The sequence below is a fragment of the Lolium rigidum genome, chromosome 6 (genome assembly GCF_022539505.1).
Source record: "Lolium rigidum isolate FL_2022 chromosome 6, APGP_CSIRO_Lrig_0.1, whole genome shotgun sequence".
In the NCBI taxonomy this organism is placed as follows: domain Eukaryota; kingdom Viridiplantae; phylum Streptophyta; class Magnoliopsida; order Poales; family Poaceae; genus Lolium; species Lolium rigidum.
In genome coordinates this window covers 318,953,471-319,024,075 of record NC_061513.1, presented here as the reverse complement: position 1 = coordinate 319,024,075, position 70,605 = coordinate 318,953,471, and the positions used below count along the sequence as shown (strand labels likewise).

The 70,605-nt window shown below is 45.9% G+C and overlaps 1 protein-coding gene and 1 pseudogene across 1 annotated transcript; both read left to right on the top strand.

Moving 5' to 3' along the window:
• Positions 1-16,339: 16,339 nt before the first annotated feature.
• LOC124664671 lies at positions 16,340-16,972 on the top strand (annotated as a pseudogene).
• An 11,965-nt stretch (positions 16,973-28,937) lies between these two features.
• Positions 28,938-39,764, top strand: LOC124664670 (pyruvate decarboxylase 1-like). The gene is made up of 8 exons (XM_047202132.1): positions 28,938-28,960; positions 34,266-34,287; positions 36,212-36,814; positions 37,793-37,956; positions 38,047-38,697; positions 39,095-39,212; positions 39,316-39,504; positions 39,594-39,764. The coding sequence occupies exons 1-8, from the start codon at positions 28,938-28,940 to the stop codon at positions 39,762-39,764; spliced, it is 1,941 nt and encodes a 646-aa protein (XP_047058088.1).
• The last annotated feature ends 30,841 nt before the right edge of the window (positions 39,765-70,605 follow it).

Below are 70,605 nucleotides of genomic sequence, written 5' to 3'. Positions count from 1 at the left end.
ATGTAGCATTACAAATAGATGATCTTGATCATGATAGGCAGCTCACAAGATCTAACATGATAGCACAATGAGGAGAAGACAACCATCTAGCTACTGCTATGGACCCATAGTCCAGGGTTGGACTACTCACATCGATCCGGAGGCGATCATGGCGATGAAGAGACCTCCGAGAGATGATTCCCCTCTCCGGCAGGGTGCCGGAGGCGATCTCCTGAATCCCCCGAGATGGGATTGGCGGCGGAGGCGTCTCTGGAAGGTTTTCCGTATCGTGGCTCTCGGTACTGGGTGTTTCGTGACGAAGGCTTTAAGTAGGCGGAAGGGCAGGTCAGGAGGCGTCACGGGGGCCCCACACACTAGGGCCGCGCGGGGCCCCTCTAGGCCGCGCCGCCCTAGTGTGGCGGCGCCCCGTGGCCCCACTTCGTATCTCCTCCGGTCTTCTGGAAGCTTTGTGGAAAAATAAGCCCCTGGGTGTTGATTTCGTCCAATTCCGAGAATATTTCCTTACTAGGATTTCGAAACCAAAAACAGCGAGAAAACAAAGCAATCGGCTCTTCGGCATCTCGTCAATAGGTTAGTGCCGGAAAATGCATAATAATGACATATAATGTGTATAAAACATGTGAGTATCATCATAAAAGTAGCATGGAACATAAGAAATTATAGATACGTTTGGGACGTATCAAAGACTCCGTGGAAAATATGACCGTGGGCTTTTGTTTTGTCCAATTCCGAGAATATTTCCTGTGTAGGATTTCTGAAACCAAAAACAGGAGAAAACAGGAACTGGCGCTTCGGCATCTTGTTAATAGGTTAGTACCGGAAAATTCATAAAAATGATATAAAGTGTATATAAAACATGTGAGTATTGTCATAAAACTAGCATGGAACATAAGAAATTATAGATACGTTTGAGACGTATCAAGCATCCGCAAGCTTAGTTCCTACTCGCCGTCGAGTAGGTAAACGATAAAAAGGATAATTTCTGAAGTGACATGCTACTATCATAATCTTGATCAATACTATTGTAAAGCATATGAGATGAATGAAGTGATTCAAAGCAATGGTCTATAGTTTGTTAACAAATAGATAATGACTAAACAACTGAATCATATAGCAAAGACTTTTCATGAATAGTACTTTCAAGACAAGCATAAAAAAGTCTTGCATAAGAGTTAACTCATAAAGCAATAGATTCTTAATAGAAGGTTTTGAAGCAACACAAAGGAAGATTTAAGTTTCAGCAGTTGCTTTCAACTTTCAACATGTATATCTCATGGATAATTGTCAACACAAAGTAATATGATGAGTGCAAATAAGCAAGTATGTAAGAATCAATGCACACAGTTGACACAAGTGTTTGCTTCTAAGATAGAAAGAAGTAGGTAAACTCGACTCAACATAAAGTAAAAGAAAGGCCCTTCGCAGAGGGAAGCAGGGATTACTCATGTGCTAGAGCTTTTTATTTTGAAAACATGGAAACAATTGTGTCAACGGTAGTAATAATTCATATGTGTTATGCATAAAACTCCCTATAAGTTGCAAGCCTCATGCATCGAATACTAATAGTGCCCGCTCCTTGTCCTAATTAGCTCGGATTTCCATGGATTATCATTGCATTACATATGTTTCAACCAAGTGTCACAAAGGGGTACCTCTATGCCACTCGTACAAAGGTCCAAGGAGATAAATCGCATTTGATTTCTCGATTTTGATAGATCTCAACTTGAGGACATCCATACCGGGACAACATAGAAAACAGATAATGGACTCCTCTTTAATGCTTTAAGCATTCAACAACAGATAATATTCTCATAAGAGATTTGAGGATTAATCTCCAAGCTGAAACTTCCACCATGATACATGGCTTTGGTTGGCGGCCCAATGTTCTTCTCTAACAATATGCATACTCAAACCATTTAACTCATGGCAAATCTCCCTTACTTCGGACAAGACGAACATGCATAGCAACTCACATGATATTCAACAAAGGTGTAACAGGTTGATGGCGTCCCCAGATAACATGGTTACCGCTCAACAAGCAACTTATAAGAACTAAGATACATAAGCGACATATTCATTACCACAATAGTTTTTAGGCTACTTTCTCATGAGCTATGTATTGCAAATACAAGGAATGAATTTTTAAAGGTAGCACGCAAGCAATTTACTTTCGAATGGTAGAAAAATACCACATAGTAGGTAGTTATGGTGGACACAAATGGCATAAGTTTTGGCTCAAGGTTTTGGATGCACGAGAAGCATTTCCTCTCAGTACAAGGCTTTGGCTAGCAAGGTTGTTTAAAGCAAACACAAGTATGAACCGGTACAGAAAAACTTACATAAGAACATATTGCAAGCATTATAAGACTCTACACTGTCTTCCTTGTTGCTCAAACACTTCTACCAGAAAATATCTAGACTTTAGAGAGACCAATCATGCAAACCAAATTTCAACAAGCTCTACGGTAGTTCTCCACTAATAGGTTTAAACCACATGATGCAAGAGCTTAAACATGATCTACTTGAGAGCTCAAAACAATTGCCAAGTATCAAATTATTCAAGACAATATACCAATTACCACATGAAGCATTTTCTGTTTCCAACCAAATAGCAATAAATGAAGCGGCTTTCAACTTTCACCATGAACATTAAAAGTAAAACTAAGAACACCAATGTTCAATATGAAAAAGCGGAGCGTGTCTTTCTCCCACACAAGGAATGCTAGGATCCGAATTTATTCAAACACAATCAAAATAAAAACACACAGACGCTCCAAATAAAGCACATAATATGTGATGGAATAAAAATATAGTTTCACTAGAGGTGACCTGATAAGTTGTTGATGAAGAAGGGGATGCCTTGGGCATCCCCAAGCTTAGACGCTTGAGTCTTCTTGAAATATGCAGGGATGAACCACGGGGCATCCCCAAGCTTATACTTTTCACTCTTCTTGATCATATTATATCATCCTCCTCTCCTGATCCTTGAAAACTTCCTTCACACCAGACTCAAAACAATCTCATTAGAGGGTTAGTGCATAATCAAAAATTCACATGTTCGGCGAGGAAACAATCATTCCCAACATTTCTGGACATTACCCAAGGCTACTGAAATTTAATGGAGCAAAGAAATCCACTCAAACACAGTAAAAGAGGCAATGTGAAATAAAAGCCAGAATCTGTCAAAACAGAACAGTCTGTAAAGACGAATGTTTTCGAGGCAATTAACATGCTCAGATGAAGAAGCTCAAATTGAATGAAAGTTGCGTACATATCTGAGGATTACTCATGAATTTTTGCAGAATTTTTAGATTCTCCTAAAGAGAGAACAGCTCAAATTCGTGACAGCTAAAAATCTGTTTCTGCGCAGAAATCCAAATCTAGTATCAACCTTCTATCAAAGACTTTACTTGGCACAACAATGCAATAAAGTAAAGATACAAAGGTACTACTATAGTAGTAACAAGCACCTTGACTCAAATATAAAATAAAAATTACAGAAATAAAATAATGGGTTGTCTCCCATAAGCGCTTTTCTTTAACGCCTTTCAGCTAGGCGCAGAAAGTGTAAATCAAGTAACATCAAGAGAAGAAGCATCAACATCATAATTTGTTCTAATAATAGAATCAAAATGCAACTTCATTCTCTTTCTAGGGAAGTGTTCCATACCTTTCTTAAGAGGGAATTGGTATTTAATATTTCCTTCTTTCATATCAATAATAGCACCAACGGTTCGAAGAAAGGGTCTTCCCAAAATAATAGGACAAGATGCATTGCATTCAATATCCAAGACAACAAAATCAACGGGGACAAGGTTATTGTTAACCGTAATGTGAACATTGTCAATCCTCCCCAAAGGTTTGTTTATAGAATTATCAGCAACATTAACATCCAAATAACAATATTTCGAAGGTGGCAAGTCAAGCATATCATAGAGTTTGTTAGGCATAACAGAAATACTTGCACCAAGATCACATAAAGCATTAAAATAAAAATCATTGACCTTCATTTTAATGATGGGCTCCCAACCATCTTCTAACTTCCTAGGAATATAAGCTTCAAGTTTTAATTCCTCTTCTCTAGCTTTAATGAGAGCATTTGTAATATGTTTTGTAAATGCCAAGTTTATAGCACTAGCATTAGGACTTCTAGCAAGTTTTTGCAAGAACTTAATAACTTCAGAGATATGACAATTATCAAAATCAAAACCATTATGATCTAAAGCAATGGGATCATTGTCCCCAATATTCTGAAAAATTTCAACACTTTTGTCGCAAACAGTTTCAGCAGTTTCAGGCAATTTTGCATGCTCTGTATTAGAAGTAGAAACATTGCCAACACCAATTATTTTACCATTGATAGTAAGAGGTTTAGCAACATGTGAAGCATCAACATTACTAGTGGTGGTAATAGTCCAAACTTTAGCTACATTATTTTCTTTAGCAAGTTTTTCTTCTCTTTCCCACCTAGCATACAATTCAGCCATCATTCTAATATTATCATTAATTCGAACTTGGATAGCGTTTGCTGTAGCAAATGACTTAATATCTTTAGTTTCATTAGGCATAACTTTCAGTTTTAAAAGATCAACATCAGCAGCAAGACTATCAACCTTAGAGGCAAGAACATCAATTTTACCAAGCTTTTCCTCAACAGATTTGTTAAAAGCAGTTTGTGTACTAATAAATTCTTTAAGCATGACTTCAACACCAGAGGGTACACTCCTACTATTGTTGTAAGAATTACCATAAGAATTACCATAACCATTACCATTATTAGAAGGATATGGCCTATAGTTGTTGTTACCAAAATTATTCCTATAAACATTGTTGTTGAAATTACTATTTTTAATGAAGTTCACATCAACATGCTCTTCTTGAGCAACCAATGAAGCTAAAGGAACATTATTAGGATCAACATGAGATCTACCATTAACAAGCCTAGATATTATAACATCAATCTTATCACTCAAGGAGGAGGTTTCTTCAACAGAATTTACCTTCTTACCTTGAGCAGTCCTTTCTGTCGTGGTCTCGTCACGGCATATGCCATAGGGTGGCTAATCGAAGGTGGTTCCTAGATGGTCTCACGGTGGTATCCGGAAGCGGGTATGGGCACGAGCGACACGGCGACGTACCCAGGTTCGAGGCCCTCCGATGGAGGTAACACCTCTACTCCTGCTATGAGTGTATATGGCAATCACACAGTACAATGGTGCTCCTAGAGCTGTGTCCGGCTGCTCGGGGAGGCTAAGGTAGACCAAGGTCTCTCTCCTCGAGTAGCCCTAAGTCTAGAATTAAGTGAGAATGATCGATCGTCCCCCGCACGAGGGGGTAGTGCAGCTTATATAGGCGCTGGCACTTTACAAGGAAGTCCCTATAGTCTAGTGGCCGGCTTGGCCGGCTCCGGCTTCCGCTCCTTCCCGAGGCGTTGACGTCATGGAGCCGTTGAGGCGTAGTGGCCTGTCCCATCCGCCAGAGGGAATTAGCGGCATGGTGAGGAGATGTCCCTGTCGCCATCATGCCCTGTAGCCGGTACGGATCGTCGTACGCCATGATGGCCTGTCCGCCGCGTGGCACTGTTGCTCTACAGTGCCCCGCGCTTTTCGGGAGATGAGGTCAGCGTGGACCTGCGAACCCGGACCAGCTACCCAGTTCCTTCTCATGCAAGACTCGCCAGCCTCGAGTCGGTCTGAGGCACAGACCCCAGTCGGATATGGCTTGTGGAAGCCGGCCCAGCCACAACACAGACGGCCGTAGCCAGGCCGACTAGGACTTAGAGCCAGCCGGCTTCCGAAGCAGCCGGCCACGGCTCCAGCCGGCTGCTCCTCAGCCGGCCTTTGCCGCGAGCCGGCCAACCTCTAGCCGGCTGCTCCGCGTCCATTGCCCTACCCGGGGTCTTCCCCCCGACACTTTCAGTGTACCATTCAGAGTAGTTGATCATCATATCATCAAGAAGTTTTGTTGCAGCACCCAAAGTGATGGACATAAAAGTACCTCCAGCAGCTGAATCCAATAGGTTCCTTGAAGAAAAATTTAATCCTGCATAAAAGGTTTGGATGATCATCCAAGTAGTTAGTCCATGGGTAGGGCAATTCTTTACCAAAGATTTCATTCTCTCCCATGCTTGGGCAACATGTTCATTATCCAGTTGCTTAAAATTCATAATGTTACTTCTCAAAGATATAATTTTAGCAGGAGGATAATATCTTCCAATGAAAGCATCTCTACATTTAGTCCATGAATCAATACTATTCTTAGGCAAAGATAGCAACCAGCTCTTCCTCTTAAGGAGAAAAGAAACAATTTCAGTTTTATAATGTCCCCATTTACATCCTTATACTTTTGCATTTCACAAAGTTCAACAAAATTATTAAGATGGGCAGCAGCATCATCAGTATTAACACCAGAAAATTGCTCTCTCATAACAAGATTTAGTAAAGCAGGTTTAATTTCATAAAATTCTGTTGTAGAAGCAGGTGGAGCAATAGGAGTGCATATGAAATCATTATTATTGGTGCTAGTGAAATCACACAACTTAGTGTTCTTAGGAGTATTCATTTTAACAGTAATAAAACAAAACCGAATTAAATAAAGTAAAACAAGTAACTAATTTTTTTGTGTTTTTGATATAAAGAAAGCAAATAAGACAAAAAATAAAATAAAGCAAGACAATAAACAAAGTAAAGAGATTGGGTGTGAGAGACTCCCCTTGCAGCGTGTCTTGATCTCCCCGGCAACAGCGCCAGAAAAATAGCTTGATGACGCGTGAAGCACACGTCCGTTGGGAACCCCAAGAGGAAGGTGTGTGATGTCTACGGGTGCTTCTATTCTTGTAGACAGTGTTGGGCCTCCAAGAGCAGAGGTTTGTAGAACAGCAGCAAGTTTCCCTTAAGTGGATCACCCAAGGTTTATCGATCTCAGGGAGGAAGAGGTCAAAGATATCCCTCTCATGCAACCCTGCAACCACAAAGCAAGAAGTCTCTTGTGTCCCCAACACACCTAATAGGTGCACTAGTTCGGCGAAGAGATAGTGAAATACAGGTGGTATGAATAAATGCGAGCGAGTAGCAACGGCACCGGAAAAGTGCTTGCTGGCGTGCGATTGATGGTATTAATATTGCAGGAAGTAAAGATGCGAGTAAAACAAGTAAACAAGCAGCGGTAGCGATATTTAGGAACAAGGCCTAGGGATCATACTTTCACTAGTGGACACTCTCAACATTGATCACATAACAGAATAAATAGATAGATGCTAGACTCTATACCCTCTTGTTGGATGATGAACACCACTAACTGTGTAGGATTACACGAACCCTCAATGCCGGAGTTAACAAGCTCCACAATAGTCAATGTTCATATTTAAATAACCTTAGAGTGTAAGATAGATCAACATAACCAAACCAAGTACTAACATAGCATGCACACTGTCACCTTCACACTACGAAAGGAGGCATAGATCACATCAATACCATCATAGCAATAGTTAACTTCATAATCTACAAGAGATCACAATCATAGCCTACGCCAAGTACTACACGATGCACACACTCGTCACCATTACACCGTGCAGGAGGAATAAACTACTTTAATAACATCACTAGAGTAGCACACGGATAAATTGTGATACAAAACACATTGCAATCATAAAGAGATATAAATAAGCACTTCACTATGCCATTCATAACAGTGAATAAGTATTCTGTGAAATATAGCCTAAGAGACCCACACGGTGCACACACTGTCACCTTTACACACGTGGGACAAGGAGTCTCCGGAGATCACATAAGTAAAATCCACTTGACTAGCACAATGACATCTAGATTACAAGCATCATCATATGAATCTCAATCATGTAAGGCAGCTCATGAGATTATTGTATTGAAGTACATAGGAGAGAGATGAACCACATAGCTACCGGTACAGCCCCGAGCCTCGATGGAGAACTACTCCCTCCTCATGGGAGACAGCAGCGTTGATGAAGATGGCGGTGGTGTCGATGGAGGAGCCTTCCGGGGGCACTTCCCCGTCCCGGCGGCGTGCCGGAACAGAGACTCCTGTCCCCCAGATCTTGGCTTCGCGATGGCGGCGGCTCTGGAAGGTTTTCTCTGGTTTCGTCGAACGTGTCGTGGTTTTTAAGTCAGGGACCTTTATATAGGCGAAGAGGCGGAGTCGGGGAGGCGACGAGGCGGTGACACACTAGGGGGGCGCCCCCCCCCTAGGCCGCGCCGCCCTTTCATCTGGGGGCCCAGTGGCCCCCCTCTGGCGACTCTCGGGTGTTCTGGAAGCTTCGTGGAAAAATAGGATGCTCGGGCCTTGATTTCGTCCGATTCCGAGAATATTTCCTTACTAGGATTTCCGGAACCAAAAACAGCAGAAAACGGAACCGGCCCTTCGGCATCTCGTCAATAGGTTAGTTCCGGAAAACGCATAAATATGACATATAATGTGTACAAAACATGTAGATATCATCAATAATGTGGCATGGAACATAAGAAATTATCGATACGTCGGAGACGTATCAGTGTGATGCGTACAGCAGCAAGTTTTCCCTTAGTAAGAAACCGAGGTTATCGAACCAGTAGGAGATGAAGGCCACGTGAAGGTTGTTGGTGAAGGAGTGTAGTGCGGCGCAACACCAGGGATTCCGGCGCCAACGTGGAACCTGCACAACACAATCAAAATACTTTGCCCCAACTTAACAGTGAGGTTGTCAATCTCACCGGTTTGCTGTAAACAAAGGATTAAACGTATGGTGTGGAGAATGATGTTTGCTTGCAAAGAACAACAGAGAACAATGATTGCAGTAGGTTGTATTTCAGATGTAAAAGAATGAACCGGGGTCCACAGTTCACTAGTGGTGTCTCTCCAATAAGATAAATAGCATGTTGGGTGAACAAATTACAGTTGGGCAATTGACAAATAGAGAGGGCATAACAATGCACATACATATCATGATGACTACTATGAGATTTACTTAGGGCATTACGACAAAGAACATAGACCGCTATCTAGCATGCATCTATGCCTAAAAAGTCCACCTTCGGGTTAGCATCCGCACCCCTTCCAGTATTAAGTTGCAAACAATAGACAATTGCATTAAGTACTGTGCGTAATGTAAACAATACAAATATCCTTAGACAAAGCATTGATGTTTTATCCCTAGTGGCAACAACACATCCATAACCTTAGGGGTTGCTGTCACTCCCCCAGATTCAATGGAGGCATGAACCCACTATCGAGCATAAATACCCCCTCTTGGAGTTACAAGTATCAACTTGGCCAGAGCCTCTACTAGCAACGGAGAGCATGCAAGATCATAAACAACACATATATGGTAGATCGATAATCAACTTGACATAGTATTCCATATTCATCGGATCCCATCAAACACAACATGTAGCATTACAAATAGATGATCTTGATCATGATAGGCAGCTCACAAGATCTAAACATGATAGCACAAGAGGAGAAGACAACCATCTAGCTACTGCTATGGACCCATAGTCCAAGGATGAACTACTCACGCATCAGTCCGGAGGCGGGCATGGTGATGTAGAGCCCTCCGGTGATGATTCCCCTCTCCGGCAGGGTGCCGGAGGCGATCTTCAGAACCCCTCGAGATGGGTTGACGGCGGCGGCGTCTCAGTAACTTTTCTCGTATCGTGGCTCTCGGTACTAGGGTTTTCGCGACACAAGGATTATATAGGCGAAAGGGCAGAGTCGGGGGACGCCCGAGGGGCCCACCCCATATGGCGGCGCGGCCAGGGGTGGGGCCGCGCCCCCCTATGGTGTGGCCGCCTCGTGGCCTCTCTTCGTCTCCTCTTCGGTGTTCTGGAAGACTCCGTGGAAAATAAGACCGTGGGATTTTGTTTCGTCCAATTCCGAGAATATTTCCTGTGTAGGATTTCGAAACCAAAAACGAAGAAAACGAGAACTGGCGCTTCGACATCTTGTTAATAGGTTAGTACCGGAAAATGCATAAAAATGATATAAAGTGTATATAAAACATGTGAGTATTGTCATAAAACTAGCATGGAACATAAGAAATTATAGATACGTTTGAGACGTATCAATCACTTTATGAGCTACCTCAAAAATGCAGTTTGTCGCCACTTTAGTAAATATTTTAAAACTCACATTAAGCAGGCATATTGGCCTATATTGTTGACTCTGAGTTGCATTTTCCTTTTTAGGCAGTAGAGTAATCACCCCAAAATTCAGTTTATACAAAGGAAACTCACCTTTCTGAAAGCTCTCAAATAAAGCCATCAGATCATTTTAATAACTCCCAAAAATGTTGGTAAAACTCCGTAGGGAAGCCATCTGGTCCATGTGATTTATTATGTTCCATATGAAAAATAGCATCATGAACCTCCTCCATTGAGAAGTTCGCAATTAACACTCTATTCTCATCCGCCAACAATTGCAGGATATCTTCATTTCTACCTTCATCCAAGGAGACCGAACTAGGCTCTGGATTCCCAAATAATTTTTTATAATACTCCGAAATGTATACCCTTAGATTATCATCCCCGACAATGGTACCCTCATCTTGCTCTAGTTGATAAATTTTCTTTTTTCTATATTTACCATTAGCTATGAGGTGAAAATATTTGGTATTATCGCCCCCTTCCTGAATATACTTTACTTTAGCCCTTTGCGCCCCCTTAATCTCTTCGTCTCTTCGGAGCTTATTTAATTTTTTATTGGCTTGTTTTAACTCATTGTGCTCACTGTTTCCGCCTTAATATCCAACGTGTCTATAATGTGCAATAACCGTTCCTTCTCCCTCTTATATTTTCCGCTTCAATTTTTTTCCCAACCACGTAAGAATCGGCGCAAATGCCTAATCTTATTTTGCCAAGTTTGAATCGGAGTTTTTCCAATCGGGCTGGCCGCCCATTCAGCTGCAATCAGCTCATAAAACCCCTCTTATTCTAACCACAAGCCAATTCAAACGAGAAGCGCGGCTTATTACCTACATGTGCCTGAGTCCTCGCATCAATCAAAAGTGGAGTATGGTCAGATCCAAAGCGAGTTAAGGCCCGGACAGTGACCAGAGGGAATGTTTGTTCCCATTCGACACTCGAGGCAAGCACCCTATCCAATTTTTCGTATGTAGGAGTTTCTCTTCTACTTGCCCAGGTGTATTGGCTCCCAGACATAGAAATTTCTCGTAAATTAAGATTCTCAATGATTATATTAAAAATAAATGGCCAACGGGGATTAAAGTTATCATTACTTTTATCCTCAGGTTTTCTCATAATATTGAAATCTCCGGCCAATAACATAGGTATCATTTCAGATTCACAAGTCCTAACTAATTCTGCAAGAAATTCATATTTATTTTTAACTTGTGCCGCATCATACACCGGCACAAGCAGCCACTCAAAACCATCTATTTTTAAAGTAGTAGACAGCTTCACACAGTAATCTCCACTATCAACCCTATTGACCACCAAAGTGGTAGTGTTAATCCCGACAATAATACCTCCAGACCTTCCATGTGGCGGCAAACAAAACCATGCAAACTCCTTACCCGCTGCTAGATCACGAAGGAAAGGTACCGCAAAATTGGATCGTCTGGTCTCAAGCAAGGCTATGAAATCTAGGTCATACTCCCTAATTGATTCTTTTACAAAAAAGTGCTTTCCCGGATCCTTAAACCCCTCACTATTCCAAGTAAGCCCTCTAAGATTAGTCATTGATATTTGGTGTTGTTAAACCTAACTCGGTTACTCCTCCGCACAGTTTTGTTATCATAGGTTTTTTTTCTTACCACCTTTTCTATCATTCGGAATAACCAAAGGTACATGAAATTCATCATCTAAATTATCATCTCCTTCCAGGTCATCACATAAGTCTGATGCACGTGTGACTGCCAAACAAGAGGCGGTATCATCAACCAAATTATCCGAATTTCTAAGCATAGTTAAAGTTCATTGTAATTCAACATCCTTAATTAATCTAGCTGATGTAATACACTCCAAAGATAAAGCATTCTCAATTATATGATCATCCCCAAAAGAAGTGATTGAAGTTGGTTTGAAAGAGACTTACCTAGCACAGGCATCTCCGCACGATTCTTGGCGATCATCATCGCTCTCTCCATCTGTGTGACATCCGAGTTAGGCTGAGCACTCTTACTCTTCCACTCGACCGTACTCCGTGCAAAGCCTCTTCCCGAATCCCCCAAAAGCAACAAATTGTTGAGGAGTATACTCACACATCTTAGTTAATTCCTTACTCGCAGTAACCGGAGCATGCCCAGCCTTAATCCCACCCTGTTCATCAAAAAAAGGTTGCTGAAATGATGTTTCAAAATTCATCTTCAAAGCAGAAAAACTCGGAGATTTTATGACCTCAGTTTGTTTGATCGACGTAGTGGTTTTCGACGTGCCTTGCATGCAAGCTGGGCTCCGCATTCACCCAGCCGAGCGGCTGCTCCCGAGCCACCCCTGCATGCCTCGGGCTGTCGCCGCCATGCATGATCGACGTTGCCGCAGCCACACCTCCTTCCTCTCTGCCCATCCTCACATGAATATCATCAGATGGCATCGGAGAGGGAGCTTCAAGGACAGAGGTAGGCATACACTCGCCTCCCTTGTCCGCGACCACACTGAAATAATTAAATAATTGTGCAGGACCTAGACATAGACATAGTTCATTTGAATAATTAAATACAGTATCATAACTTGCTGTATTTTTAACCACTCCCAATGTATTTTTAACATTACCATTGGGTGGCGATGTTGAACCACTCTCATCTCCTTTATCCCCCTCCTGCTCTCTAGTATTCTTAGTTCTCGTTGCATTGCGATCAGCCCCTTTATCTTGACCATGTTTCTGAGGATCATCATCTCCTCCATCACCAGGGCCTGACATAGTAACATCAGTACCTGTTTGGTGCGGCACCCCCTCCAACTCAAATCTCAATTTAAAAAAAATTCATGTTTAATCTTGAGATCCCAAGTATCAGGGATGATAGCAGTGTCTAGGCAAGTGATGAGCATACGAAGTACATTATTCTATCTAGTAAACACAATATCAATCTCGTTTGTCTTGCCAAAAACATCTCCCAGAGCCTAAAGAGCAAGATAATCATCAAGCGCCACCGGTGGTAAGCCATATACCCGCACCCAAACATCCTCAGGAGCCCAAACTGGCTGAACCTCTTTCTTCCAAAAATCAAAAGACAAAATGATACTTGAATCAGGAACATGAAAATGCCCAAATTGTTGCACTCTCACTAACTCATTCTTACTTGGGAAGTTGATCTTGAAAACATCTTCCTCCACCTGTTGTACTTCCCACTGATAATTTGTATCTGGTACTATCCACTGCAAATGAGTGATCGTCAGAGCCGAAGAAAGAGTACCACCAGACACCTCCACTCGACCCAAACAAGTATTTTCCACTCTTGGCCTAACAGATGTGGATAGAGGGAGTTCCCAAAACGCCAGATCAGGATGACCAAGCCCATACATTGCTAGTCGAGGTCATGGAGCCTTATGCAAGGGACAATCTTTTGTAGCATGATCCGGTCTCTGACAACAATCACACAAAATTGCCTCGCGGTCATTGAGAAAGTGCCCATTTTTTCTACATCTAAAACAGCTCGGCCCCTTCCTCTTATTTGCAGCCACAAACTCTGCCTCAGACATCCCCTCATAATCAGCCACTTGGTCCTTAGACCCTACCCCTGCCACAGCCATAAGCACCGCCTCCGCCCTCAGCGGATGTGCTGCCACATGTGGCTATACCGGCTGCACCCTAGAAAAACCCTGTTGTCGAACAAGAGGAGCAACCGGCTGATCAACAACACCTCTAGTATTGGATTGACTTTCCAAGCTATGCAATTCCGGCCGGCCAGCAAGCTTCCGCGCAAAAGCCTCTGCCGCCTCCGAAACCAATTTCTGTTGAGCCTCTGAAAGTCCAGGAATAGCAGCAGCATACCCGCTAGTCGCATTCCTAGAGTTGGAATTGGTGTTTGTAGGAAATCTACGAGAATTGTAGTTACCATTATAACCAAAATTGCAAAGACCATCATTGTAATTGTTGAAACCTTGCTGGTGTCGACGATCACCACCATACATCTGTCTCCCCTGACCAGCACGGAAAACTCCATCGCGAAACACATTGTCTTGATTGCCAGCTCCATCACCGGCCTCCCCTCCATTACTCGCCGTACCGTTCGGTCCCCCTTCGAAGAAGTTCCTGCCACGGCCTCCACCAAAACCCTCTTGCTAGCCCGAGCCTCCGCGGCCTCCCGGTGGCCTTCCCCGACCGGGATTTCCACCGCCACGATTGGCCATGGTAGGAGATGGGATGAGGAGACGTGGCGGCTGCGAAAGGAGAGACGCAGCCGGTGGTTTTTTAGAATTGAACCCTAGCCGATATCGTATACCCCGAGCAAATTGGGGGATACGATCAATCGAGTGTTTGACCGGAGACAGACCTTGGCCCATACGACCATCATTCAGATTTTTGGCATTAACCCGAGCATTAACCGAGCCCAAATGGCCCATCAAACGATTTTTTGAATGTTGATCGCATGTAGTGGATCGTTGCCAAGAAGCTCGATCGGATCTCGCCGGCAGCCACACGCCACAACGGTGCCTAAACCGATCCCTCCTCCGCCTCCTCTGCAGCACCACCCACTCGGCCGCATCAAAAGACTCGAGCAAGTGGTCGGAGAAAGGACAGGCGTTTCAATCTGAACCTTCCTCGTCTGTGCAACGAACTTCGAACTAGTTGGAACCGAACTTCCAGAGCTGAGCGGCGTACCTGGCCTGAGATGAATCGCCGCCTCACGTTGCCGAATTTTCTTCCGCTCCCGCCGGTGAACCGCAGACGAAGTCGACGACGAGAGAGAGCAGACCTCTGCCTCCGAGGTGTTGCAATACGCCGCCAGAGATTCGATGGAGATCTCCAACGGCGAGCTGTCGGCGCATCCTTCGTCGGAGTCTTCGCCGGGGGCGATCGGCCAGAATCACCCTCTGGTCGCCCCTAACGGGCCTCCGGAAAAAACGGACATGTCGTCCACTATAATTGTTTTTCCTAACCACCTACAACATATTAAAGTGCTATAATTCTAAACTGAATGTGTTCTAGACCGTGCTTCAGTGCTTCTCCGGCTGAAACGGTCCTTCGGCACCACCAACAAGTGCATCACGGCATTCAGCTCATGGCTGGGAACGGCTTTCATAGTAGATTAGTAGTTACCCCGCCAACCCCTCTTGTTGATGCTTGCTGATTCCAAATTTCAGTTATCTGGAAAGGTCATTAACGCTTCAAGCTCTCTGTCAGACCTCTCCCGTGTAATACGACGAATAGACACCACCCAACCGATCTCAGTTCTGCATTCTGTAATATTCGGCCTTTGGAGCATGCTTGAGTAAATTGCAGGGAATTTTATATAGAAAGGGCCATAAGCTATCCTTATACCATTACCAAGATGTACTAAAATAGCCTCTATATACAACTTGATCAGCCTGTCAATTTCAGTCCAAGCTCGCGTGCAGCTGGGATAACATCGCCCATGTTTCTGTCATTCAGATGCGCATTCAGTACCCATTTAGCCCAGGGTGAGCCAGGTTTCGTGTGAGTAGCTTATGAACAAATTTTGCCAGCATAGCATCGTTCTGTACCTTGAACTGTTTCGAAAGCTTTTGGAGATGCAATCAGTATGGGTACAATTCCTGAAAGTCTGTATCTGACGAGACCGGCGCCGTAGTCCTCCACATAATGTCTATGAAATATTTACTCGGGATTTTTTGCTTTAGCTTCCTCGGAGTGGCAAACCGTCGTGTTTAATTATTTTGATTGGATTGCACCTCGTTCTGGCTGAAGCCCCGGAATGGTAGAATCGGTGGTCTTCCTCTGCTAATCTGCACCAGTTCACCTTCCCACGCTGCCTAGCCGCGAACACATGCAGTGAACCATAGCCTGAATTTATCGTGTAATTAGTGATCTGAAGAAGAATCGAGTATATTAAAAACATTCAGATTCTTCTGAAGAAGAACCATCTGCTACACCCCCTCACCCAGCCCCGTCATGTGCGCGCCGTCCCCCAGCACCGCAATGACCTCGCCATGCGAGACCAGGACCGGCGGCGGCGGAGTGGCGAACACCGTGCTGGTGTAGTAGACGTTCGGAATTTTCTGACTGTATCCGTGGCGATCACCACGTCCGTATCCTCGTTACCGTGGCCTACTCTGTTCGTAACTTCGTATCGGCCCCCTCCAATCAATAGATCGCTATATATGTACATCTGCCGCTCCTCTGGGCTGCGCTCGTCGATCAACAAACCACAGCACCGCCACCTCCCACGACGATGCAGATCTTCGTCAAGACCATCACCGGGGAGACGCTCACGCTCGAGGTCGAGAGCAGCGACACGGTCGACAGCGTCAAGGCCCAGATCCAGGACAAGCAAGGAGCCATCGTCACCATCGACGACGACGGGCATCAGCTCCTGTCTCTCGTTTTTGCTGGGAAGCAGCTAGAGGCGGAGGATGGCGGAACGCTTGCCGACTACGGCGTCTGCAAGGAGTCGACGCTGCACCTCGTGCTCGGCCTCCGCGGCGGCTACCGGCCTGGCCGGGGGGTCTACCCCAAAATCGATCCCAACCTCTGAGCGCTTGCGCTCAGCCACAACGAGACCAAGATGATCAGACGAAAGTACGTGCATATATACCAAGGGGCGACTATAGTATAAATGCTCGATTTCCTCCATCTCGGTCTGACATATTACCCGATTTTTCTCTGCCATTGATTTGTAGGTGCTATGCGCGGCTTCCTCCGAGGTCTACCAACTGCCGCAAGAAGAAGTGCGGCCGCAGCAATGACGTAATTTTCTCTCTTCAAATTGCCAATTTGTTTATAGCTAGGAGCCTACCCGTTCATTCCGTGATCTGATTAGATTTGTACTTTTCAGCTAAGGCAGAAGAAATCGTTTCGATGGTGAAGCAGGTTTACCTGGGCAGCAGCAGTGACATGCATATACTAATACTAGCACGAAGCCAGTTTATTTAATAAAAGACCGTGTGCATCATTATGATGCAGAGGTTGGGGTTTCATTCCCCATTTCAAAAAAAAAGTACGAAGCCAGCAGCCTCCCATAAGGACCCGTGTAGATAGATATATGCACTTGCTTGACATACATATGTGTGTGGAGAGAATAGATGGTGTAACATGATATTTACGTATTGTATTAATTAACACATATGCCCGTACGTGGTCTTTTGCTATATGTGTGTGGAGTAGTATTTCCAAGTCACATAAAACTCACTCTTCTCTGATTAGTTTTTCTTGACGGGACAAAGCGTTCTTAACAATCCCGTCAAACCTACTTCGGTGCGGTTTTGGCAAATGCCATAATAAATACCAACGTTGAAGCGGTTTTTGTGATTGGACATTTTATTTACTGCATAAACACATCCCAACATCTATCATATATTTTGCCTGCATGCCAATTTACCATCATTACAGAGAAGAGTCATTTTGATGGACTTGCAAGTTTTTTTTACATCTTGTCCGAAGTGGCATTCCATGCACATAATACTCCTCCCATACCGGTTTATTAGGGTATTACGTACTTCGAGAAAAAATAACCATTAATTAGTTTAAAAATATAAGATACATACCAGGAAAGTTATACTATTGAAAATTTCTTTTAAACATGAATCCAATGACATAATTTGTGCGGTATGTATATCATAATTTGTTGCCAAATTAATGGTTAAATTTTTTTTCAAAGTGCATAATACCCTAATAAACCGGTATGACGGGGGCAAGCAGATTGGATGCAGGAATGGCTAATAATTACTAAGCACAACTTGTTTAGAAAAGCACTAACCAGGATTGCTAGCGGCTTTTTCGAAGAATACAGAATGCATAGGTGGCTTGTTTTTCTTTTGTTCCGCGTTGTGTGACCCATATGAGCATAAACTCTAAAGTTATGAAACTATGCAATAAAATTGGTTGTGTGGCATTGATTGGCGCAAAGACGGGGCTCTCCTCCCCTTTTCAAAAAAAGGAATATAACGGATGGTATGTAAGGGAGGCTCGTAATGAGCAAACTGTTAAACTGATCCACAGAGTAATGTGCAAAGCGTTTACATATACATGTCAATTAAACTTGTGAATCAAATTAAAGGCATAAAACAGATGTGGCATTCCAGGTTATCCATCTCATGCTATAAAACTTGTTTTTTAACAGGATGCTATGAAATATGAGTATCTATTGTTTACTTCGAAAACTCTTCGGGCCGACCCTGTCGCTCCCCGCGGGCGACTGGGCGGGCGATTCCAACCGTAACCCAGCAACTCCTCTGCCCTCTCCCTTCCGCCGTCACCGCCAGCATTAGCCGCTGGCCAAAGGCCGTGCGGTGCCGGCGGCGGATCCCGGGATCCCACCCGCGAGGCGGAGGCGCGGGGCTCTCACATCTTGGCGGCGGAGCGACGAGCCGGCGGCTCCTCGTGCAGCGGGCCGGCGCGCCGCGGCGAGATGGCTCCTCGTGGTGGAGGAGGCGGAGCTCGACGATGTTGGCTTCTTCCTCGAGGGCGACGACAATGGCGGCATAGCTTCTAGTGGCAGGGCTTCTTGGGCGACGGGGCGGCAGCCTCACGTTGAGAGGCAAAGTCGGCTATGGCGGCATCCGTGGGTGCGCGCCGTCGTCCTTGGCCGCACGGGTGGCAAGGTGGTGGTGGGTGACGGTCGTGGCGTGGTGGCTGCTCCGGTGGCCACCCACCAGATCTGAAGGTCAGCTCTTTACTCTCACTTTGGCTCTCTTCTCCACCGAAGCTGGTCGTCGGCTCCTGAGGGATCTGGGGACGGTTCGGGGGCGGTGGTGTGAGATTGGGACCGGGGGAAACGCCTAGTTGTCTAGACTACCATGGCAGTGGCGACATCCTGGGGCGCCGTTCTTCCTCTTGAGGCACTGTTGAGGTCCCAGGTTCTCCCCACCCCGGCCATGTTCCTGGGTGAAAACCCAAAATCCTCTAGATTGGGCGACGTCGGTGCCATGGGCGTCGATTCCCCCTTGGGGGCGTCGCCTGGGGAACGGTTGCCAGTTGAGGGCGGTGGTGGTGTTTGGCGGCTGGTAGTGGTGTTGCCCGAGCGCGCTCGGTGACCTGCTCTTTCATCAACGATCGTAGCCCATGTTTGCATTCTTCGCAGCGGCTCCCCTAGAAGGTGGCAGTACAACCTCGGTGGCTTCGTCAGCCTTGGTGGCTTTGTCAGCCTCGGTGAGGCGTGTGTGGTTTCTGGCCAGGTTTGGCTTGTGGTGTGCATTCTCCATAGCTCAGGGGAGTGTATCCAATGTTCGAAGGTTCGGCGTCCTTTGAGGCAGGATGAGAGGGAAGGGATCCTCTAAGACATTGGAAATGGTTGTTGGTACTGCCCCTCCCAACCTATATTGCAGACGACGACTTCCCTCAAGGTAGCAGGTGGCTCCATTGGACATGTGTTGCGTCTTCTCTGGTGGCTTCGCGAGGAGGCTTCGACATCAACAAGCTATTTTCTTGTTTATGGTGTGCTTTTGATGTTCGTTGTGTCGTAAGCAGGTTAGCACCTTGTAACAAACCTTAGCCAACCTTAGCCGTTTGAGGTTTTATTAATTTAAAGATGGGCACTTATACCTTCTGTTTAAAAATCTATTGTTTACTTCTTCCATTTTTTTGAACGGGAAAGGCGTCTCGAAGGAGCCCTGGAGCTATCTTAATTTTAATCCGTGGATACATTTCACAAAAAAGAAAACCAGAACAATCCTAGAACTTTACAAAAAGAATCCTGGAATAGAAATAAAAACACGATTGAGTCATATTGGTCATTTTCGCCGCAAGTAGGCCCGGCTCTATATTTTGCAGGGTCCTATATATGGATAAGTTGACTGGGTCCCAAGGATATATATGAACACACATATCGATAAATATAGAAATATTATTTTTTAGAAACACAGTACAAACGCAGACGCTCACATATACGCGCATACACTCGCCCCCATGAACGCACACACGCACACCCTACCCCTATGAGCACCTCCGAAATACTGAGCCAGCGGGGATCTTGAAATTGACGAAGTCACCACTGGCGCCTCGCTGTCGATGGGAACGTCGCCTCCCACTGAATAAATATTCTGCCTTAATGAGACACACAGATGTCAAACCTGGGATTGAACTCTGGTTCGGGGGTACAACCACCCTCCTAACCACCCAACCTTAGGTTGGTTCTCAATATAGAAATATTTTGTCAACTCGTACTTGTAAAATAATTAAAAATTAACATCCAACTAACATACTCATAGTCTAGGATGTCTATAAATATTTTTTAAGCACTTACATGATGTCATATTATGATATGAAGACAAAATGAATAATAAAATACAACAAGTCGTATTCGTTCTAGTTTATTACTTCAAATAAGAACCAATATTTGTAGTTTCCCATCTTCATCATTTGATTTCACCAAAATGCTCCTTAATTCCTTTACTTTAGCGTGTGTACCAAATTTTGGATCTATGTCTAGATGTGATGCAATGACTTTGACACTCCCAATACTAGAATAGAAGCCATCATCTCTAAACTTTTCATCAGATTCATGGACGACTGTACGTACCAATGTACCACGGGGTATAGGCGAGCAGGGTCTGGCAGTCAGGCAACGGCGAGCAGCAAGCATAGGACCGTGAGGAACAAGGTGTGATGAATATCTTTTCCATAAAAGAAATATATTAATATCGAGAGATACTAATTACACCTCAAATGGTATATGGATGCATATAGCTAAAAAGGAGAAACAAAACTAAAAAAAAGCTCCGCTACGGTATTCCAGCCTTAGCAGCAACAATACATTCACCACCAAGACATCACCTAAACTCTAGGCTTTCCAAAAGCGACGTCTCCAAGAAGGGAATAAACCAATTAAGGTCAGACCTTGGATTTTCACCCTGAATGGTAAGACTCTGGATTTCACCTGTGCTACTGCTCCCACTTACATACTGCTGCTACGAAAATCCAGAACACCAAGCAAGTTCCTTAACAACGCACAAACTCCAACCTCCATTGCTAGTCGTCCAATCTGGCCTTTATGATATTCTCCTCCTCTGATTTCACCATGGACCAGAATATCATCTGATGACAACATATAACAGAGCTTCGCGCCACTCCCTCCAGAATCAAACGGTTGGAATAAAAGCATGGGTGAGCACAACCAAATACCACCCGACCCAGCAAACTCCAGGCAATATGTGCACCGTTACATTTTCCAGTGGAGCCTTCCGGAACTCAACACTCCGGCCAGATCAAGAATCACAAGCCTCGGGCAGTTCTTCATCTTTGCACAAGAGAAACCCTATGACCACCATCTTTATTCGCGATACTAACAGGCCCCCACTCCGCTAGTCGTCTCCTTGATGGAACGGAAGAGGAAAGAGGTAGTCCAGCGCTAGGCTGCAAGTCAACGGCGTCCCGAGGACAGCCATACACCACACAACACCCACCCTGCCTGAACCCATCTGGTCAAGATCGTGCCTCATGACCAAGATTTCGTCCCGACGACGCAGATCACCGTTGTGCCCGCCAAAGCCGCGCAGCCGATGTACTGCCTCCTCCTCATCAACCCCCGATGGAGATCCTCAGGCATCGTCCAACAACGATCGCGCCACTCTGTGCCCCCACCAGCGAATCCCCAACTCCCGAGAGAAGCCGTCGGGCAGCACCTCTCCATCCCCACCACCGTTTGACGGAAAGGGGGCTGCTAACACCGCCAGCGAGGGCGGCGGCCAAAGGGGGAGATGTTGGAGGGGGAGAGGGTGGAGGGTGGAGGCGGCGCCTCTAGAGCCGCTTGGGAGGGAGCGCCCGGGTGCCTACGGTGTGATGAATATCTAGACTCCAGGAGGCCAACTACCTTTAGTGGCCGAGGTGTTCGGGTCAAAGACGACGAAGAGGAGGCTAGATCGTCGAGACTGTCGTTGCCTAATCGACGGTACCTCGGAGGAGGGATCCTCACGAGGGGGAGAAGAAGTAGGGGCCATAGGGCGGAGTGCACACGGGACGGTGGTACGCGAGTTACCCAGCTTCGGAACACCTGCACGATGACAGGGCCTACCGCTGCTTGTCCGGAATTATCCGGGCGCTTTCGCGTTGTTACAATGAGTTGTGGTTGTGCCTCTAGGGCTCCCGGGATCCGGCTTATAAAGGCGCACGGATCTAGGGTTTACATGGAGAGTCCTAGCCGGATTACGTATAGCCTAACTACGGTACAATATCTTGCCGTGCACGTCACGGATCCGCCTTCCATATACGTCGTACCGGATCCGGGTTCCTCATGGGCCTCCATGGATCCGGGTTACTCCTAATGTCGGTACGGATCCGGCTTACCGATCCCGGGCTGGACTTCTTCCTTCATGATCAACAAGAATCGGGCCGCCCGATGGGCCACATGCCTCATCACCATCTCGTGGGCCACCCGGGCTTGCCGGATCTAGGCACTGTCGATGGTACACCCATGAAGTATACCCACAACAGTAGCCCCCAGAGTTCTCCGAGTTTCACCTGCAGCTTCCGCCTTGCTGGTCCATCACGATCTCCGGCAAACGTTGGTAACGCGGAGAAACTTGAAGAGCTCCAACTTCGCATTTTCTTCTTTCTCCAACTATTAGTCGGAAAATGCTCCCATCCTGCGGGACTTCATCCATCGACATTCCAAAGAACATTTCCGGGTTACTCCCTCGCTCGCGAATGAGAACTAACTTATCCTCACGCAATTACCCGGAATCTTAAAAGACTCAAACGGTTCCGCCAATTCTGGCGCCATTTTCGCGCGATTTCTGCGGTAACTTATCTCTAGCCATTTTTACTGTTAGGGTTTGGGACACGTGTCACGCATCCAACGGTGCGACGCTTGCGTTCCGACCACAGGATGCGGAGCACGAATCTTATCCCCTCAGCCTATAAATATCCGCCGTCGAGGCCCTTACCCTCATTCACCCCCCTTCTCACCTCTCCGCCGAGCGCCGCCCGTGAGCTCTTCCTCCGCCGTGCCGGAACCTGCCGGAATAGTCGCCGGAGCATCACCGGAGCGAGTCCACCACCGCAGTGTTCTTCGTGTTCTTAACTCCGGCGAGCCACCGCGCGGAAAACTCATCGCCGGCGACTCCGACCACCGCGTCCGCCATTACAGTAAGTCCTCGAGCTTCATCTTCGCGCCGTAGTTGGTAGGGGTGAACTTGGGGAAGACGATGTGGGATCCGACTAAAGTAAGTTTCCGCCAAACCCTTTTTCCTCAGATGTCTTCAACGACTCCGCCTCCGACCTCGGAACCAATCATGGCGACCCCGATCTCCTCCGCCCCTCCTCCCTTCGTTCCAGTCAGGCTGGATCCTTCAAAGGATTCCGGCAAGGAGGCCGAGGGGACCTCTGCTCACCCGGAGAAAGCTTCCGGGGCGGGTCAAACGGAGCACCAGGCGGAAGAGGTCACGAAGAAGTCAAAAGCTCGGAAGCGAGATTCTGAGGCTAAAGGAAAATGGTGGCCTTGTACCACCACCGAGATGGAGCTCAAGAACCTCGAGTCGGAGGGCTTTCTGCAACCCGGAAGCTGGAGGTCAGTTCCAAATGAACTTGCTCCGGCTCCGAGGGACGACGAGATGGTGCCGACGAAGGCACCGGTGGAGCGCGGATTTTCATTTCCGCCTTCGGACTTCTTCCCGGAGATTCTCGAAGACGTATGGACTCCAACCCCACAACATATCTCCAAACAGCGTGCTCGCCATCAGCAACCACGTCGCCCTCTCGCGAAGGCCATCTCCGGTAACCCCCGAGATCTCTCTCGTTCCAATACTTTTTCTCCGTCAAGAAGGAGAGGATCCGGCAATCCGCCGAACTTGCTACATGCGGATCCATCACCTTTATGCTCCGCCCGGGCCGCGTCTACCCCCCACCGACCGCCACGAATCCGCGAGGTACTGGTCCGGGGGTTTCTTCTATCTGAAGGACGTCTCCGACCCCGCGAGTGAAAAGAAACTTCCGGCTTTTAAGAACTGCCCCGCCAACGAGCTTCCGTCATGGACGCACTGCCCCCACTTCTCCGACTCGCCTCAACTGACCCGCGCTGTCAGGCGGATCTGCAAGCTCACGGAGGAGGGGCTGACGGGGAAGGATTTAACCCTTTCCTGGTTCACCAAGCGGATCCAGCCCGCCGCAACACAGTGGACCGCCTGATGTTTGAATACACAGGGCGCGACGATCCAATGCGCGCCACCAAAGACAATCTTTCCGCCGACGCCATCGACAAGAGGATCCGGGTCCTCATCAAGATCTCACGTGATCTCCATGTTCACGTGTGCAACAAAGACATCCACACGAATGGATCCGGAACCGCGGTACGTCGTCTTGACTTTGGTTTATTGTTTTTCTTCAAACTTTTTCATCTAAGTGTTTAACTTTGCATTAGCTCGAGGCGCTTGAGGAAAATGAACTCGGAACTCTCCTCCGAGTCCCATCCACCGGTAACGCGGATCCGGAAGCCGCATCGGAGGCGGAAGCTCCCGAGGCTTCCCGCCCCGCTAAGAGGAAGAAGCCGGCTCCTTCCAGCCCCCATGCAAAACGCGCCCGCGAAGTGCTCAGCATTGCGGCTACCCGGAAATTGGAGGCGGAAAAGAAGCGCCTCTCGCTGATTAATACCAGCAACAAGGGGCAGCCTGCCATCCAGCATTTCTTCAAACCTTCCGGGTAAATGTCCACTTCCGAGACCCAAGTTCTGATTTAACGCTCGCTCTTATACTTTTACGTTTTTTCCTGAAGCTCCGGGAGCCAGCCCCCCAAGGCCCCAAAGGTCCTTAAGAAGAGAGCCAGGCCATCTCCGGCTTCTTTTCCTATTACTCCTGAGGTTGAAGTTCCGCCTAAGGCTTCCTCCGCCTCCAAGCCGGATCCAAAGGATATTATCAACATTGATGACCTTCCTGAAGATCCCGCTCATCATGGCGACTCCGCCAAGGGGACCTCCTCACCAGTTCCTCCGCCGCATCAGCCAAGCCCGCTTTCGCGGGGCCCACTGGAGAAGAACAGGAGCAAAAGGCTAAGCTCCTCCAAGTTACCAACGCGACCCGAGTCAACCTCCAACCAACTCCGTCCCTCCAAAAACTTACCCTTGCACAACGTCACGCGGAAGTTTCCGCCATGCTGAACAAGGTATGGGGAAAACCGGAGGAGGAAGTGGGTTATCTCGCCGAGCTGGAGGACAGCCTGAAGGAATTTTTCGCCAAGCACAAGGAAGTGCGGCAGGTAATACTAGCCCCCAAGCATTGGGTGATATAGTTCCGTGTAACGTGTATTATCCGATGCTTTCCCATAATGTACTTTAGGCGGAAATTTAAAATTTTTATATCTCAAAGACTGAATTCCTCACTAGCCCCCAAGATTTTAAATATCCGGCTAACTCCCCGCCGCTTCACGTACCACGCGGAAATTGCACGAAGATCCGCGCATTCACGTGCTAGAGCAGATCACGGAGATCGAGGGACTGCGCCGTAACGCGGAAAACAGCCAAAAGGCTATCCAGCCTGCTTGAGACCCGCCTTAAAGGTACGAGATCCGGGTCTTCACTTTTTGTGCTGTCATAGTTCAGGATGCATAATATGTGCAACTTTCTGCCTTCAGAAGAATCTGCCAAGCACTCCTCGTTTGATGAGCTTTCCGCCAAAGTCAAGGTGCTTGAGGCGGAGAACGAGTCCCTCAAAACCTTCATTCATGAATCCTCTAAAAAGGAAACTGAGGCGAGGAAAAAGCTCTCCGAGAAGCATGCCAGCGACCTGGCGGAACTGAATGACAAACTGGAGAAAAGCCAGGGCCGCGTTATTTCCATAATATCCAAGAACAGAGTTCTGGAGGAGGAGGCGGAGGCTATTGACAAACTTATCTTCCGTAAGCATTTTTCCGTGTCGTTGCTCTGACTATCTTGTATGATTCCTCTCTAACGGAACTGAACCTCTTTCTTCCACAGCAAGCCTTGGCTTCGAATGGTCAAAAGAGTCAAACCTTACGAGGACGGAGGCATACGATGAAGCGCGGATATCAATTGACGCGTTATTTGAAGCCTCGTCGCGGAATCGCCACGGCTCCGTCTCCGAAGAAGGCCAAAACCACAGCTCATCGATACGATGACCAAACTTATGGGACCGGTGCCGGATTTCATCAAGGACCGGCGTAAGTCTTCAGCACGCGGAGTCGCCTCCCTAGTCTTGGCCACCCGCAAGGCTCACTTCCCTCGCTCAACCCGGCGAATGTTGCACGCGGAGCCCCCAAGGGTTCCGACATGGGCGCCCTCCTCGCAGAAACCGAAGGCTATGAACAGCTGTTTGTCAGGCGAGTGGATCACTCGTTCTGGTATAACAAGCATGATCTGCCCGAAGGATTTTCCGATGCTGAGGAAGAAGCAGGTGAGCCGGAGTATTACGGGGAAGGATCCGGATCAAGCGGCGAGCATTCCGGAGGAAACTCTGGTGACGACTCCAAAGCCGGATCTGGTGACAGCGACGACGGCTCCACCTACCAAAGAATCGAAGAGGAGGACTCCGAGTAGAGTTCCCGCTTTAAACAATGAAACAAGTTGCATCATTTTGGCCCCGCAGTGGGTTTGTAATAAGACTTAAATTCTTAAGTAGCTAGGAACGAAACGATTATGCATGGGGCGGAAACACTTATCCCGCTATCCGTTAATGTTATGTGCATGTTTCGTTTTATGTCGGAAAGCAAGTGCCGACTTCATTGTTTTCCGGCTTGCCCGCTTGACCTTCCGCGAGCCGGAAGACCTTAGCCGGAAACGCCGCCGCCGGCGACGAAGCCCAATGGCAATCCGTCAATAACCGCGGAAACAAGCCCCTGTGCGTAGGTGCCGGAAATCGCTACTAGGAATCCACGAGTTCGCAACAGTACAACAATTTAATCGTAAAACTTAAGCTTACGTCCTAAAGGACGATTTTTGAAAATCACAACTTTTATACACGCCTAGGCGGAAAAATCCAGCTCGCGGTTTTAGTCGGAAAACATACACGATCTAAAAATGAACAAGTAAAGGAGGTAAAAGACTCAAAGAGTGAACCATAAGCTTTATTTCATTGATCATGTATAACTATTACAGTAGTTTGTAACTCGGAAAGAAGTATGCTAAGTGTAGAAAGGACGTAGCCGTGCGATATTCCAAGGGCGATCTGTTTCATCGTAGATGTCATCCGGATCCTCACGCTTGCGTTTCCGGCGCCGCTAGCAGTGTCTATCCCTCAGCTCGCGGAAATCAACAAGGTAGTACGACCCGTTATGAAGCACTTTGCTAACGACGAAGGGTCCTTCCCATGGAGATTGCAACTTATGGTCTTTCACCCGTCGAAGGCGGAGGACCAGGTCTCCCGCCATGAAGGAGCGTTTCCGAACTCGACGACCGTGATAGCGTCGGAGCTTCGCCGGTAGATGGCGGAGCGCCGATCAGCCTAGGTTCCGAGCTTCCTCGATCAGGTCCACAGATAGCTGTCTGGCCTCGTCGGCTGTTTCTTCATTATAGGCGGAAACTCGCGGCGAATCGTGGATGATGTCGGAGGGAATTACGGCTTCGGATCCGTATACCAGGAAGAATGGGGTAAACCCTGTTGACCTGTTAGGGGTAGTTCGTAAACTCCACAAGACAGCGTCCAACTCATCAGCCTCAGCTCCCGCTGCTCGTCGCAGCGGTTCCTCAAGGCGTGGCTTGATTCCCGATAATATTAGACCGTTTGCCCTTTCAACTTGACCATTGGATTGTGGGTGAGCCACGTATGCGAGGTCCAATCGAATTCCCATTGTCTCACAATAATCCTTCAATTCTCCCTGAGCGAAGTTTGTGCCATTATCTGTGATTATGCTGTGTGGGATGCCGAATCTCATCACGAGGCTGCAGACAAATTTTAGTGCCGTAGCACCATCGGCTTTTCTCACCGGCTTAGCCTCGATCCATTTGCCGAACTTGTCAACAGCCGACCAGGAGGTATTCAAAACCGCCAGAGATGATCTTTTTAACTTACCAACCATATCGAGCCCCCGCACCGCAAATGGCCAGGTGATAGGTATGGTCTTCAGCTCTTGGGCCGGAGCGTTTGGTTGAGTAGCGTAGTACCGACAACCTCGGCAGGTCTTGACTATCTTGTCAAGCATCTTCTTTAGCCGTAAGCCAATAAAAGCCTAGCCGAAAAGCTTTTGCAACGAGTGACCCGGGGGCGGCATGGTGCCCGCAATCCCCTGCGTGGATCTCTCTGAGGATTTCAATGCCATCTTGATTGGAGACGCATTTGAGAAACACCCCTGTTGCGCTTCGTTTGTAGAGCTGTCCATCAACAATTGTGTAGGATCTTGCTCGTCTGATGATCTGGCGTGCGAGGACCTCGTCCTCCGGCAACTTCTGATCGATGAGGTAGTCCAGAAAGGCCGTGTCCAAGCCGGAATGGTGGCCAACACCTCTCCGGCCGGAGACACCGCCACCTCTCGGGTTTTCCGGGTTAGCGCCCTTCACGGAGGGTATCCGAAGATGCTCCAGGAAGATTCCAGGCGGAATTGGCTTTCTCGCCGGATCCGAGCTTGGATAGCATATCCGCCGCCGTGTTATCGTCTCTCCCGACGTACTTGACTTCGTATCCGAGGAAGCACTTGGCGAGCTCATCAACTTCGTCTCTGTAGGCTGCCATGACGGAATTTCTGGCGTTCCAGGTTCCGGCTACTTGCTGTGCCACCAGGTCGGAATCTCCGCAACATATGATGTGCTTGATCCCTATTTCCTTAGCGATGCGCAGTCCGTGTAGTAGAGCCTCGTATTCCGCCATGTTGTTTGTAGCTTCGAAGTGGATCCGCGAACGTACCGCAGCTCTTCTCCGGTAGGGGACTTCAGTGGTGACTCCGGCTCCCGAGCCTTGATGCTGCTTGGATCCATCGAAGTGCATGACCCATGTTTCTCGGTTCCGGCTCCGTACTTGCATCCGGAGCTTCTGTCCAATCTCGCAACGAAATCTGCCAAGACTTGGGATTTTACCGCAGTCCTTGGCTTGTAAGCGATGTCGAAGGCGGATAATTCGATGCCCCATTTGGCCGTCCGTCCCGTTGCGTCGGCGTTGTTGAGAATTGTTGACAGCGGAGCCTTGCTCACAACTCGTTACCGGGTGCTCTTGGAAGTAGTGTCTCAGCCTTCCGGCTGCCTAGGAAAACTCCATAAGCTAGCTTCGAAAGTGAGGGTACCTTTGCTTTGACTCCGTCAAGCACCTCGCTTATGTAGTAGACAGGTCTTTGGACGTCATATTCATGACCTTCTTCCTTTCGCTCCACCACGATGACGAGGCCGATGACTTTGTTGGTAGCCGCCGTATAAAGGAGCATTGGCTCGACTCACCGGGGCTGCCAAGATAGGTGGGGAGGTGAGTATTTCCTTCAACCCTCGAAGAGCTGCGTCACCTGCGTCGTCCCGCACAAATTTGTCCGTTTTCTTCAAGCAACTTGTACTGCAGGTAGCGCCTTCTCGCCAAGACGGCTAACAAACCTACCGATTGCTGCGACACAACCAGCTAGTCGTTGCACATCTTTGAGACAAGTTGGCCGTTTGATACACAGGATTGCCTTGATCTTTTCCGGGTTAACCTCAATGCCTCTCGTGAGAGACTATGAAGCCAAGGAGTTTTCCGGCTGGCACGCCAAAGACGCACTTCAGCCGGATTCAACATCATCTTGTACCCGCGGAGGTTGTCGAAGGTTTCGTGAGGTCGCCGATCAAGTCGGATCCTTTCCGGGTCATGACCGCGATGTCGTCGACGTAGGCGTGCACGTTCCGGCCAATTTGGTCCTTCGTGCATCGCTGCATCGTACGTTGGTAGGTGGCACCTGCGTTTTTCAAACCAAAAGGCATAGTAACATAGCAAGTAAGTACCAAACGGGGTAATGAATGAAGTCGCCTTTTGGTCGGATTCCTTCATCCGGATCCGATGATACCCGGAGTACGCATCAAGAAAACACAGAGTTCCGCCCTCGCCGTCGAATCAATGACTTGGTCAATGCGCGGCAAGGGGAACGGATCCTTCGGGCAATGCTTGTTCAAGCCGTAGTAATCGATGCACATTCTTAGTATTTCAGTTGTTCTTTTTGGGTACAAGGACGGGATTCGCGACCCAATCGGTGTGGATAACTTCTATTACAAAACCTGCTTCTAGTAACTTTGCTAATTCCATTCCTATGGCGCGGCGCTTCTTGTCTCCAAAGCGTCGCATAGCTTGCTTCACCGGTTTAGCCCCCGGATTTATGTTGAGGTAGTGCTCGGCGAGTTCCCTTGGTACTCCGGACATGTCAGAAGGTTGCCATGCGAAGATATCCATGTTAGCGCGGAGGAACTCGACGAGCGCGTCTTCCTATTTGGGGTCCATGTTGGCTCCGATCGAGACTTGCTTGCTAGGGTCATCTTCCTTGAAGTTGACTTTCTTGGTCTCTATCGCGGCTCTGAAGGAGTTTTTCTGTTCGGAGATCTGCTTCTTGGTGGTTTGCATCTCAGCCGGATCCACCGCGGCTCCGTAGCCTTTCAGCCTCTTCTCCGGATATGACGTACTCGCGAAGGCGGCTTCGCCCAACTCGCACTCGTGAGCCTTTTTGTAGTCTCCGGTTATGGTGATCATACCATTAGGACCCGGAATCTTGAGCTTGTTGTAGATATAGCACGCTCTTGCGTGGAACTTGTGGTAGGTGGGCCCGCCGAAGATGACGTGGTAGGAGCTCTTGAAGGGCACAACTTCAAACGTGATCTTTTCTTCGCGGAAATTGTGAACATCGCCGAAAGCCACGGGAAGTGTGATGCTGCCGAGGGAATTCGCCTTCTTACCCGGAACCACGCCGTGAAACTCAGTGTTGCCGTGTTTGAGCTGTTCCTTGGTGAGGTTCATCCGCTCCGCAGTCTCCAGTGTACATGATGTTCAAGCTGGCTCCGCCATCCATGAGGCACTTGGAGAAGTCATACCCGTCTATGCGGGGACTTACAACCAAGGCGTAGTATTCTTTTGGCACAATGGCGGGATGATCCTCCCCGTCAAATGTGCACGGAACTTCCGACCACCTCGACATACCGCGGCACAGCCGGAACCGTGGCGTTCGAGATCCGGGTAGCTGACTTTGTAGCGCGGATCGTTGGGGTTCCGAGGAAGGTGTGGTAAGCCCCCACACTCTTTTTCTCGAAGGGGTTGGATTTACCTCGCGGATCCGGCTTTGGGATCCGGCGAGTTATCATCCTCGTCCATCGCCTCGGAACCGTCCTCCTCCTTGTCCTTGTTCTTGCCCTTGCCTCCTTTGCCGCGTGGGCGGTGCTTCCGGGCTCGCTTGTATCCTCGCTTCCGGGTCGTTCTTTAGGTCGTTGACCCACTTGCAGCTGCGGTTGGTGTGAGTGGACTTCCCCGTAGCCGGATCCAAGTGGGCCAGGCAGGCATGTCTCCGTATTCCTCGTAGGTTTGCGGGGCGCGGATCCGCCGACGGTGACCTCGCTGCCATGCCGCCGACCCCCGCCGGCTCCGCCTCCGCGGCCGCGTCCTCTTCCGCCTCCCGAACCTCCGCGTTGGAACGCCATGGCGACCATGTCGGATCCGCCACTCTTCTCGGTCATCGTGGTTTTTGCGTTTGTGGCCGCCGTTGTTACCGTTATCACGGTTCTTCTTTGTTGGTGCAGGGGGATTGCCGTAGCTGCGATATCACCGCCCGCATCGTCATCGGCGGCAAGTGTGGTCACTGGCAATGGAGATCATCTCATCCAAAGTCAGTTTATTGGCGTTAGCCAAACATGTGAGCTTATGCCTCAGCAATCCTCCTCTCTGTAATCCACCAATGAAGGCGTACATGGCAGTGGTGTGGTCGACGTTTTCGCACTCGTTCCTGCATGCCAACCATCGTGTGAGGAAGTTTCTTGAGGATTCTCCCTTCTTCTCGGATACAAGCTTGTAAGTCGCTTGCCGTGGCAGGTCTTTTGTAGGTGCCCCCGAAGTGTTTCTCGAAAGCGGTCTTCAGTGTCAAACCAGCAAAAGATGGAGTTTTTCTCGAGGTCACCGAGCCGATCCGGGCTGGACCTACAAGGTACAACCGGAGCATGCGGCAGGCGATATTAGGGGTTCCTCCGGCGAAGGTTACCGCATTGTAGTAATCCTCAATCCAGGTATCCGGCCTTTCGGTGCCATCATAATGCTTCAGGTTTCCGGTAGCTTGAGGGAGCTCCTTGGCTTTGGTTCCTCTCGAATCATCCCGCCAAAGCACTTCGGTCCGATGTAGTCGGTTCTCGTATTCGTTGAGGCGTTCCCGCGCGTCGCGCGAACCGTGACGGGGGACTTTGAGCGAGAGCGAGATCTCCGGCCACCGCCTCCGCCTCCACCTCCGCCGCCACCGCTAGGTGGTGGTGAGGGAGACCCGCGAGGGGGCCGATCCGACCTCTTGCTTCCGCCTCCAGCATTCTCCCCGGCCCTCCCGGTGCCGGCTCCGGCTCCCGTGGCTGCCTTCGCCGTGGCGCCGGCTGCCCCGGGTCGTTCCGGCTCCGGCGAGGTTCCGGTCGCGCTCCTCATTCCGGCTCCTCCTAGGCTCGGGCTCACGATCGTTGTTCCGATTCCGGCGAGGTTCCGGCGTGCGCTCCCCGCTTCCGGTTTCCTGAGGGCAGCACGTTGTCGCGGATAACAATTCCACCATGCCCCTGAGGCCTGGTGTTTCCGGCTGGACTACGGCGGCGAGGGGGACGCGGGTAACCATTAGGCGGAGGAGAGGCGTTGCGGTACTTGTCTCGTCCGTAGTACATTGGATCCTTTCCCTTTCTTGGATCTCGACGGTGGCGTCTTTGATGGTACGGGGATCGGATTTGGGTGTTCCCCGGCTTTCCTTCTCGCGTTCCGAGGATCCGGTTCGCGATTCGTCATCTCGATGGCGATTGTCGTGGGCGTCCTTCTGCGCAGTGGAGACGCAATGCTCCGTGTTAGATTCCAACTTGCGCGAAGTGTCTGCTTTGCTTTGTTATTTAACCGCTGAAGCGACGAGCGTGCGTAAGTAGTTGATGTCAATCTCCTCGTCACTTTTCTTCAGGATCTCTGCAGCTTTCGTCATATTGTCCTTTGGGGTTGCGAACGGCCGCCGATCCGTTGGAGTTGCGAAGGTGATCCTGCGAGGAGCTATCAACTCACGCCGGAACTTTTCTACCTCCCGATCAGCTTCAACGATCTTTTCCTCCCAATGCTTTCGGAGTTCCTTGACCTTCGCCAGTCCTTCGTCCACCTCCTGCTCACGCTGGATGAAGTCTTCCACAAAACTCGCGGCGTGCTTTCTTTCCTCCAGCATGGCGGCTGCGGTGTCCTTAAACTTCTTGGCTGTGGCCAGCAGCTCCACTCTTTTAGCTTCTAAAGCTTCTACGTCTTCGGGAGTGATGGGTTTGTTAAGGATATCCGAGCGATAAACTGCATCCATGCCCGCTTGTGCGACCATCTCTTCGAGTGACAGGAGGCTCTCCGAGGAAGAATCCCTACGGGCCGCTCCCGCGACATTGGAGATCCGTGACGGGATGGCTGGGGGTCGGATTGGGTGCCCGCCTCTTCGGATCCGTTCTCTCCGAGCGCCGCTACAGCTGCAAGTACTCGCTTTGGCCGGACGGAATCGACTTCAGTGCTGTTCACCGTATCCGAGTTCCATCACCTTGCGATCAAACTCTTCAGTGTTCATGGATTGAGTGTCTCCGGAAATTGGGCTTAGGTTTCCCAAAATTGACTCTTCAGCCGGAGTTCCGCTTTCTCCGACAGCTTCTTGCTGATCCGGAACAGCGTTGTTTTCCGGGACCTCGACCTGCTCGGGACCAGCTCCGGCTTCATGAGGGGCGGTTCCGGCGGTATGGGCCAAGAAGTGCACAAAGTGACACCTTTGCTTCTCTAACACCTGGGAGACCCAGGCGGATCTGCATTGGTCTTCCACCGTTATTTCCTGCTCAGGGGCGGATTGGGTGGGTTTTGATTTTTTCGGATCTAAGGCGGAATCTTCGCTAGGAAGTTCCCGCGTCTCGTATCGGATCTTCGCGACCGCGTCCCGCTCAGCCGGCGGTCGCGTCGCCGTTACTTACCGAGTGGGTTTCCGTCGGAATCGACGGTTTCCCCGATGAAGATGTGTATGCCGCCAACCGGGACGATGGAGAGCTTGACGGGGTCGGTTTTAGCCGGAATCCAACACTCATCCGGAGGGACGATCGGCAGATTTCCGGCGTAAAGGACACGCCCCACAGCCGATGGTGTCGTCGTAGCTTCCCATGGCGGAACCCTCCCGGCTCCGGCCTCCGTACGCCGCAGGCCCCACGGTGGGCGCCAACCGTCGTTGCCTAATCGACGGTACCTCGGAGGAGGGATCCTCACGAGGGGGAGAAGAAGTAGGGGCCATAGGGCGGAGTGCACACGGGACGGTGGTACGCGAGTTACCCAGCCTTCGGAACACCCGCACGATGACAGGGCCTACCGCCGCTTGTCCGGAATTATCCGGGCGCTTTCGCGTTGTTACAATGAGTTGAGGTTATGCCTCTAGGGCTCCCGGGATCCGGCTTATAAAGGCGCACGGATCTAGGGTTTACATGGAGAGTCCTAGCCGGATTACGTATAGCCTAACTACGGTACAATATCTTGCCGTGCACGTCACGGATCCGCCTTCCATATACGTCGTACTTGGATCCGGGTTCCTCATGGGCCTCCATGGATCCGGGTTACTCTAATGTCGGTACGGATCCGGCTTACTGATCCTGGGCTGGACTTCTTCCTTCATGATCAACAGCAACCGGGCCGCCCGATGGGCCACATGCCTCATCACCATCTGTGGGCCACCCGGGCTTGCCGGATCTAGGCACTGTCGATGGTACACCCATGAAGTATACCCACAACAGAGACCAATCCCAGTATCGATGTGTGCTGCCTGTTTCTCTCTTTCATATCCCCGATCGCCAGTCTTGGTCGCTGGCCGGCTAGGCGTTTGGTTACAAAAGAAATTTTCAGGCCAAACAAAAAGCATCAGCGTGTAGTGGGGAGGTATTGAAAGATTGTTGCACTAACCAATTAAATCAAAAGTCCGAACTCATGGAAAAAGACTAACCAGTGTATTTATATTCAACACTTTCATTCACGTCTAGGCTATTTTAGTTGTTAGTGTGGGTTCGGTGCATGTCGCAGAAGTTTTTTTCTTTTTGTTTTTAATATTGCGCGAACATGGTCTTGGATTTGAGATCTCTTGGCTTTGATACCATGAAAGATTGTTGCACTAATCAATTAAACCAAAAGTCCAAAATAATAAAAAGAGACTAGGCATTATATTTATATTCAACAGGCACGGCCCTTCGGCGTTGCCAACGGTGTCCTAGGGTCCACGTTGGCCCTAGCTGCAGGCAAGGCTTCATCGCCGTTCACCTCCCCGTCGTCAGGGACTAATTATTTGTTGGTTAGAAGATGCAGAACTCTAGGGGGTGTCCGGTAATGGCCTCCACCCATTAGCAACATACCAACTGAAAGGATGACATGTCGTCTATAGAGGGATGAATAGGAGTTTCAAAAAAAGTTACAGATTTGACATGTAAAAAAGCGGAATTAAATTAATGTTTATCTTAGAAACACAAATCTAAATGGAGGCTCTGCTCTCACCTTCGTTGGTACACCACCCCTGCAGCCCATGGCTCTTTGTTTGTTCGACAACACATTTGTTGCCTTTCTTCTCCATCGTGCCTGATCAAATGGAGGCCCCGGGCGTGCTGAAGTGGCATTTAAATTTACACCATCAATTCATACGTAGAGGCGTGTTGCAGTTGCACGCCTAGCGTGAACACCTGTACCGCTGTGCGTTACCTAGGACATTCTGTACGTACAGGCGTCTGACTGGTCGTCTACACCACGAAACAAATATATGCATGACACATGCTCTACTTAAGCTTTTATAAGTGGAGATACATTTGGTGCTGTCACGAATCGGTTCAGGAAGACGAATTTTTGCAGCTTGTTTTGGACTTACAGTGCAGCGTCATCGCCGCAGCTGGCGGGGAGAGCACAAATGTTGTCGTGCCACTTAGTACGAAAATGGCGCCACGCGCCACTTGTTCCCTTTGCGGACTATCTCTGTCTAGAAACCGCCTGCCGGGCGATACATGTGTCAACTCCGACCGACGTATACTAGATCACCAACACAGAGCAGCCAACTTTTCAAAACACACGAACCTTCTCCATCTCTCGGCCTCTCTCCAACAAGGCCAAGAATCTTCGCGCCACCAGCCAACAGTCCACCGCCACCCTGCTCGCCATCCGCCATGGCCGCCGCACTCGGCTCGCTGCCGTCCGCGTCCTCCTCCCCCACCACCGCTCCCTCCATCCCGGCGAACGCCACGCTGGGCCGCCACCTGGCGCGGCGCCTGGCGGAGGTGGGCGCCCGGGACGTTTTCACGGTCCCCGGCGACTTCAACCTCACGCTCCTCGACGAGCTCGAGGCCGAGCAGCCCTCGGGCGGCGGCGTGCGCCTCGTCGGGTGCTGCAACGAGCTCAACGCCGCGTACGCCGCCGACGGGTACGCGCGCGCGGGCCGCGGGGTCGGCGCCTGCGCGGTCACCTTCACCGTCGGCGGGCTCAGCGCCATCAACGCCGTCGCCGGCGCCTTCAGCGAGAACCTGCCCCTCGTCTGCGTCGTCGGGGGACCCAACAGCAACGACTACGGCAGCAGCCGGGTCCTGCACCACACCATCGGCCTGCCCGATTTCACCCAGGAGCTCCGCTGCTTCCAGAACGTCACATGCTACCAGGTACTGTTCTGAATCTGTTCTTGTTCAATTTGGAGATGTTCGGTTCCGATGTCCACCCAGTAAGTTGTAATGTTTCGGATTTTATTAAGGTTTTAGACATACCTTACAGTTATATTTGTCCTAGTTTGAATTGGAATCGAGGGACTGAATGTGAGGTGTAACTCACACTTGTCCTCCTGTCATATTCAGTTACTGAAGATTTTTTCTAATAGTTGTTTCATGTCCATCAGTCTGGGGTTTTGGGTTTAGGTGGAATTGTCAGGGATGTGCCTAAGAATGCCTCTGCTACAGCTCTAGCATTTTCATCCTAAAGCGTTGACCCAATGTGCAGTCCGACAGTATTATGACACAGTTTGCAATATTGCATTATCCTTCCTGACATGCTTCTCTTTCTGTATTGTCGGGTCGCCGTGATGCTAAATCTGCACAACCTGATAGGACCATACGTTCTGCCCTTCTGGGGCATGTAGTTAGGGATCGGCGATTTAGTTTGTACTGTAATTATGAAGAAAAATTGTTCGCTGAACATTGACTACGTGCATGTAGATCCGTCATTGTAGATTCAATCAGATTGATGGTTGGTCATAACTTCTGCACCAACTCAAAATGGACATTCTAAGACCACTATACAGTAACTGTTACTCCTAAATTTGATGAATGATATGGGAAGGTGGTCTAGCTCGGTTCAAATTATGTTTGGCTTATTGGTTCAAATTATGTTACTCCTTCTATGCTTACTTGAACTAATGTCAATTGTGAGTAGCAACTATGCTTAACAACTTCAAGCATAACTTCTGCTCCATTACAACGTTTAGTGCAGCAGTTGTATAATTCTTAACATACTTAAATACTATACAGAACTGGAAGAGGGAATAAATGGTTCATGTGTAGGAAATTACATGAACATGAATAACCAAATGGAAGGTTAACATCGGCCTAAATCTTTATCTTCTGCAAATGGTATCTCAAATATTGCAGGCAGTGGTGAACAACTTGGAGGATGCACATGAACAGATTGACACTGCCATCTCCACCGCACTCAAGGAGAGCAAGCCAGTTTACATCAGCATCAGCTGCAACCTCCCCTCGATCCCGCATCCTACATTTAGCCGCCATCCTGTCCCTTTCTTTCTGTCCCCAAGGTAAGTCGGCAACTCTACGCATATAAAAAGCATGAGGTCGCAGGCAATGGGCATGGTACTACTAATATGATTGAAATTTTCATTTCTCAGATTGTCAAACCAGATGAGCCTTGAAGCAGCAGTGGAAGCCGCTGCGGCTTTCTTGAACAAATCAGTCAAGCCGGTCCTTGTTGGTGGACCGAAAATGAGGGTGGCCAAAGCATGTAAATCTTTTGTAGAGATGGCCGACGCGAGCGGTTATCCCATTGCAGTGATGCCTTCTGCAAAGGGGCTTGTGCCAGAGCACCACTCTAGATTTATCGGCACTTACTGGGGTGCTGTGAGCACTCCATTTTGTGCTGAGATCGTGGAGTCAGCAGATGCCTATCTGTTTGCTGGGCCGATATTTAACGACTACAGCTCGGTTGGGTACTCACTTCTCATCAAGAAGGAGAAGGCGATCATTGTCCAGCCAGACCGAGTGGTGATTGGAAATGGGCCTGCATTTGGGTGTATTCTGATGAATGACTTCTTCCATGCACTTGCAAGCCGGCTTAAGAAGAACACGACTGCGTACGAGAACTACTCACGCATTTTTGTGCCCCAGGGTGAACCTGTTTCGTCTGATCCTGGAGAGCCTTTGAGAGTAAATGTGCTTTTCAAGCATGTTCAGAAAATGTTGTCTGGCAGCTCAGCTGTGATTGCAGAGACTGGGGACTCATGGTTTAACTGCCAGAAGCTGAAACTACCAGAAGGCTGTGGGTAAGGTCCCTAGAGATATTTCAGAGCAGTTACCTTACACCTATGAGTTCCCAGATTGGTTATTGGTCAGATACATTATCTTAGTATTTCTAATTTAGGTCTAGTCAAATTATATTCAGATATATCTTTTTCTGAACTTCAGCAAATGCAATACTATCAAGGAAAATTTGATAAAATGCCACATAGCTGTTTGAACTTTGATAAACAACCTGTGATGTTTCACTGATAAATGGGGTCATATTATCACCTGGTTTCAAATATCAACACATTTCAAAAAGAATAATAAAAGTCTAGACTATTTTTTGCATTCCCGAGCATTGACAAGCGATGTCTTTGTAGTTCAATAGGATGTATCCTGTTCAGTTTTTATTCAATTTAACACTATTTTTTCTGACAGGTACGAATTTCAGATGCAATATGGATCAATTGGTTGGTCGGTGGGTGCAACTCTTGGATATGCACAGGCTGCTAAGGATAAACGTGTCATTTCCTTCATAGGTGATGGCAGCTTTCAGGTACTAGAAATTCAGAATGCCCAAACTTTATACCTTTTTTCTTATTAAGTTCTATCGAAATGTGCAGTTATATATCAAGAAGTAATTGGACTGGTGAATATAGGTGACGGCACAAGAGGTGTCGACGATGATCCGATTGGTGCAGAACAACATCATCTTTCTCATAAACAATGGCGGTTACACCATTGAGGTGGAGATCCATGACGGTCCTTACAACATCATCAAGAACTGGAACTACACTGGCGTGGTGGAAGCATTCCATAATGGCGACGGCAAGTGCTATACTGCAAAGGTTGGTGATGCAGGTGTAAACTGTATTTCTACAGTTAAAAACATTTAAAAATAGCGCATTGCAATGAAATTTCACACCTGTGTCTATAGGTCCGAACAGAGGAGGAACTGAAGAGGGCGATTCAGGCATCTCTAGGACCTAACAAGAATTGCTTGTGCTTTATAGAGGCAATTGTACACAAGGATGACACTAGTAAGGAGCTTCTTGAGTGGGGCTCTAGAGTTTCCGCAGCGAACAGCCGCCCACCAAATCCTCAGTGAACATATCAGATCTTCAGATGATCGATCCTCATCGAGCCTAATGAGGTCATGCTAAATTTCTCAATAGGATATGCTACTGATATCTGAATAAACCATCCATGTAAGTTCAGTATTGTTGCAAGTGCTCATGGCCAATGTACAAAGATGATGCCAGTTGAGGAACTGGTACTCATATTAATTCAATAAATCAGAAATGGACTTTTTGTTGGTCCTAGTAGTGAGCTAAGGACACTCTTGATTTGTCATGCTTATTGAGAATATCAGATCTTTAGATGATCGGTCCTTATCGAGCCTAATGAGGTCATGTAAAAGTTCTGGTATCTGAATAAACCTTCCATGTAAGATCACTACTGTTGCAAGTACTCATGGTCGATGTACAGAGATGATGTCAGTTCAGAAACTAGTACCTACATTTATTCAACAAAATTAAAATCCACTTTTCGTTGGTTGTAGTCAGCTAAAGACACTCTTGTTTTGTCAAGTGAGTTAATCAGAGTGGCAACTGTGTAGCTTTATACATCTAGGCTGCTCTGAGAGAACGGTTTGAGGCTTGTTGTGTTCCCCAAAACCAGGTATTACTAAGTATATTACTAATATAAAACATAGATGTCTTAATAGGGATCAGCTTATCTAAATCCAGCATCAGGACTCGGGATGGAATGCATAGGCTGGCTTGGAGAGAAGAGATTGATGTTACGGATTATAAGTGAACAATCTGACAGACGCTAACATGGACTGCAATAAGCCAGAATTTCCAGTTTTACGTCTGTTTATTTGACTGTCAGACAAACAAATAGAAATGGATATAGTTCCAGTTCCAGATAACCGCAACAAGTCATTACAGTATAAGGATCATAGTTTCAGTATCATCTAGCTAGGGAACGATCGACGATCGGATGCAGGACAGGACTGAACCTCCACGAATCACTGGGAGAGATTCCTCAGCGTATACCACGCGCAGGCGAAAAACTCCAGAGTTGCGAGGTTTCTCACCTGCGTGAGGCCGCGGCGTGCCAACGTCATCTGCTCTCGCACGCGGAGGATGAGGTGGTTCGACGGATTCCCGCCCTGGCGCGCGAACAGGAACTGGCTGATGGTGTCGCTGGCGGCCGTGAGGAAGACCAGGGTCTCCTGACCGACTGTGGCGACCTCGACGTGGCGGGTGGTCCAGCCGTCCCAGAGGTCGGTGCTGGGCAGGCCGAGGTACCGTGCGCAAGCCCTGAGCGTTTCCCCCGCCACGGCATGGGCCTGGAGCACGCGGGCGAGGCCGTCGCGGGCGATGTCGACGATGTCCGCGGGGGTCGCGTCAGCCGGCTCCGCCGGGAAGAACCTGGCGACCCTGTACACGGCGAGCGGTACCTTGCGCGCCATGTTGGCCCAGACGTCCCGCTCGAGTCGCTCGACGGCCTTCACGATCGTCAGCGCGGCGAAGTATTCCTCGTTGACGTGGTGGCGCATGCCGAGCAGCGCGTCGAGGGCAGCGGAGGCGTCCTTGTGTGCGGCGCGCGCCAGACCCTCCGCGTCGTCCGCCCAGCCGCGCCAGAGCGGAGACGGGTTTGCGCCGTCCCTGGCGAGGTGGAAGGCCTCGGCCGCGGCCTCGGCGTGCCCCGCGGCGGACACGAGGACGTCGAGGCAGCGGTTGGAGCAGAGGAGCGCGTCGTGGCGTCGGGCGACGTACGCCGCGACGAGGTCCGGGTGATTCGCCGCGCCAAGGCAAGCGCGGGCGACGACGAAGACGGGGCCGACGGCGGCGTGGATGGAGGAGATGTTTGCCACCTCCCGGCGCGCCGCCTGAAGGAGTAGCGTCGGGGACGAGTCGAGAGGCGGGGCTTCGGGGCGGGAAAGGGCGCCGATGGCCAGGCGCTTGGCTAGGTCGACGCGCGTGTGGAGCTCGGCGACGGCGCCGTCGAGCAGGCTGATGGCGGCGTCGGTGGGCAGGTCGACGAGCACCCGTGGAACATAGTGCGCCAGGGCCCACATCACTTCGGTCTCCATGGACTTGCTCGCGGCGGATCCTGCCCCTCTCTCTCTCTCTCTCTCCGGTGGCCGGTGGCCGGTGGCCGGTGGGGTTTTTGCTGGGTGGGGGAAAAGAAGTCTGGAGACGGCAGGGAGGCGGAGGAGGGGAAGGGAAGAAGACAAAGGAAAAAAGTTCCAGCGTGGCGGGTTGGACCCCACCGGCCGTAACGGCCGATTTACATTTACCCGGTGCGGGGGCGAGGTGAAAAAGCCATTCCCACCGCGCGCAGTAGATATTTCCACTCCCGAGTTTACTTCCTAGTTTTAGATTCTTTTCTAAAATTTCCCAATGATAAACATAAACCAAAATAATAAAGCTTGTTTTCATTGGCCTACTTGTGTATCAGAACTCGATTTAACTTTAACCAGGTCAAACATGATCCTAGTAATATCCCGCTCCTTGTCCATTTGAAGATGTCTGGTAAAAAAAATTGTGGATTTGCTATGTCTCTAATAAATTCTTAAGTCTCAGCCGTCCACATAAAATTGCTTAAGTTACACTTTTATGACATTTCTGCTAAGAAGGTGCACTTTTGTATGAACTGCAATTGCACTTTCCTCGGCTGATCAAACCTTATAAAAACTCAGCGGAGGTGTGGCAAGAGACGCTTTGGGATTCAGAGGAGCGTGGGCAAGGTTTATGCTGGTGTTCGGCTGTTCGCGATCCTTTCGTGGCAGAGACGCTAGCTCTGCGAGACGCCATTATCTTTGCGCACGCAAGAGACTTCTAGAGAGTTGTTTTTGTAACGGACAGCCAGGAGCTGGTCCGGTGTTGGATGGCTCGGATTAAGCAGAGGTCGCTCGTGGCTCCTATTCTTGAGAAAATAAATACAATTAAGGACAATTTTATTAGCTTTTCGTTGGTTTTCCAGGGTAGAGAGGGTAACAAAGTTGCTCATGCATGTACAAGGCTGGCCTGTGCTAGCAATGTCACGCAAGAGTGGTTGGGAGTGTACCCAGAATTCCTATTATACAGAATCCTTGCTGATTGTAATTCTATGATTTTGAGTTAATAAAGTGGAAAGTTCTAAAAAAAAACTCACTTGACTGAGACACAGACACAGAACGCTACTAAGCAACTCCGCATAATAATTTTTATTATGGATTTTTTATAGTAATTTTTCTTTTCTTTTTTAAACAAAGAGGCCCAAATTTGTTCAGCTCCCTAACACATTAGAGTGTGTATTACAATGCCTAGAAAGTGAGACGATTGTAGAGCTAATTTTGACGGAAAAGGCACGCTTGAATGAGCTGAATTGATACAACTAAAGATAAGTTCAGATTGAGACGGTCTAATAGCTTGTTGCCCACACTTGTGCGCTACCGTATTTAAGTACCTGCTAATGTGATACACATGTGGTGATAGCTAGCGCTTTTGAAACATGCTTGAACTTGGCCACAATTTGTAGAATCTCCAGTTTGATGCCAAGATCCAAGGCTAGTGGGGTGGGAACAACACGAGATATAGATCGTCGTCTTTAGTTCTTTCCCGGAGGTTGACGGGATGACCACCAAGATGTGAGCACCATCCACTACCCCCATTGCCACCTCGTGGCATCAAGGGAGGTGGCCTACGCAGGGTCGAGCCGGTAAAATCTGGGCCCTGTGCCAAACTTTAAAATAGGCCCTGTTCAATAAAAGATTAAAAAAAGTGTAATGTATTTATAGAAGCTAGAAATATTATTAAAATAATAAAAGTGCTAAATATTGAGCGCACAAGGGTTAATCTTGAAGCAGGTGGCTTGGGAAAAAAACATATTCGATTCTTTCGAATATGTTCGTCTTGTTGATTTGAGAAGTATGTCTAAGCTAAACCCAAATAAGAATTACATATCTATCTTTCATCTAAGCACATGTAAGATTTAACCCGTATGGACTTGTATGTTGGGGAACGTCGCATCAAACCAGATTAGCTGATTAGCAATGCGTGCATGCATATCTTGAGAAGTAATCTGACGATGAATTTGATGGACGATTCTATGGCGATCGGAGGCAACAGTAGAGGCATCACTCGGTGCTGGAATTTAGACGCCGAGGAGACGATCAGAAGAGTGAATCTTTTGGGCGATGGCTGATGGTTTTGCCGGATTGACGTCTGCCGAATCGCGCCGCTCGGAGGAGACGAACTGGTGAAAGTCGCGCCTGTGACCTGTCCTCTGATAGATCGGGAGAGCTTTTTTTTTTTTTTTTTTAGAACTCGATAGATCGGGAGAGCTGGCTCCACGCAAACCCTATACACCAACAAGGTCGGCGCGTACAGCGCGCCGCACATCCCGCGCGGGGTATGGGCCGGCCCAGTTAGGTGCGGGCTGCCTCCTTTTTCGATTTTTTTTTCTTATTTTCTGTTTCTTTTTTTCCTGTTTTCTTTTTGCTGTTTTCTGTTTTCGTTTCTCTTTCGTTTTTTCTGTTTCCTTTTTTCACTTTTATTTTTCAGATTCGAAAAATAGAAATATTTTAAAAAATTAAATTAAAAAATGTTCAAATATAAAAAACTGTTCAAAATCTGAAAACCGTTCACATTTAAAAATCGTTCAAACTTGAAAAATGTTAAAATTTAAAAACCGCTCAAATTTAAAAATCGTTCAAACTTGAAAATTATTCAAACATGAAAAATGTTCAAATTTAAAAACCGTTCAAATTAAAAAACCGTTCATACGTGAAAAATGTTCAATTTTTGAAAAATATAAATTATTGAAAAATACAAAATATAAAGTTGTTCAAATTTTAAAACTATTGAATTTTAAAATGTTCATATTTTGAAAAAAAATGAAAAAATTTCATAAAAAATGTTAGATTTTGAAAAAGAAAAATATTATTAACAGAAAAAAAAGAAAAAAGAGAAGAAGAAAAAAAGAAAAAAAACGTACCTGAGCTAATGGCCGCGGCCCAAACTACCCGACCTGGTCGCTGGGGGTGTGCGGCACCCCGCACGCGCCGACCAGGTCGGCGTATAGCAGTTCCCCTGGCTCCAACCCACTCGGGAGTCGTCAACAGGACACGATTCCGCGCAGCCGGCGAACAGGCCTAGGTGTGGCCGGCCCAAACTACTTTCTGCCTAGTGCCTGCCGTGTGCCCTGATGGAAAGGTTGCTATTTTTTCAAAATGATGATGGGCTGCCCCGGCTACCAAAGGCCAACTCGAAAATTCGGGGCCCCTCAAATTTTGGGGCCTGTGCTGGCTGCGCAGGCCGCACACCTGGCCGCCCAGGCCTGGGCCTACGGCACCGGCAAACATCCGCGCTATCAGGGGCGATGCTGCCCTCACCTCCCGAGGCCGCCGCCACAAATGTCGAGGCTCTTCGCGGAGGAGGAGATGCATCGAGGTCCTCGTCGCCCCCATCAATGGCATCCATGCGCAGATTTATGTTCAGTGCCTCTGATTGTTGAGAGAGGGATGACAAGAAAGTTCTTTGCCTGGCTTGTGGCTAGGCAGCGGACATGCTTGCCTGACTAGGTCTCCCGCACCCGGCAGCATGCACCTTTTGTGACCAGGAGCAGGAGACTGCTACACTGCGTCGTGGCGAGAGAGGTGTGGCACTTCATCTTTGATGCAGCGGGAATTTTTTTTTTGAATAGGAGAGGTCCCGAAGGACCTAGAGCTTCATTCCATTATCAGCCATGGAGGTACAAAATACATAAAGGGCCCTGTAGAAAGGACAAATTACAAACCGACCCATACATTTTGCACTAAGGACCTTTGACTGAAAAGAGAAAACGCCATCAAGTCTAGCTCCAGATCCACCACCGTAGAGCTCACCGGAGCCAACCTCCAAGCCACCAGGGACAGAACCACTTGGGGCATGGAGGCGGGAGCTAACTCCAATGAAGCTGTTGAGCCTCCGCTTTGAAACTAATTAGAGGTTGAAGAAGGCCTGAGGACAAACGAGCGTCGTCGCACCAGGTTGGAGGGGCCTCCCTACGGCCAAAGAGTACGGCAACATCAGCGCCGTGGTAGACCTCCAGGGGTGGAGCGGCCGCCTTTCGGCCATGAGATACGGAGACAGCGGCGCCGTGGAAGTCCTCCGACTAGAAGCCTTCATACTCCCCTGCTGCGGACGCGGCGACCAGCCACGAACAGCAAGCAGCCGAACCTCTTCTCTCGCACCACCACGATGAACGAAGAGGAGGGAGCCACCGCTGCATCGACGCCCACCGAATCCACCCGAAACAGCCTTATTTACGGAGATCTCCACCTCCCTCCCTCGCCACACCTCTGGCTCTGACCGCCGGAGCTCCATGAGGTAGAGGAGAAGATGATACGTTGCCAGATCCGGCCGCTGGGATCCGCCACCTCTCTCCTGGCATGAACGCCATACGCCACTAAGGACCATAACCTAAACCTAGTACTACTACTATCTACTCCGTCGCCTTCTCCTCTCCAACTCCGGCCGGCTATTCCGGCGGAGAGGAGGAAGGAGCGGCCCGGTGGGGAGAAGGAGGAGGACAAGTACTGTAGCTAACTGAGAGCGAGGAGGGGGGAAATGAGCGCTTGTAGCGGGGAATCTTGGAGTGGATGCCAAGCCCGTGCATGGGCTTGATTGAATGGTGGACCAATTGGAGCATGTCCTGCCAGGGATATTTGGACGATGGTCATCCTTGATCTTTGGTGTATTTAGAAGCACCAAAAATGATGTGGTCTTCGAGAAAGCTGTAATATCCCAGGTTTAGAGGCTACAAAATGAGAGAACACCAAAGTGTGCATTGCATTCATGCATAGAAAATCCGGGGAATTTTCGCGCTTCAAATAAAACTTACCACAGTAACTGAAGTTTCACTTGACTTGCTGGAATTGAAGTAGATCATCAAGTCAAGCGCTATAAACTTCACTGTGATCTTTGTTAAAACCTTGTTTTGGGTAGAGATGATTTGATCTATGGATTAGATCAAATCGAATTATATTTACAACAACATATTCTTTAAGAATCAAACCCTAACTTATTAACACTTAAAAGTTAGCAACTACCTTTGTGTGTAAATTAATTCACTTATAAACTTATTACCAAATAAGGTAAACCACAGGGTCTAAAGTGCATAAAAGCCACACATTCTTATTTAAATCATAACTTATTAAGTATATGGAATATCATAAAACTAAATCCATTTACATTACGAGTTATAAATTTGAATCAAACTAACTATGAGTATTTTGAAATACTTATGATCATGCCTTGGTGAAATCAAACACCAACTATCCAAATTTGAGGAATAACCTTCAACCTTGATCTTTTGATCAATATTATAATATAAATCCAATCCAATATGATATAGTGACTCATCCACAATAATAAAACCATCCACAAGATATTTAGTAACAAATGCCACTTGGCTAACCAAAAATAAATCATATGAGAGGATAATGATCTTGCCACATAGGATGAAAATATCTACATGACTTGCATCCCAAGCTTTGCCACCTCATGCTCAAAGGATTGCTATGGATGAGGGCATGACACCCAAGCACCTTACTCATCAAACCAACACAAGAGTCACCACCTATGTGTCATGATACTAGAGCTTGCCCAAGCCTATAAATAGAGCCACACCCTTCATCCATTTGCTCATCAAGTACCATGATACATGGGAACAAACACATAGAGCCACTCCATATGAATTAGCTAGGATCAAGATGAAGAAGCTAGGAGGTGGAGGCATACCACAAGAAGAAGGTTTATCAGATTTCTGAAGAACAAGCTACGGAATATTGCAAGGTAGAATCCCTAGGCAAACCATATATTTAGAGGATCATATCATCATCTCTTGAGTAGGACCTTAGGAAACCAATTCCATAATCATCACAATTTGGTATTAATTAGAAACCTAAGAATCTAAGTGAGTGTGATGAGAGGAATGATAAAGAGTGATTAGTGAGGAATAAGTGGATATTGTCTAATGCATGATTATACCTTGTAGATATAGATGATCAGTTAAACCCATGTTATTAATAGATCTCATCTATCACATAAAATAATAAGTATATCACTAGTAGTTAATCCCAAACCAATCCTCATGCCTTGTGTAGAGGAGTAATCCTAGTCAATTAAACATAACCCAACTATTGCTCACATCCTAAACCTAGTGGTGTATCACATTGGTGATCACTACTAAAACCCTAGACCAAGTCCGAAATCCAACCCATGGATTACTTTGGATTATAAGTAGAACCCTGCCATGCCTCATGCCTATTTCATACTTCAAATAATGAAGTGTTCCCAAAACCATAAACCTTTTAAGTAGAATCCACCCCACATAAAATATTGTTTCCTAACTTGTGTATCATGGATCACAAGTATAAACCAAGCCACATATGCTTATGGATTAAATGCCTTTGGTAAGTAGAATGAAACCAATACCCTATTTTACTTTGCTATCCAAATACCTTGTTGAATGAACCAAATGAAATAGTAGGGTATAAAAATAAAGTCACCTTAACAAGTGAATTAACCCTGATGAGCTTAGGATCTATTTCAAGTAAGCCAAGCCAGAATTGCTAAGCAAGATTATTTAACACAGAGTGAAGTCAACCATTTTCTTAAACCCTAGAAATAGTTATTCACATAAAAATCATGAACCAACCCCATTCACATTACCCTTCATTTTAAACTCTAATCTTAATTAAAATATATGTGAACCTCACTATTGTTAAGTAATAACAAAACTTAATAACATGTTTACTATGCACTGGTTATAAACTTCAAATCATTCAAAATAGGTTTGATTCCCAAATTTAAAGAGTTGAGATAAATACCTAAACTAGTTCTATTTAATTCAAGTCTCATAACATCTCAGTTAGATCCCAACCAAACTAATTGTTTAAAATAATAAAACCATACAGTAAGCATGATTATCAAATTATCTTGATACTCAAGTATTTAAGAACTCCGTAAAAAAGCAGAAATCAAATTTGAATTCAAACCGGAAAATAGAAAACAAAACAGAATTCAAAACGAAATTTAAAAGAGAGTTGGAGGGAAACTTACCCGGTGGACCTCAGCACCACAGCGAGCCCATCACCACCACGTCCACGCAAGCCCACCAGTAGCCCGATCCACGAACCAAGCACCAACCCACCGTACCGATTCGCTTTAAGAATCGTGCGAAGAAGAAAGCCACCTTCTTCTTCTTCCCCGGCGTCGACAAGCACGCCTGCGCCAGTAGGCCACGACCCCGGCGGCGATAAGGACGACCTGGACGTCGCAGGACATCTCAGAACCGTGCCCAACTCCTCTCGCGTCCGTCCTATCCAACTACGTCAAGATTCACGCCCAGAACTAACGCCGCCATTGCCGTGCTTCTCGGCCAGACGCCGCCGTCGCGTCGTCAATCCTGATCGCCTCGAGCTCTATAAATAGGTCAAGAGCTTCCCCTGGAAACCCTAAGGCTTCGCCGCCCATCCATTCCTTCCCAGATCCTTTATATCTCTCGCAATCAAGAAACATCACCGACGGCCGTTCTCCGGCTAACCGTCGATTGAGAGCACCCCGGAGACCGTCGAGTGGCTTGGAGGATGCGCCAGAGCCTGCAGATCATCCTCATGGAAGGAATCGAGTAGGGGAGCCCAGGGTGATGCCAATTTAAGTTTTCCCCTTGCAGCACATCGCCGGGAATGGCGAGCTAGAGCTCGTCTCCGTCCTCCATCCACCCCGTCGAGCACATCATCATCATCAGAGTGAGATTCCGCACCTCTGGAGCCTTTTATCTCGATTTATCTTTCATCCTAGCTTCATTTTGCGTTTTGGCCGGAGCTCGCCGCCGCGGACCTCGTTGCCGGAGCTAGCTCCGGTGACCATTTCGAGGGGCGCTGCCACCAGTAGATTCGCCATCGTCTTCTCGTTCAAACGCAACAAGCCGCTCTTCCCGGGGAGCTCTAGATCGCCAGAAACACCGTCGCCGTCGATCGCCGGAGACCCTCCGGCGAGGTGACGTGGCCGGTGGGGTTTGTTTCTCTTGTTGACTCGGTCCAAGCCCAGCTGGCAGCCTACGTGCCCATAGGTCCCACCCGCTCGGTCTGCGGGTATAGGTGAACGAGTAAGTTTAGTGTTTTAGATTTATTTCAAATTCCGGAAAATAATCGAAACTTTGCAAAATTGTATAAAATCCATTTCAACTCAGAAAAATATAAATAATATATCAAAATGTTCACAAAAACAAACTCTATTCAAATAAAATATAAAATAAAAATGTGTGTCAAAAGTAAAATTCACTTATTTTAACTTCTTTAATTATGCCTTTTCATTTATTTCAAATACAAATTGAGTTCAATAAATAATCAAGTTCCAAAATTAAATTTTAACTATTCAGTAACTAAATAAAATGTTAGGATTAAATTTTATTTACCATATTTGTATTAACTTAATTATCGGTGGTAATTCATAAACCCTAATTTGAAAATTCTAAGTTACTATTTTCTTTAAATAATAATAAGTCAAGAAAATACTATAAAACCAATATTAATTCAGTAACTTAAATATTGTGAACTTAAATAATTTTGATTTGCAACTTGTTATTTTTAAAAACCTAGTAATAATTATTAAACCCTTATCTCTGGAATTAAACCTAATTAGGAGTTACCCTAATTATTAATTCTTGTGGAAAAATTAATAAAATGTTAAACCATTACTAATTTTGATTCAAAGTAATTAGTTACCACACCTCTATTACCAATTATCATTTTAGGAGATGTACCATAATTTAGAAACCCTAGTTTCAATTTGAATAAGAACCTTGAACTCATTATTCCATGTGTTCATCCATAGTAGTTGCAAACCTAAAACCCAAGGGGTTTAGCCATGTGATCATAGCCACCTCAACTCTACTTGTAGAACCTTGATAAGTAACCAATGAATGCATAATCATGATCCACCAACATAGAACCAATTCACATGAGTCGTCATTTCATGTCTCTATTTCCAATTTAAAACCTATATGATTCACTAGTATCACCTAGATATAAACCCTAGCTTGATACCACATGTTAGCACCATTGATCACCACTACTATATACCACACCATGAGGACCAACCTTAATCATCATAATTTAGTAGAACCATAATGATAAACCCTAATACCAACCTTGTGTAGCAAATCACATCACATGCTCCTATTCAACTAAACCCTACTTAGGAAATGATAAGCCACTTAGCTTAGAAACCATTAGAGACTATTTAGTAAAGCAATTGTGAAACCATAATAAACCTAATAGCTAATTTATAGAACCATCTTGATAACCATCCTTTGATATGATGCTTAGAATAAACCCTAGCAATAAACCTACTAATACTTGCTATATAGAAACCCCAATCCAAATTAAGAGCCAACTAGTTCCTATTAGTGAAACTAATTGAACCCAATAGTAAACCCTAGAGTTACATAGCTCCTATGTATAGTAGTTCATATTCTTATTTAACCTGTTCTTCAAAAGTTATTCTTTTGAAGTACAAATGTCAATCAAACCGTAAAAGCCATAGTTCTTCTTTGAAATACTCATTGATTCTTAATTAACATGTTCTTCAAAAGTTATTCTTTTGAAGTATAGTATAAGTAATCATCAACCATGATCTGTAGAACTTAAAATTGACAACTGTTCTTTACATATTATTCCATCACTATTCTTTATGTGTGTAATTGTTATGATGTATTATATCACTTGGATATGATGCGAATATAACCAAACCCTAATAAGAACCTTGTTTGAGAACCATTATAAAAGTGCAACCAACCCTAAAGAAATCTTTACAACTCATACATCCTAAATCATCGAGGTTAGGTTACGCTCGGGACGATTGCATCTCATATTATGCATTATAGCATCCTTGCCAGCTTCTTTAAACATTGTCCTTACCGGACGATGATGGTATTTCAGAATTTGGAGTTATCACGTATCGAAGCTTTTGCCCGCATAATCTTGCAGTCAAGAAAGGCAAGTTCATCGCTTGCTCATGTCATTTGATTATTTTTATCAAACTATATGCAAAGTACTATACTTATCACTCATGCATTGAAAAGCAAATATTATTTTACAATTATGAATATGACTATGTGGTGGGCAATGGAACCATGGTATGTGTTGATATGGTGGAGGTTCCATTGCATGGGTTATATCACCCTAGGATTAATTACCAATGCCGTCCAGTGATTCTAGCGCCGTACAAACCGCGTTGACCATGAGATCTATAATGGCTCTGGGAAGCCAGCCGTATCTTTTCCCTTCTGCACGCCAACGGATCGGAGAGCCGGTGGGGTGCTGGAGGCACTGCCGCAATAGGTTGGGAAATCCTTTTAAATCCCCATCCATTAGTGATGATAAGCTCTACGATCTATGAGGGATTGTCCGGAGTACACCATGAGTAAAGCCGTATTATCTGGGGAAGTCTACCGGAGGTGTAGGGTCGGACAAAAGGGTGGGTTTGCGATTGCGGAGAAGGCGGTGTGGGCTTGGATCTTACACCTGGCCTCACACCAAAGGAAGTGTGGACGAGCATGCTACTCGGTTGGCAACAAGGATAAGTTCTCTTGTGGGAAAAGTAACGCACCTCTGCAGAGGATACTGAATTGTGACTCGTCACTCCCCGTTCGGGAAGGGAACTGCGAACGCGGCAGAAAGGAACTCCATGAAGTTCTAGTCAACCTGTGAAGACTGACGGGCATAGTTTTCAGAATAAAACAAACCTTTTGAAGAAATGTTTATGAAAACTTGCATTGGCCTATGAATTTCTGGTCTATGGCTGTAGCTTGTGCATGATACACCTATTTCCTAATATGAACTTGCTGAGTACGCTCGTACTCATTCTATCCCATTTGAACCCCCTTCTTAGATCAAGGCACCGAAGGAGAAACTACCGTGGAACTCGAAGACAAAGGAGTCAACCGCAACAAGATGAAGAATCCAATCAAAGAAGTCAATGGAGTCAACTTCTGCATCGGTTATAATGGAAACCTAGACTAGTAATAGAAGGGAACCTTTCCCTAATCCTAGCACCTAAGTAGCTAGATTTCTATAGCAAGCCAAGTAGCTCTTGAACTTGAGTTAGCAATAAGATAGACTACGAGTCGTTCTTCCGGAGCTTTATTTGAAGTTTTACCTCACCGTAAAGTAGGAGGTTGTGTTGATCTTATGTAAACAGTTCGTGTGTACTTCTATAGACATACCTTGGACTCGCATATGTTTCGTTGTACCACTCGAGAGATGTAATATGGGTGGAACGGTGTTTCACTTGTGTTATGTCAACGACTTGTGTACTACACCATGCAAGTGGTACGCTGGGTCATCACAGACTGGTATCAGAGCAAATGCTTTGACCCTAGGATTAAAACCCTTTAAAGGAGACCTATAGGTTTGGTAGTGTCTATAGGAAGTGTATTAGTTAAGTCAACTATGCTAAACCAACTATTCTTTTGACTTGAGATGGGTATTCACTTGAGAATAATCCTGACACACTTGAGTCAATTTTTCTTATCTATCTTTCTTAAGTAAAATTAGTTAGTTATCTTGCTTCATTCCAAATAATTAGAACACCCTTGGAGCTTAAGATAATTGGTGGTAGTAGACCACAGTTGGTATACAACACATGGTAGTCCAAAGAGAGGATACAACCACAAGGAAGATATCCTATTGGAAGAAGTATACCAATATAAGTATTGTTAAGTAAAAGTCATTAAAAAAACACTAAGATGAATGATGTTAAGTGAGGAATATAAGATATATACGGTAGTATATGTCTATGATGAGTCAATCATAGGAGGTAAGGAAGAGTGATAGGAGTTAAATGAGTCTACTTTCAATAATAAACTAGGAACTCATATATGATTCACTTGAGAATCATGGTATGATGGAGTAGAACATCATAAGTACGATAACAAAAGGATGATAAGGAGTAGGATTTAGGGAATAGTTCGAAAGCTTAGGCCTTAAAATCCTGGAAACTGTGTCAAGAATGTTAGAACCATAGTCCTTAATTTAAAGAAGGCTTATTTAGAGCATATCACATAAAGAAATCCTAGAGTTATAGGTGGTATATTCTAAACAATCATATGTTTAGAGTAGACATGTTAGAACTAATTGTATTGTAGAAGTTAGTCCTCAATAGCACATATATATGGTATACTATTTTGTTAGTACTTCCGAAGAAAACTAGGTTAACTTCAACTATCCCAGGCCATTTTGTTTCAAGTTTGTCTCATTGCAAATGTGCAATTAAGATAAATGTTGAGACAAATAGTAGAAATTCACGTATTGTGCTAAGTATCACAACCTAAACCTATCTTATGTGGTGTTATATACTACACATCCGATCCTGATGTTTAGGGATGTCTTACCCAATTATTATATTCAGGCATATAAGGATGTGTATTATAAGCACAAAGCTGGATTTTCTTGGATTTTATTGGATTTTCATTGTTTAACTAGATACATACATGAAGTTTGACCTTGATATGCAAATGCATGTTGCAATATCAAGCTCTTACTTGATGTTATAGGTCTAGAGGGTAAAGGTATTCGTGTAAGGAAGTGACGAATTCTGAAGATTTGAAGACAAGATGAAGGTTCACTTGAAGAAGGAAGTAAAAATTGTGGGAAGCAACCACAACAATCTGAAGGAAGGACCAATTAAAACTCACTTTTATCCTTAATCAAGGAGTACTTCAACATGGAAGTATCATGAAAGTGAGAAATAGTGAATATGGAGTAGTAGAAGTAGAGCCGTATTCATTATGGAAGAAGGGAATGCAAGTGAAGTCACTTAAAATACTATTTTCATAGTATCCACAAGTGGTTATCTTGCAAAACAAACCCTAGAAGAAGGAAAATAGACAAGTGAAGTCGCAGCCGGTATAATAAGACCGCAGCTGATATAGGATAATCATGAAGAGAAAGAATGTAAAGTGAGGTATATCTTCTCTAAAACTATGTAAGTAGCCACAGCTGGTAAGTAGATATTAACTAGAACCATAAAATAGCCACAGCTGGTATCCAATAAGCCACATCTGGTACTAGGTAGTCTGCAGCTGGTACCAGATAGCCCACAGCCTGAACATTTCTTTACCCTAAAAGAAAGGGGGATTCCGCAGCTAGTATTTCACAGCTGGTATCTCGTGATTGGTAAATATTTAGTCGGAGGATTCATAAGGGATACCCACAACTGTGTGGATACACCACAAAGAATTCTTGATGAGACTTTAGAAAGATACAAAATGTAAACCAGACTTAAACCAACTACCTATCCTTGGAGTTTAATGATTAGAAGAAAGGAAGTTTGAAGATTATTAGTAAACTCCAAGGGGGAGAGGAAGGCTGAAGGAGAAGTATTTAAATATGATTTGGAGTATGATAGACGAAGAAAAAGGTCTGAACTGAGAGGAAGTCCGATCTTATTTTTATAAGGTTGTTGGGAAGTATCCATATAAAAGTACTCTCAGGAGGTTGTCAGACCAGAAGCCGAAGTTCATATCTCGAGGAAGTAAGGGTTAGACCTTAACTTGAGTGGGTAATTGTTATTACTCAAAACCAAGAAAACTTAAGTAAGTATTAGATAATGAAGTTGGATGAAGAAGATATCGAAGGACAATCAAAGCCTAAGACAACAAAAGATCGAAGAAGTTTGACCATACCAAAACATAAGCCTATTAGAAAGATTCCTTTCATGGAACCTAAAGAAACCAAAGGGAAGATAATTAGTATAAACTAGAAGCCATGATTGGATGGACTAAATGAATCTAATCCATTCGTATGACTAAACAACCTGGACCATGCCTATTGTAAACACCTTACGAAGTACCATTACTTTCGTTATGGTAGTAAAAGAAAACAATACCTTACTTTAAACCAATCCTTTAGAATTAAGGTTTGGACATCGCAGCTGGTACACCCTAGTACCATATTACACCGCAGCTGGATTACCGCAGCTGTTAGAACCAAGCTTTGAGTACCCAAATAGGAAGATGTCACCACAACCATTAGTAAAGTCCATTAACACAATAAGATGTTTAATTCAATAATCTTTGGAGAGTAAGCCTATAAGCTTAGAGTGTTGGAAGAAATCATAGAATAGAAGGCAGTATCAGTGCCAGACATTAGAAGACTCCAGGAAGGATCTGGACAAGGGATATATTCCACTATATCTAGTGGGATCACCATGGAGTTGAAGGATGGTGATCTGTTCAAGACATTTCAACAATTCCGAAACATGAGAGCGTTCGAACTTCGGGACGAAGTTCAGTTTAAGGGGGAGAGGCTGTAATATCCCAGGTTTAGAGGCTACAAAATGAGAGAACACCAAAGTGTGCATTGCATTCATGCATAGAAAATCCGGGGAATTTTCGCGCTTCAAATAAAACTTACCACAAGAATCGAAGTTTCACTTGACTTGCTGGAATTGAAGTAGATCATCAAGTCAAGCGCTATAAACTTCACTGTGATCTTTGTTAAAACCTTGTTTTGGGTAGAGATGATTTGATCTATGGATTAGATCAAATCTAATTATATTTACAACAACATATTCTTTAAGAATCAAACCCTAACTTATTAACACTTAAAAGTTAGCAACTACCTTTGTGTGTAAATTAATTCACTTATAAACTTATTACCAAATAAGGTAAACCACAGGGTCTAAAGTGCATAAAAGCCACACATTCTTATTTAAATCATAACTTATTAAGTATATGGAATATCATAAAACTAAATCCATTTACATTACGAGTTATAGTTCAAACTATTTGAATCAAACTAACTATGAGTATTTTGAAATACTTATGATCATGCCTTGGTGAAATCAAACACCAACTATCCAAATTTGAGGAATAACCTTCAACCTTGATCTTTTGATCAATATTATAATATAAATCCAATCCAATATGATATAGTGACTCATCCACAATAATAAAACCATCCACAAGATATTTAGTAACAAATGCCACTTGGCTAACCAAAAATAAATCATATGAGAGGATAATGATCTTGCCACATAGGATGAAAATATCTACATGACTTGCATCCCAAGCTTTGCCACCTCATGCTCAAAGGATTGCTATGGATGAGGGCATGACACCCAAGCACCTTACTCATCAAACCAACACAAGAGTCACCACCTATGTGTCATGATACTAGAGCTTGCCCAAGCCTATAAATAGAGCCACACCCTTCATCCATTTGCTCATCAAGTACCATGATACATGGGAACAAACACATAGAGCCACTCCATATGAATTAGCTAGGATCAAGATGAAGAAGCTAGGAGGTGGAGGCATACCACAAGAAGAAGGTTTATCAGATTTCCGAAGAACAAGCTACGGAATATTGCAAGGTAGAATCCCTAGGCAAACCATATATTTAGAGGATCATATCATCATCTCTTGAGTAGGACCTTAGGAAACCAATTCCATAATCATCACAATTTGGTATTAATTAGAAACCTAAGAATCTAAGTGAGTGTGATGAGAGGAATGATAAAGAGTGATTAGTGAGGAATAAGTGGATATTGTCTAATGCATGATTATACCTTGTAGATATAGATGATCAGTTAAACCCATGTTATTAATAGATCTCATCTATCACATAAAATAATAAGTATATCACTAGTAGTTAATCCCAAACCAATCCTCATGCCTTGTGTAGAGGAGTAATCCTAGTCAATTAAACATAACCCAACTATTGCTCACATCCTAAACCTAGTGGTGTATCACATTGGTGATCACTACTAAAACCCTAAACCAAGTCTGAAATCCAACCCATGGATTACTTTGGATTATAAGTAGAACCCTGCCATGCCTCATGCCTATTTCATACTTCAAATAATGAAGTGTTCCCAAAACCATAAACCTTTTAAGTAGAATCCACCCCACATAAAATATTGTTTCCTAACTTGTGTATCATGGATCACAAGTATAAACCAAGCCACATATGCTTATGGATTAAATGCCTTTGGTAAGTAGAATGAAACCAATACCCTATTTTACTTTGCTATCCAAATACCTTGTTGAATGAACCAAATGAAATAGTAGGGTATAAAAATAAAGTCACCTTAACAAGTGAATTAACCCTGATGAGCTTAGGATCTATTTCAAGTAAGCCAAGCCGTAATTGCTAAGCAAGATTATTTAACACAGAGTGAAGTCAACCATTTTCTTAAACCCTAGAAATAGTTATTCACATAAAAATCATGAACCAACCCCATTCACATTACCCTTCATTTTAAACTCTAATCTTAATTAAAATATATGTGAACCTCACTATTGTTAAGTAATAACAAAACTTAATAACATGTTTACTATGCACTGGTTATAAACTTCAAATCATTCAAAATAGGTTTGATTCCCAAATTTAAAGAGTTGAGATAAATACCTAAACTAGTTCTATTTAATTCAAGTCTCATAAGATCTCAGTTAGATCCCAACCAAACTAATTGTTTAAAATAATAAAACCATACAGTAAGCATGATTATCAAATTATCTTGATACTCAAGTATTTAAGAACCTGTAAAAAAAAGCAGAAATCAAATTTGAATTCAAACCAGAAAATAGAAAACAAAACAGAATTCAAAACAGAAATTTAAAAGAGAGTTGGAGGGAAACTTACCTGGTGGACCTCAGCACCACAGCAGCCCATCACCACCACGTCCACGCAAGCCCACCAGTAGCCCAGTCCACGAACCAAGCACCAGCCCACCGTACCGATTCACTTTAAGAATCGTGCGAAGAAGAAAGCCACCTTCTTCTTCTTCCCCGGCATCGACAGCACGCCTGCGCCAGTAGGCCACGACCCCGACGGCGATAAGGACGACCTGGACGTCGCAGGACATCTCGGAACCGTTCCCAACTCCTCTCGCGTCCGTCCTATCCAACTACGTCAAGATTCACGCCCGTAACTAACGCCGCCATTGCCGTGCATCTCGGCCGGACGCCGCCGTCGCGTCGTCAATCCCGATCGCCTCGAGCTCTATAAATAGGTCAAGAGCTTCCCCGGAAACCCTAAGGCTTCGCCGCCCATCCATTCCTTCCCAGATCCTTTATATCTCTCGCAATCAAGAAACATCACCGACGGCCGTTCTCCGGCTAACCGTCGATTGAGAGCACCCCGGAGACCGTCGAGTGGCTTGGAGGATGCGCCAGAGCCTGCAGATCATCCTCATGGAAGGAATCGAGTAGGGGAGCCCAGGGTGATGCCAATTTAAGTTTTTCCCCTTGCAGCACATCGCCGGGAATGGCGAGCTAGAGCTCGTCTCCGTCCTCCATCCACCCCGTCGAGCACATCATCATCAGAGTGAGATTCCGCACCTCTGGAGCCTTTTATCTCGATTTATCTTTCATCCTAGCTTCATTTTGCGTTTTGGCCGGAGCTCGCCGCCGCAGACCTCGTTGCCGGAGCTAGCTCCGGTGACCATTTCGAGGGGGCGCTGCCACCAGTAGATTCGCCATCGTCTTCTCGTTCAAACGCAACAAGCCGCTCTTCCCGGGGAGCTCTAGATCGCCAGAAACACCGTCGCCGTCGATCGCCGGAGACCCTCCGGCGAGGTGACGTGGCTGAAAGAACATCTCTTGCATTTTGTTTTGTGTGTTTGATGTCAATATATGTGATACACTAATGTTTGATTAAGTGGTACAGGGATTACATAGTTTCATATTTGCGTGTGTTGGATTTGGTCGGTCTGTCAAAAGATTACAGGAAAAGTTTGGCCAGGCCGGATAATCCGGGCCGGATATTCTTGAAATATCCGGCCCCCTGTTTTTGGCTAAGTCTTCGAGGAAAAGCAGCTCAGTAGGGGGGCCGGACATTTGGCCGGATAATGTCCCGGTATTGTACCAGGGCCGGATTATCCGGGCCGGATATTTTGGAAATATCCGGCCCCCTCGTTTTTGGCTAAGGACTGGAAGAAAAGCTTCTCTGGCTTGGGGCCGGACTTTTGGCCGGATAATGTCACGGTTTTGCCCCGAAGGCCGGATTATCCGGGGGGGGGGCGGATTATCCGGCCCTACTTACACCGGATTATCCGGCCCCCCGGAAGCAGCAACGGCTCAATTTCGAGAGGGGGTATAAATACCCCCCTTCTTCTACCTTGGTTGCTTGCTCAATCATTACACAAGAAATCTGCCAAGCCACCTCCATTAGAGCCACCTCAAGAAAGTCAAGATTTGCAAGATCTCCTTCCTCCCCCAACCAAAGCTCTTGATCTTTGGGGATTCGAAGGAGAAGACACCGATCTACATCCTCACCGAAGCGTTCTTCATTTCCCCTCTCTTGTTTGAGGGATCTCATGCTAGTGTTCCTATTTGGTTCCCTAGTTGATTTGTTGTTGATGTATTGTTGTTGATTGTTGTATTGTTACAGATTTGGGAGCCTCCAATTTGGTTGTGGATGTGTGCCCCAAGAACTTTGTAAAGGCCCGGTTTCCGCCTCGAGGAAATCCCTTAGTGGAAGTGGGCTAGGCCTTCGTGGCGTTGCTCACAGGAGATCCGAGTGAAGCCTTCGTGGCTGTTGGTTTGGCTTGCGTAGCAACCACACTCCTCCAAACGTAGACGTACCTTCTTGCAAAGGAAGGGAACTACGGGAATCATCTCCGTGTCATCGCGTGCTACACTCTCGGTTACCTCTATCCCACTCTATCTACTATTGCGTTGCTATACCTTGCTTAGTTGATATCCTTGTCATATAGGTAAATTCACATAGTTGCATATCTAGAGAATTTACCTTTCGTGTCAAGCCTAAATTGAAAAAGAACTAAAAATTGGTTAGCACCTATTCACCCCCCCTCTAGGTGCGGCATACGATCCTTTCAATTGGTATCAGAGCCTCGGCTCTTATTTCGGGCTTAACCGCCTAAGAGTATGCCGAACGAGGAGTCCGCGGAAGGGGCCGCCACGACGGTCTCCATGGAAGACTTCAATTCGTTGAAGTCCTCCATGGAAGCCCAAATGGAAAGCATGAAAAAGATGATAGCCGAGCTTTTAGCTCCGGTCCTTCCCAAGGCTCCTAGTCTAGAGGTAAAAGACACGGGTGCGTTAAATGAGGGAGAGGCTTCGGACTTACCCTCGTCTACCAAACCCGTAGAAGGTGACAACTTAAACACTATCAAAGCTACAAGTGCATCTCCCAAGGGAACTAGTGAAAGTGGGAGCTACAATCGAGTACCTCCACCTTTCCTATCACCCGATATACCGGTTCCCATGCCTCATTTGAACATTCGGGGTGACCCACCTAAGTTTTCCGTTGATAATTTCGATACTTGGAAATTTGAGTTCCGCTCTCATGTTTGTAGTGCCTCCAATGAACTATGGAGAATCATCTTGGAGGGCTTCAAGCCATACAACCCCGACAAGTTGACTAGAAGAGAAGCAATTGATAGTCAACTCAACAAAGACCGCCCTACACATGATTCAAACTAGTGTGGGAACACCGGAATTGCATCGAGTCCGGAACTACACCACCGCCAAGGAAGCTTGGGACGGCTTGATCGCTAGTTGTATTGGAAGTGAGAGCACAAGAAGGAACAAGTATAATGCTCTTAAGAATAAAGCCGAAGGGTTCATGAGGCTACCGGATGAAGATCATGAACTCATGTATGGAAGACTTGTCTCGGTTGCCGATGCCTTCCGGCTTATTGGTGCCACCCACATCAATGACTCTTGGATTAAGGAGAAGTACATTGAATGCATGATGCCATTTGTTCCCATTGATGTCAAGACTCTTGTGGGAAGGGAATGCTATTCCTCTCTTACTTCTCAACAAGTCGTGCACGAGATGCAAGCTCTCAAGGTGCTTGAAGAAACCTCTCATGATTCTCGCAATCGTGCTCTTGGAATGGCAAAAGGTTCCAATCTTGCCTTGGTGGTCAACTCCGGTGATGAAGTGATTCCTCAAGAATCTTATAGGGCATCTTGGAGTATGTCCTATCCGGAAGATTTGCAATGCCACTACCATGATCACATGGCCTTCCATGCAAAATCCTTTTGGGTTGATCCCTCCAAGGCCAAGGAAGACAACATCAAGAGGAACAACAAAAGTGGTTTCACTAGCTTTGGTCCAAAGACAAGATCTTGCTACAACTGTGATGACAAGCGCCACTTCATTGCCGAGTGCCCCTATGAAAATAGAGAGCTTCATAATGGAAGGCTCATTCCCAAGGACAAGAGCAAGGACACCAAGGGCAAGTATTCAAAAGCCCCCAACAAGAAGTTCTACAACAACAAGACCAAGAAGGGCAAGAGGCCCTCAAGAGTTGTGCTAGTAACAAGGGAAGAATACTCTTCCGATGAAGTTGAAAGTTCTAGTGGTGATGAAGATGAAGAAAGCTCAAAGGAATTGGCCGCCATTGTCACCACCAACATACCCTCTTCATCCCTCTTTGAATCTCCCAATGAGAACCCTCCTATCAAGAATGCACATTGCTTCATGGCAAGGTCCTCCTTGGACACATCTATCGTGCTATCAACTCAAGAAGAGTATACCTCCGGAGATGATGATGTTGATGATGAAGAAGATGCATCTTCCAATGGATTGGTTGCTCTTGCCTCCCTCTCCACTAACTCTTCATCACCAAGTGAATCCCCCAATGAGGTCTTCCTTGTGGAGGAAGAAAGTTGCCTCATGGCTAAATCCTCCGAGGTATCATCTCCTAACCCCTCTATGCCTAACATATCTAGTGAACTAGGGGTTGATGATGCTAGTCTAAAAGTGAAACAAGAAATGCTAGATTTTGATGATTTCATTCTCAACCTACAAGGTAACACTAAAAAGCATGTTTCAAACCTCATGATTCGTTTAGCTCAACAAAGTGCTATGCTTGAGAAAAAGGGTCAAATAGAGAGAGAAGACTCTCTCGAAATCCATGCTCTTAAAAATGCTCTTGAGGAATGTCAAGAAACCATATCTTCTCTTGAAGAGAGGTTAGAAAATATTGAAGAGCCTCAAGATAAAATTAACAAGCTCACTAAAGCTAGAGATCTTGCTAGGGCTAAGAATAAAGTGTTTACAAAGGAAAAGGCCCAATTTGGGGTTGATCATGAGAAACTTGTGAAGGATCTAGATGAACTAGACAAAGCTCACAAAGCTTTGAAGAGTGAATACACTCTCCTATCCAAGTCGTTTGAGCAACTTCAAATTAGGCTTGCTTCATATGATGTGCCTAGTTCCTCTACTCCTCTATGTGATCATGCAAACATTGTTGAGGAAAATGCTAGGTTAAAGGATGAACTTGCTAAGGCCTCCTCTCCCCAAAGTAAACTTTCTTTGGATGATCTTTTGAGTAAGCAAAGATCAAACAATGGGAAGGAGGGCCTTGGCTTTAATGCCAAGGCAAAGAAGGCAAACAAGCAAAAGGCCAAGCCCGCACAAGAAAAGAAGAAAGTCGTCACTAATGGTGAAGCCTCCAAGGGCAAAACCATGAATGATGATGATGCGGGAATTGCTAACCCTCACTATGTTTTATTTAAAGATTATTATGGTGATGTTTATGCTAAATATGTTGGCCCATATGATGGTTATGTTGCTTGGTCTATTTGGGTCCCAAAGACCCTTGTTGCTAACAAAAGAGGACCCATTGCAAAATGGGTACCTAAATCCAAGAATTGATCTCATGTAGGACTATGCCGCGGAGGTTCAAAATGGGTACTTGATAGTGGATGTACAAGTCATATGACCGGCGGCAAGAACCTCGTCAAGGAGTTGAGGCCTAACATTAATGATATCACCGTCTCCTTTGGCGATAATTCTACATCCGAGGTATTGGGTTTTGGCAAGGTTGTGGTTGCACACAACATTACTCTTGTGGATGTCATGCTTGTCAAAACCCTTGGTTACAATTTGCTTTCCGTTTCCGCCCTTGGCAAGATGGGTTTCGCCGTCTTTATTGATAATGATATTGTGGTCCTCTTGTGGAGCAAGACTCTAAAAGTCGCATTCGTTGGGTATCGCGAACACAACTTGTATGTGGTGGACTTTTCGGGGGCCACCACGTCAAGTGCGATGTGCCTATTCGGAAAGGCGGACGTGGGTTGGTTGTGGCATCGCCGCCTAGCCCATGTCAACATGAGAACTTTGCAAAGTCTTCACAAGGGGAACCATATTGTGGGACTAATGGAAAATGTGTCTTTTGCCAAAGATCGTGTTTGTAGGGCTTGTGTTGAAGGCAAAATGCATGACTCTCCGCATCCAAGCAAGACCATTATCTCTTCCAAGAGGATCTTGGAGCTCCTTCATGTGGATCTCTTTGGTCCCGTTACTCATGCAAGTCTTGGTGCGAAGAAACATTGCTTGGTGATTGTCGATGACTACTCAAGATACACTTGGGTCTACTTTCTCAAGACGAAAGATGAGACTCAACAAATATTCATTGACTTTGCTACCGAGGTGCAACGCCAACACAACCTCCTCATTTTGGCAATAAGAAGTGACAACGGCTCCGAGTTCAAGAACTACACACTCAATGATTTTCTTAGTGATGAGGGGATTCGTCATCAATATTCCGCTGCTTACACCCCTCAACAAAATGGTGTTGCGGAGAGGAAGAACCGGACTCTTATGGATATGGCAAGGTCCATGATGGCGGAGTATAAATCCCGCTATAACTTTTGGGCCGAAGCCATCTCCACCGCTTGTCACTCCTCCAACCGGCTCTATCTCCGCAAGGGCTTGAACAAGACTCCATATGAAATACTCACCGGGAACAAGCCTAATATCTCATACTTCAAGGTGTTCGGGTGTAAGTGTTTCTACAAAATCAAAGGAGTTCGTTTATCTAAATTCACTCCTAAAGCTTTGGAGGGTATATTTGTTGGTTACGGTGCCGAATCTCACACTTATAGAATCTTTGATGTATCCTCCAAGATTATCATTGAATCTTGTAGTGTGAAGTTCGAAGAAAATGATGGCTCCCAAGTGGGGCAAGTTGATGTTTGTGCAGGTGATGAAATACCTCAAGATGCCATAGTAAGAATGGGTGTGGGATTTTTCCGCCCCATTGAGGGACACGGTGTGGCGTCTCGGGAAGAACTATGCTCTACCACGGTGGAGCCCTCATCTTCTCAACATCAACAAACCTTACCTTGTGAAGCAAATGATGCACCAACCCAAGAACAAGAACAAGACTCTCCCTCTTATGTGCAAGATCAAGGACAAGGTCAAGGTCAAGATCAACCTATCACTCACAATGCCTCCAATGAGGAACCAATCAACTCTTGCCCTTCTCCGAACAATGTTCAAGATCAAGCACATGAGATTGAGCAACCCCAAGCAATTGAGGAAGCTCAAGTTCAAGGTCAAGACGGGGACCCAAATGATCAAGTTGATCAAGTGACACCTCCAAGGCCTAGAAAGACCAAGGAGGAGATCGAGGCCCGTCGTCTAGCAAGAAGAGATAGGAACCTCGAGCTACGTGGACACACTCATGACAAGGTTCTTGGTGATGTTAGGGCAAAGGTTTCCACAAGAAGGCAATTGGCGAACTTTAGCCATCATCATGCTTATATCTCCTTAGTGGAACCCAAGAAAGTATTTGAAGCCCTTGAAGATTCGGATTGGTTGGAAGCTATGCATGAAGAACTCAACAACTTCAAGCGCAACAAAGTGTGGACGCTAGTAAAGAAGCCTAAGGAGTGCCGCAATGTTATAGGCACTAAATGGATTTTCAAGAACAAGCAAGATGAGTTTGGAAATGTTGTGAGGAACAAGGCTAGATTGGTGGCTCAAGGGTTCTCTCAAGTTGAGGGTATTCACTTTGGAGAAACCTATGCTCCCGTGGCTCGCCTTGAGTCCATCCGTATCCTTCTTGCTTATGCTTCGCATCATAACTTTAAGTTACAACAAATGGATGTGAAAAGTGCTTTTCTTAATGGTCCTTTGCATGAAGAGGTTTATGTTAAGCAACCCCGGGGTTCGAGGATCTCAACTTTCCTAACCATGTCTACAAGCTTGATAAAGCACTTTATGGTCTCAAACAAGCTCCTAGAGCTTGGTATGAGCACCTTAAGGAATTGTTGGTAGACCGTGGGTTTGATGTTGGGCTAATCGACCCCACTCTTTTTACTAAGAGGGTCAATGGGGAGCTTTTCGTTTGCCAATTATATGTTGATGATATTATATTTGGATCTACTAACAAAGCTTTCAATGATGAATTCTCAAAGCTTATGACCGATAGGTTTGAGATGTCTATGATGGGAGAGATGAAGTTCTTCCTTGGTTTTGAGATCAAGCAATTGAGGGAAGGAACCTTCATCAACCAAGCAAAATATCTCCAAGACATGCTCAAGAGGTTCAAGATGACCGAGATGAAGGGTGTGGCCACTCCTATGGTTACCAAATGTCATCTTGCACTAGATCCCAATGGTAAAGAGGTGGATCAAAAGGTATATCGCTCCATGATTGGATCCTTGCTCTACCTTTGTGCATCTAGACCGGACATAGTGTTGAGTGTTGGTGTGTGTGCAAGGTATCAAGCTTCTCCTAAAGAGAGCCACATGATGGCTCTCAAAAGAATCTTTCGATATTTGGTTGATACCCCAAGATTTGGTATTTGGTACCCCAAAGGCTCAAGTTTTATTCTCAATGGTTATACCGATGCGGATTGGGCGGGTGACAAGGATGATAGGAAATCAACTTCCGGGGCTTGCCAATTCCTTGGTAGGTCCTTGGTATGTTGGTCTTCTAAGAAGCAAAATTGTATATCTCTCTCCACCGCCGAAGCCGAATATGTTGCCGCCGCAAGTGGATGCACTCAATTGTTATGGATGAGGCAAACTTTAAAGGAATACGGTGTCATTTGTGACAAAGTGCCTCTATTATGTGACAATGAAAGTGCCATCAAGATTGCCTATAATCCGGTGCAACATTCAAGAACGAAGCATATTGAGATCCGGAATCATTTCATTAGGGATCATGTTGCCCGGGGTGATATTGAGCTTATCTATGTTCCTACCAAAGATCAACTTGCCGATATATTCACGAAGCCTCTTGATGAAGCAAGGTTCTCTTATTTGAGGAATGAGCTAAATATCATTGATTCAAGGAGTATAGCTTGACCATCTTGCAAACACACTTTCGTCTCAAAACTTTATTTGGTTTAGATGTGGGCATGGAAATAGGGGAGTGTGGTTTAAATTATTGAGCTATCCCTCCCCCCATAATGCCAACATTAAAAAAATCATTCTCTTTATATCATATGTTGATATGTGAGCTTCAATGATGAGTAGTGGCTTGGACCCAAGATATATCTTCGCGGTGCCATGCCACAACACTCATATATGGTGGTCTAGGCCACCACACTCTTCTTTGTGAAGAGTTGGAGTTATTTGGATCTTATTGCCTCTTATTTGACAACTCCATGTTCTTATGGGAAATCACTCAAGTTTGGCCTTATTTGCTCATATCTTGCAAACTTGAGTGATCATGTACCATTAACAGTTTGAACCCTCTAAACCTAAGCCTAATCTCTCCAATAAGCCACTTCCATCTTGCTCATTTGTCATGTTTGATAAAAAACTTGGAGTTTGAGGTTTTTCGGTCGGATGATTTAGGGTGCTCCATCTTATTGGTAAATTTGCATCTTATATGTGACATGATGCTTTATTAAGTCATATATGGGTCTTGCAAATAACCAACGAAAGATGGGCCGGATTCACGGTGATTCTGGAATTTTCCAGAACCCCGGATAATCCGGCCCCAGGCCACCCCGGAATATCCGGCCCGGCCGGATTATCCGCCCTAAGATAGGGCCGGATTATCCGGCCTGGGCAGACCTTGAAAGGGTTGAGGTCGAGGGCGCAAGGGGCAAAACGGTTCAGAACTTGCCCCCACGCGCCTCTCTCCTCTTTCTCCTCTCAAGGCCGCCGGATCTCCTCCTCCTCGCCGGAGACGCTCCATCCGCCCCTCTCGAAGTTCTTGGGTGGATCGGGTGGATCTCCTCCCTAGCTACCTTCTCCTCCAAGCGGTTTCCACAATGGATGTGGGTATGATTCACAATCTCTATCCCTAGATGTTGTGTTTTATATATGCTATTTCCTTGGTGGAATTGGTGTCTAGTTGTTCCAAATCGTGTGTAGTTGTAATATCCCAGGTTTAGAGGCAACAAAATGAGAGAACACCAAAGTGTGCATTGCATTCATGCATAGAAAATCCGGGGGATTTTCGCGCTTTCAAATAAAACTTACCACGATCACCGAAGTTTCACTTGACTTGCTCGGAATTGAAGTAGATCATCAAGTCAAGCGCTATAAACTTCATCTGTGATCTTTGCTAAAACCTTGTTTTGGGTAGAGATGATTTGATCTATGGATTAGATCAAATGGAATTAGATTTACAACAACACATTCTTTAAGAATCAAACTCTAACTTATTAACACTTGAAAGTTAGCAACTATCTTTGTGTGTAATTTAAATTCACTTATAAATAAGGTAAACCACAGGGTCTAAAGTGCATAAAAGCCACACATTCTTATTTAAATCATAACTTATTAAATACATGGAATATCATAAAACTAAATCCATTTACATTACGAATTATAGATCAAACTATTTGAATAAAACTAACTATGAGTATTTTGAAACTCATATGATCATGCCTTGGTGAAATCAAACACCAACTAACCAAAATGGAGAAATAACCCTCAAACTTGACCTTTTGAATAATATTATAACATAAATCCAATCATACATGGTATGATGACTCATCCACAATAATAAAACCATCCACAAGATATTTAGTAGCAAATGCCACTTGGCTATCCAAAAATAAATCATATGAGAGGATAATCTCTATGCCACATGGGATGAAAATATCTACATGACTTGCTTTCCAAGCTATGCCCCCTCATGCTCAAAGGATTGCTATGGATGAGGGCATGACAACCAAGCACCTTACTCATCAAACCAAATCAAGAGTCACCACCTATGTGTCATAATACTAGAGCTTGCCCAAGCCTATAAATAGAGCCACACCCTTCCTCCATTTGGACACCTTGTACCATGCTACAAGGAAACCAAACACTTGAGACCTTCCATGTGAATTAGCTAGGATCAAGATGAAGAAGCTAGGAGGTGGAGGCATACCACAAGATGCAGGTTTATCAGATTTCCTGAAGAACAAGCTACATAAGATTTCAAGGTAGAATTCCTAGGCAAACCATCTATTTAGAGGATCATATCATCATCTCTTGAGTAGAACCTTAGGATATTCCAAGATATTGAGAAGTGAGAGAGGTTATAGATGCTAACCATATCCATGTCTATCCTAGAGAATATTAGAGTAGTATTAAATTCTACTTGTTCAAACCAACCTTTAATCTTGTAGATGAGAACCATGTACCATTAGTGAAACATAACCAAAGCTTATGCTCATATTTTAATCCTAGATGTGTATCACATTGGTGATCACCACTTAAATCCTAAACTACATTTGAATTCCAACCCATGGATTAACTTGGATTATAATTAGAACCTACCATGCCTCATGCCTAGTTAATACTTCAATTAGTGAAGCATCACCAAAACCCTAAACCTTTCACCTAGGAATCAGTTCACATAAAATATTAAACCCTACCTTTCCATCCTAGTAGACCAAATGAAGTAGTGTTCTATAAATTAAACCATCATTAGCAAATGCATTGCTAATTATAAACATAGGATCCATCTTAATTAGTTCAAGCTAAAGTTTACTAAAACCAGATTAGTGATTACAGAACTTTCTTAACCATCTTCTTAAAACCATAGGAATAATTCTTCACATACAATCATAACACAATTCCAACCTCATTACCAATAATTTGAAACTCTAGCCATAATTAAATTATATGTGAGTAATCACTATGAATAAGCACTAGCACAATAGAAGATGTTCACCTTCACATGTTCTCAATTTCAAATCCTTTAAAACAGAATTGATTCCTAAATTTAAAAGGCAATTGAGATGAACCCTAAATCTATAACTATTTTAAATTTTGAGTTGTGTCTCATGAGAACATAAAATTAATCAATTATAAAATGGTTGTTTGAAAATAAAACAATACAGTGAGTAGCATTATCAAATTGTTTTGATATTCAAATATTTTAGAACCTGTAAAACAAAACAGAATTCAAAATTGAATTCAAATAACAAAATAGAAAACAGAAATATAAAACAGAATTTGAAAAGAGAGAAAAGAGAGGGAAACTCACCTGTCCTGGACCGTGCAGCCCACCAAACCAGCCCAGCAAGGGACCAGGAGCAGCCCAGCCCAAGCCAAATACCGATTCGGTGGCTTTAAAAATCGTGCGAGGATAAACATTTCGTCGTCGTCGTCTCCAAGCTCGACAGCGCGGAGGAGCCAGTAGGCCACGATCTCGTCGACGATAAGCTTGCCCCGGACGTCGCCAGACACTCAGAACCACGCCCAACCTCTCTCGCGTCCGAGCTTATCCGCGGACGAGGAGATCCTTGCCAGCAAGAAGCTTCCAGAGACCGCCACCTCTTCGACCATGGCCGTCGCCGTGTCGAGGCCACATGGCTTCCCTTGACCTATAAATAGGTGGAGAGCATCGCCGTGCACTTCTTGTTCACCTCCGCCACTTCAAATCTTCTCAGACGCTCCCTATCTCTCAAATTCGTCCACTCTCTGTCGCCGGAGTCGAAGACGAAGCCGACGGAGGAGGCCACCCCAGCCTCTGGCGCGTGGTCCAGGAGGAGCGCCTGGACTCAAGGAGCTTCTGGGAGGAGCCAAGCATCCAGGGGAGCCGTGTGGAGGATCAATTTCCTCGTTCCCTTCTGCAGCACATCGCCGGGAAGTCTCCAATCACCGTCGTCTCCGTCGACCATCGCCGGAGCCGACCACGCCATCATGTTCATGGTGAGCATACGCCTCTATAGAGCTAGATC

What these genes read in the sequence shown, in the direction of transcription:
- LOC124664670 (XM_047202132.1), top strand. Translation starts at nt 28,938, where the DNA reads ATGCTGCTTGGATCCATCGAAGT. An exon ending in CCTTTCTTTCTGTCCCCAAG is followed by an intron (nt 37,957 to 38,046) that starts GTAAGTCGGCAA and finishes TTCATTTCTCAG; the next exon opens with ATTGTCAAACCAGATGAGCC. An exon ending in GCAAGTGCTATACTGCAAAG is followed by an intron (nt 39,505 to 39,593) that starts GTTGGTGATGCA and finishes CTGTGTCTATAG; the next exon opens with GTCCGAACAGAGGAGGAACT.